The sequence below is a fragment of the Carlito syrichta genome, unplaced genomic scaffold (genome assembly GCF_000164805.1).
Source record: "Carlito syrichta isolate Samal-C Ts95f unplaced genomic scaffold, Tarsius_syrichta-2.0.1 Scaffold302367, whole genome shotgun sequence".
Taxonomy (NCBI): Eukaryota; Metazoa; Chordata; class Mammalia; order Primates; family Tarsiidae; genus Carlito; species Carlito syrichta.
The window spans coordinates 860,225-932,313 of NW_007246463.1; positions in this window are offsets into that span (position 1 = coordinate 860,225).

The following is a 72,089-nucleotide window of genomic DNA, read 5'->3' on the forward strand; positions in this document are numbered from 1 at the left end:
TGTATTCGGTCATATTCAGTTAAGTCGTTTCACAATATTTAAAACAATCTATAAATATCCCATTCTTTCCTTCCTTCTTTCCTTCCTTTTTTCCTCCCTCCCTACCTTCCTCTCTTCCTTTCTCTTTTTTCACTTAAATGCAAGCTGCACGAAGGTAAAAATTTATCCATCTTGTTTGCTGTCTAATGTCCTGCATCTCACAAATGGTCAATGCGTACTTTTTCTTAAATAAATAAGGTTATAAAAGAGTATTTCTCAGTAATAGTTTATTTCACTTTCACATTCAAATAATGATACCCTTTTTCTTCAGCATCTGAAAAGATACAAGAACCGATAGCTTTCTTTGTCCTGTTGCACTAGTTAAAAAACCTTATATCATGTGAACTTACAAGAGACTTGCTATAGTTTAAATGTGTGTTCCCTCCAAAATTCATACTGAAACTAAATCTTCATTGTGGTAGCTGTAAGAAATGGATTTTTCGAGGAAGTTATTAAGTCTTGAGAGTTCATGAATGAATGAATGCCCTTATAAAAGAGGCTTCAGAGATGGTTTATTCCTCTTTCTTGCCTTTTTGTCGCCACTGAGGACATAGCCTTTGTCTCCTCCAGAGGATACAGAAGAAAGAAGCCATCTTGAAGGGAGGGACTGGGTGCCTCACCAGACACTAATGTCAGGGATGTAATTTTGCACCTCCCATCTTCCAGAACTGTGAGAAATAAGTTGTTGATCTTTTTAATTTACCTAGTCTGTGGTATTCAGTTGTAGCAGCACAAACTAAGACAAGACTACTCTCTTCTCTTTGGGATAAATGGTGATGGTAATGGTTAGGAGTGATCATTTTAATCACATAGTTCATATTATTTAAATATGAAAATAAAAAGCTGCTGATATTCCTTTAATTTGGGGATTCAGGTTGGCTATACCTCAAAGAAAAATTATGTAGTCACAAATTACGGTATTGCAATTATTATCATTTGTCGTTTGTTAAATTCAAGTAGTGAGGTTAGCTCTGTAAAGAACAATTGAGAAAAATAGAGAACTTTGCTACAAAAAGCTGGAGAGGCTTCAAGGCTTGCATTTCTCCTTTTCTTACATCTCCATTTGCTCTTCATTTCCTTCCCTTCACATCCTTGTAAGTGTGTGATATTCTGAGCAGTCTTAGTACTCTCTCCAGCAGATGTTAGCATGCATATGCTAATTCAACACACTTCCTACTCATCCCTAAATTCATAACATCTTCAGTGTTTTCTAAACAAAAACACTCAAAACTATCCAGATCACAAATACTGATATATACTTGGCAAAAACTTAGCTGCAGGGAAACTGCATTTTTTTCTTCCTGATAAGTTTTGAATTTCCTCTGAAATTGTTGAAGTTCTGATCTTCAGTTTTATAAGAGTTTTCATCCTCAGTGTGTGGGAGTCAGGAAGGAAAAGGATTTTTATCTGATAAAAAACAAAACAAAACAATGTGTGTTTTTTGCATAATTATTTAAAACTATTCCTAAATGTGGAGAATAGTTTATGTGGTAAAGAAAATACCCAAGCCAGTAAATAAAACAATATGAAGCTGTGACCTGAAAAACCATCCTTGCAATATTTTTGCTCATAATTACCCCCCCTTTTTTTTAAAGTCATCATTATCATTTCACTTTCCATGTCCTGGATTTATATATTTCTTTCTTTCTTTATTTGTTTATTCAACATTTACTGAGCACCAATTTGTGCAATAAGTTACAATATACGCATTGGAAAAATACGAAGGTTATTAAGGCCCAGAAATTCTCCTTAAGGAGCTTATAGTTTACATTAATAAGACATGGGCATGTGTGTTAGTCTACTTAGGCTGCCATTACAAAATACTATTGGTTGGGTGAGCTTTAAACAGAAGAAGTTCAAGTTTTCATGGTTATGAAGGCTGGAAATGTCAAGTTTCTGGTAGTTTCTCTTCCTGGCTTGTAGCAGATAGCTGCCTTCCTACTGTACCCTCATGTGGCAAAGAGGGAGGAAAAGAAGGAGGAGAGGAGGGGGAATGGGAGGGAGAGAAAGAGGGAGAGGGAAAGGGAGAGATCTCTTTCAGATTAAAACCCTGCCCTTATGACCTCATTTCATCTAAATTTCCTCCTAAAGACACTATCTTCAGCTACAGTCACACATTGGGGGCAAGGGCTTTGACACATAAATTGGAAGGGGAGACACAATTCAGTCCATAACAACATGCTTGGCTAGAATTCAAAGTAAAAGCAATGAAAGTCATTAAAGAATATACAAATAAAATGACTTCCATTGGATTTTAAAGATTGAATAGGGTTTGATGAATATTTGACAGTGAGTGACAGACAAAACAGCCTGAGTAAAGTCAGAGGTTAAAAAGCATGAGAAACTGTGTCTAGACATAAATAAGATGATTTTACTGGAAATAAAATGCAGGAAAGAGAGTGCCAAGACTGAAGTGAGAATAAAATTCATATTGAAGCCAATTTCAGAAAGACCGTGAATGCCAGACTAACATACATACTTTATTCAATTGGAAGTAAAACACCATTCATGATGTTTCAATAGAGGAAATGCTTGGTTACTTGTGCTTGTAAAAAATTAAGATGGCAGACAGGATGAATCGCAGGAACGTAGTAATTTACAGACAATGAAATCAATAAGTAACAAGCTATAACAGACAACTGAAATGATAGTTAGGGTGTCAACTGCTAAATGAACAAAAGAGAAGCCATAGGAGAAAGATTATAGACGTAGAAGAGGTAAGACTCAGAAAGGAATTAGATATGGAAGGGGAGGAAATTAAGATTCTGAACCTGACTATGTGGATGTGTTCCTGTGAACAACGAGAAGTGAAAGGAAATGCAAGTGTGGGAGTAATGTCATTGAAGGCATGCTACTTATGTAAATACATCCAGTGGACAAATTGTACTATTAGACTCCATTGGGATACTGATGATGGGAATAAAGGGTTAGAGAAAGAATTCTGATAGTTCCCTTGAGCTCACTATAGTTTCAGGAAGTGCCATCCAGTGATTTAACTTCTACAGAGTTTCTTCATGTTGAAAGGCATAGTAAATGGACCATAACACTATAAGAAAGGGATTGGCAGTAGCGAGATACTGTTGGAGTTGGGGGGCGGGTGGAATGCAACATCAATAAGGGTACCTGATCTCAAACCAGGCAAAGTAGGGACCAAAGGAGGCCCAAACTTTACCTGTACAATAACCACTTGTATACCTAATCTTGAATTGTACCCCACATCTTTAAAATAAAAAAAAAGAAAGGCTTAGTAAAGGTTTTGAGAACCAATTACACATGCCTTAGTAAAGAGCTATTCTTTTGATTCTTTCACCCAATAGATAACACCTTATTGTATGAAGAAAATCAGTGATGCAAGTACTAGTATTATCATGGATTTACAACTGAGGAAATCGAGTCATAGAGTAGTCAAGTAACTTGTCCATGATCACACAGTGAATGAAAGGCAGATCTATACTTCCTAATCCAGGTCTTCAGCCCATGGTTACATAAACCTTGTGTCTCCCTCAACCAAGGTCGTCAGGAGTCATTCATGACCTGAAATTAGTCTCATGGTTCTAATCTAGGTACCTGGAGTGTGGGTCGTTGGTTTTCACATGTCTACTGAGCTTTATTCGTCACTAATAGCCCTATGTTGAGTTTACCAAGGGAGGTTCGATTTTCCTTGCTGGGCTTGGGGGGGTCCTCCTTTTTCTTTTGAGTGGGATCTCACTTCTTCTTGCACACATTCTTATGCCTTCCTCAACAGATTGGACCCTGATATACATAACTCCACCCAGTAGGCTGGGATTTTCTTTGATCCAGTTTAAGGGTGTGAGAAGTATTGCTCCATAACTTGTCTAACTTTGTCTAGAGATTCTTCATCACACTCACTAGAGATCATCCTATTAAAAACAGGCAAGCCGGGCTTGGTGGCTCAGCCTGTCATCCCGCGCCTTTGGGAGGCTGAGGTGAGTGGATTGCCTGAGCCTGCGGGTTCGAGACTCGCCTGGGCAGCGAGACCTCATCTCTACAATAAATCAAAAAATCAGCCGGGCGTGGTAGCATGCGCCTGGAATTCCGGCTACTTGGAAGGCTGAGGCGGAAGGATCGCCAGAGCCCAGCAGGTCGAGGCTGCGGTGGCCCGGAGCCGCCACTGCACTCCAGTCTGGGCGACAGAGTGAGACTCCAACTCAAAAAATAAATGAATTAATTAATTAATTTAATTAAATAAAAACAGGCAGAAGATTGGCAAACCAAAGTAAAATTAAGCTTTATATAGTTCAGAGGATGTTTAATAGTCTTATCTAAGAAAAACCATGGTGGGCATCTTACTGCCCAAAAAAGGGAATATTTTTCCACTGAGATCCCGAACAATAATTGCACTTTTCTCTCAAAGATGCATTCTCATTAGCGTTCCTATGGCTATAAGACAGAGCACAGCACAGAGACAGATGACTGACTGATCCACAGAATAATGTAAGAAGATAATGTGGCTTGGTAGAGGAGCAATGGACTTTAAAATTTGTTTGGGAACCCTGTGCAAGCATAATCTCTTGTCAGTTTGCTTAAAAGCAAAGCGAAAATAACAACTATCTTGTATGGCTTTTGTGAGACTTAAATAAGATAATTCTTATAAAATACCAGGTATAGTTCCTGAAACTTGGTTGGGTCTAAATAAACGACAGCCATTATCACCACCACCACTATCATCATTACTTTTGTTATTAAGCAGAACTTCACTCCATGAAAAGAGAAGCTATTTCTCAGTGATAAGAACGAGCACCTGGCAATTTTAAGACCATTTGGAAAGAAAATAACCTTCAATATAGATGATAATCATTAAATTTAAAGTTCACTTTGAGTAACTCTCAATGAAGAGATGCAGAATTTTCTGCAAACTTGAAAAAGAAAGAGAAAATGACATACAGACATAGAAACTTATAGAAAAAAAATAACTACGATGTGGTGAAGATTTTATGTAGAACCTGAATAATGAACAGCTAGGAGAAATACAGCCTGTAATAACAAACAAAAAAACAACCAAACAAATAAAAACAACCACAAACTGTTTAGTGAGGGCAATTAAAGTTAACATCAGAACCTTACTGCATCAATATTCTAGTTTATATGATTATGCTTCAGATGAATTCATCATTTAGCTATATGTAATTTTCATTCTCTAGGGTGTGTTTTCTTTATTAATTGCCATAATTGTCTTCATGAAGTGTACAGATTGTTACATGAACAAGATAGACCTTAATTGTTTATTGTGGCTAAGATTTTCAAGTCCTGACTGAACAAACTAGGTGTCAGTACCTTTGTGGAGTGGGGGGTAATATTACTCATTTAGTCAAGTAAGCCCTTCAGAAAACCCTTATACAGTATTCAGAACACTGAGTCATCTAGCTGATGCTTTAAAAACAGTAAAGAGACCCGTTACTTCTTGTAGAAAGTGTATCAGTAAGTATCTGGTAGGTTGGGCTGCAGTACACAACCTCCAAATGGTATTGGTTTAAAACAAAATAGATTCATTTCTTACCCACGTTGCATGTCAGGTGAGAAGAAAATGCAGTTCTGCTCCGTGTCATTTTTGCTCTAGGATTCTGACTATTGTTTGTCCTCATAATAGGAGATAGGGAAGGAAAAAAAAGGTCAATTATTCATTGGTTCTTATCATCTCAGATTCCAACATTTCTTTGGCCAACGTGTCGTATGGCCCTAGCCTGACATCAGTGGAAATAGAATGTGTAATATTATCGAGGGGATAGACGCAAACTTTTTTTTCCCAACAATAATACAATCTATCAAGAAAATCTCAATAGATTTCATCCTACTGAAGTGTATATTTTAAAATTGTTTTTCGTAGTTATAGCCTCCTTTCTCACATTTCTATAAACATGTGATATTTTAATATCCATTTTTTAGGTATATAAGTTGCCAATCACAATCCAAAGCAAACATTATTTTTCATAATAAATAATGTTACTTTTATCACTGTTATTTTACTATTTAGAATGAGATCTAATTAATACTAGGTTTTCCAAGCATCACAAATCATGTGTGGACCACTTATGGGTCAGAATTTCATACTATGCAAAAACGTAATAATTTTACAATGTATCTTCAATGGGGGTTACTGTCACAATTAAGTAAAAGACAGTGATAATTTCAAGAAGGTAAAGAGCAGAATGGCATTTCTGGCCTTATTTTTAATAAAGTCATTTAATTAAAAAACACAAAGACAATTTTACAATGAAATTATATGTTAAAATAAGTAACGAAAGATACCTTCATGCACCTATATAACTAGACACCTTGATTAAGTCCAGTTAATCAGATCTAAGTCCCTGACATGACTTCTGGGTGTTATGTAGAAACTTCTCATTCTATGCTAGACATTTCTGGAGACAATACCAAAGAGAGAGAGAGAGAGAGAGAGAGAGAGAGCGAGAGAGAGGTGAAATATTTTGTGGCAACTGTGTCACTAAGGAATAACTTTATTTTGTTTATTTATTTATCTATTTATTTGGAGTTGGAGTCTTACTCTGTCGCCCAGGCTGGAGCACAGTAGCACACTCACGGCCACTGCAGCCTCGACCTGCTGGGCTCAGGTCCTTCCACCTGAGCCTTCCAAGGAGTTGGAACCACATCATGTGCCACCATGCCCAGCTAATGTTTTCTTCATTTATTGTAGAGATGAGGCCTTGTCATGGTGCTCAGGCTGGTCTCAAACCCCCATGCTGAGGCAATCCTCTGGCCTCCGCCTCCCAAAGTGCTGGGATTACAGACTTGAGCAGGAATAACTTTAAAAGGCACTTCCTTCTAACTCTTCCAGGTCAGCAGTATTTGTTCGCTAAGTGAAGTCATGTAAGGGTGGTGTGTATTAGAGAGGAGAGACTATATTGGAGGAGGGAGGGAACCATTTGTGGGCCCACATGGTAAGTTCTTCCTAGTTCTCTTCTCACTGAGCCAAATAACTGAATTGTACTCATTCATATAAATGAGTCTAAAATCAATGAAAAATGAATACAAGACAATAGCACCCATAACGATATGGTACATTATAGAGATCACATACACAGAGCCCTGACAAAATATGGAGTCGTAATCTACAAACTACCCTTGTTATCTATCAAATCCAGTACAACTCCAGTTTTTGCATGGTTACCAAACTAAAAATGATTTTTATATTTTTAAAGGGATGAAAAAAATCAAGAGGAAAATATATTTCGTAAAACATGAGAATTCTATAGAATTCAAGTTTCATTGTCCATAATAAAGTTCTATTACCACAGCCACGCTTGCTTATTCATGCATTGTCCATGGATGCTTTGACAGAGACTGTATGGTTCACTAAGCCTAAGATATTTTCTGTGTGGCCCTTTACGGAAAAAGGGTGCTGATCTCTGACTTCGGTCAATTTTTTAATTAAAATAGCTAAGAAATATGCTCTGATAATCCCTGTAACATAAACATTTTTGGTAAATGAATAACGCTTTCACTGTGTGTGTGTGTGTGTGTGTGTGTGTGTGTGTGTGTGTGTGTGTGTTTTAGACAGTATATGAACCAATAAAATATTTTACCTGGCTTGATACATCCCTAGTACAGACTCATTAGACAGCATGGCTTCTTTGCCCTTTGCAACTGAAAACTTTATAGCTTTTCCTTTTTTGGGGTTTGCATTGCTATAATATTTGACCTGAAAGTGACTCCCAGATTAAGGTTGATTCTGAAGCTTTAAATTTATTTCATCGACAATGTGCACCCCTGATTTCAGTGCTCAGAGTCTATTTCATTGATTAAATATGATCTTGAAGTATTTCCTTTTACTTTTTAAAATAAAGCTTATAATTTTAATACTCTACTTCTTTAAGAACTAATTTGGAAAGAGAGTACTCATTTCAAACATTTGGAAACAAGGGTGTTCTCCAATATTTCACTTAAATAATATAGTATGATATAAAACTTTCATTTCCAGACAGTTTTCCTTCCGTTTGTACTTTACAAAACATAAAATAACTTTCAACCATCTAGTACTTTTATTTTTACACGATCAAGTAATTGACTAATTATGCCCTCTACTACTTAAGTGAGAAATGTTACTTAAGTTCATGATTAGATTAGGAACTTTGGTAAATGAACAATTTAAATGTATTATTTCCTATGGAAGACAGACGCCTTGTTGTAACAAAAAATTTTCCAAAATTTGTTTTGTAAAATTACCCATTATTTCCTGAAATTCACCAGTTTTAGTTACTACCATCATACTGGCAGTTGTTAAATGACATTTCTACTGTTGTTTTTCTAATAGTTTCTCAATTCTTTTAGCAGTAGTTTATTTTATTTTACCATTAACATCAAAGTGTCATACTTTGGTGAAGAAGTTTCATGAATTGCTTCTTGGATCTGATAAAATAAAACATCAGGTCCCATGAACCAAAAACAAATTAGCATAATATAAAGGGGAAGTGTAAAATAAGCTAATTCTGTAATCCTGCGCTTTGGAAGGTTGAGGTGAGTGGATTGCCTGAGCCCGCGGGTTCGAGACCTGCCTGGGCAACTTGGCGAGACCTCATCTCTACCATAAATCAAAAAAATTAGCCGGGTGGGGTAGCTATAGTTCTGGCCTGTAGTTCCAGCTACTTGGAAGGCTGAGGCAGAAGGATCACCGGAATCCAGCAGTTCAAGGCTGCAGTAGCGGCCACTGCACTTCAGTCTGGGTGACAGAGTGAGACTCCAACTCAAATAATAATAATAATAATAATAATAATAAGCTAATAAAGTACATCGTCACCAGCTTTTCCCCCATAAGTGAGACAGAAAGGCTAGAGTGAAACAGAATGTGTGGAATGTCCTCCCACTAACTAGGATGAGCTTCCAGAAAAGTCTTTTTGCCTCAAGAGTAGGCCTTTGTTATGGGGAAATCTCTAGGTATATTCCACAAGGATCTGTTTTCTTCCCTTGTCACAGGGGGAAGGCTATCTTTCTTGAATCTGCACTGTGAGAATGGGGAGTGGTTTCCAGGTGGTAAATCCTACAAAAGTGTGACCCACCAACACTGTTTCTCACTCTCAAGTTACTCCACACTCAGACACCATTTAAATGTTCAGAAAATGTTTTGGCTCTAGAGGCCTCTGCTTCAAGCTGACACATGTCAGTTATCACTGTGCAGAATCACATCTTTCCACATTCTGGGGTAGTAGTCTAATTTGCAACCTCAGTTTTGCATGAAAACTTTTCCCTGAGTCCAGGAAAAGTTGTTGATTTTTAGTTTGTTCATCTTCTGTTTTTGTTGCTGTTCTAAGTAGAAGAGTGACAACTTCATACTCTTTGCCTCTTTGTACATCAGGGATGAAAAAGAAAGTATCTGTCTTTTGTATTTTGGCACGTATAGATCCTTCATTCTCAAAGCTCAAATGTTGCCTACTTAAAATGGTCACGACTATCTAAAATACAGACCCTCCAAGATTACTCTGTACCATATCACTTTATTTAACAATTAAAACTCTATCGTGACCAGGCACGGTGGCCCAGTCTATAATCCCAGCACTTTGGGAGACTGAGGTGAGAGGATTGCCTGAGCCCAGGAATTCGAGACCAATCTGGGCAACTTGGTGAGACCTTGTCTCTACAATAAATCACAAAAATTACCAAGGTGAGGTGGTGTGCACCTATCGTTCCAGCTACGTGGAAGACTGAGGCAGAAGGATCACTTAAGCCCAGCAGGTCACGGCTGTGGTGGCCATGGACGACAGAGTGAGACCCTGACTCACAAAAAAAACAAAAAAGAAACTCTGTCATGTGAGGTTTGATCTAACTGGTGGAGGCAGTCTGATCCTCACGCTAATGTTTGGGTCACAAAAGTCCAGAAAAGCCACTACCAGAATTAGCATTTCCATGATTGACAAAATAAATATTGGCCGGACTTGGTGGCTCAGTCTGTAATCCCAGCACTTTGGGAGGCCGAGGCGAGTGGATTGCCTGAGTCCACGGGTTCAAGACCAGTCCGGGGTTCGAGACCAGTCCGGGCAAATTAGTGAGACCTCATCTCTACAATAAATAAATCAAAATTTAGCCAGGCATGATAGCACTCACCTGTAGTTCTGGCTACTTGGAAGGCTGAGGCAGAAGGATTGCCGGAGCCCGGCAGGTCGATACTGGGGTGGCTGTGAGTGTGCCACACCCCTCCAGGCTGGGCGACAGAGTGAGACTCCAACCCTCCAAAAAAAATAAAAATTAGAGATAAAAATAAATATTTACTGTGTAAAGCCACAGTAACATTTCAAGTAAAACAACTTCTCTGAGATGCTTTCTGGTTAGAAACACCAACCAACTTTGGAAGGAATAGACTGTAATCAGACTCAAATGTATTCTTGCTCTTTGATTTCCTTTTTACTTAAAGAGTTGTCAAGAATATAATTAGTGTTTTCAAAATGAAGAGCACCAAAGCAATGAATAACTTTTGTTGGAAGGACAATAGGAAAAAGACTAGACCTAAGGAAAATCTGATCAACTTGAAGTCTATATGATGGTCTTGGATATCAGAAGTAGAGAAGAGGGAAGGTAAGAGAGCATTTGTTTGAATATGGTTGACTACGACCAATATCTTATGGAGTCAATATCTCTCTGCTTTCTATAGTTCTAACCTAAGGTAAATGAAAGGGTTTTGGGTTTTTTTTGCTTTTGTTTTTGTTTTTGTTTAGATTAGAAAATATAGTTCATTTAGAAAGTAAATTAGAGAGAGACAAAGAAAGAGGAAAGTCACCTCCCCAAGGCAGGGGAGAGAGCCCAAGCTAGGAAGCATAGGGACAGCCATAGCTCAAAGAGCACATGGCCACACCAGAGTCTAGTAAGGTAATGGTGGCGATGGTCTGGCAATGGTCTGAAAGGGTTTTTAAAAGTAGAAACTTGTTTGTTGCAAAAGGAATAATCAAAGATTAACTGCACACCCCAGAAAACTACTCCTACTACCATGATTATGGAGGTAATCAAAGATTAACATTCCCTTCACAGAAAATGAAGATGGAAAGAACTTGTTGCCATAAATCTTGTGTATAAACCAACAGGAGTTCAACAGTTGTAAAAAGTAATTGAAAATAAAATACTGCTCAACTCTTGATTTACATTATATAGGCAGCTTAACTATAAACCTGGCAGTTCTCTTATTACAAATGTAACTCTCCCATAGTTCATTAAAACATTTTTCTACTTCGAAGACTAAACTTCTTCTTAAAAATAAATTAACATTTTGGTGTGCAATACTGTATTTTAGATCCTTTACTTTAGAAGCAATATAATATCATTCATTATTCCTCCAACACTATTGACAGCTAAATTTGTGTTTATTATACTTCATTTAATCATTAATATATGCTGCAGCAGCCAAGCACCTCAATTTGGATTATCGGCAATTATCTGAAACACGGCAGATAGGATAACAGAAATAAGGCTTTCCCTTTGTGACCCTTTAAAAATCAAAGCAGCAGGGCTCACAGTCTGAGGCTTGCCACTTCAAAAGACAACATAGACAATTAGAGTAAAATTACCAGAATGCTGTGTGGTTTTTCACCATCTCTTTTGGAACAAATTTTGATGACTAATATGGCACCATTGTCAGAAACATGTATTTCAGTGTCTAATTGAACTTGGGTTGAACTTCTGACTCTGCTTCCACCTAGCTGATCCTGCACAAATCTTAACCTTTAAAAACCTCAGTTTCCTTTTTCTTAAAATAGAAATAATAATAGCATTGACTTCATAGAAATATCTTTAGTGTTGGAAAAGGTGATGTTATTGATGTATTAGTATTGAGCCTAAAACACAGTAAGCATTCAAAAAATGTTAACATTATTTTAATGATATTGTTTTAGTCAGGTGCCTTAACATTTGTAATTTTGCTATACACTGGGAAAATTGCCCTGGGGGAAAAAAAAACTAATGAGAGCAGCCATTCAGGAAAGAGTTACTTAATAAGTTGATTCTCTAAGTTTTAGTCTCTGACATATATTTGTGTATGTGTAGGTATGTGTGCTTGTGTGCATATTTGTGTGCATGTGTATTGAATTTCTTTTTTGGGAGGGGTAACGATGATCAATACAAATTATATAGCTGATTAAATTATCTTGCCATCTAGCGTTTTTTTAATTCCTCCAGAAATAAAATACCAATTTTTTTGTTTGTTTTTTTGAGTTGGAGTCTCACTCTCTTGCCCAGGCTGGAGTACAGTGGTACACTCACTGCCACCCCAGCATTGACCTGCTGGGCTCTGGCAATCCTTCCACCTCAGCTTTCCAGGTAGCTGGAACTGCAGACACGTGCTACCTCGCCCAGCTAATTTTTTATTTATCGTAGAGATGAGGTCTTGCCAAGTTGCCCAGACTGGACTGGAACCTATGGGCTCAGGCAATCCACTTGCCTTGGCCTCCCAAAGTGTGGGATTACAGGCTGAGTCATCAAGCCCAGCCAAAATACCAGTTTCTTAAGTTATCACTTGGGATTCCCCATGTTCTGAGCTACATTTTCCACAATAGGAAGGTTAGTGGGGAAAATTTCAGTAGAGTCCCCATGGCTCAATTGGTCCCAAGGCAATAATAGAGGTTCATCATTACTTTCTTCTACTGTTTGGATACCCCCACCCCCAAACTATGCTCTTCTTGGCTAAGTTGTTTTCTTCATGAGTTTTGAAGTAATTGACTAGCTAGCAGAGTCTGATTAGTCTCTTTAAGGGATGGTAGCCTTAAAAGTTACCATTAAGGACTCAGTGATGGTCTCTGATGTACATTGGGCTTAGTGAAAGAAAGCACAAGCAGTTAGATCTATACTTGCTTCCACCATGGATACTTTGTTCATGGACCCACTGTGAAAGCACCAGTGTGGCTAATAGCAGAAGCTTACATCTACTAGCTGAATCATTCTGCAAAGGGTTGTCAGCATTCCCTTTGCAGTGGGCACTTTCTAGTAGGACACAGAGATGGGCACACATTGTCCCCATTCCTATAAGTCCACATGTTTAAATCTTCCAGTCCCTTCCTCGGGACTCTTCCAATGTAATTCTGACATTTACCTCAAGAGCCATTCTGAGTCCTTGTGAGAATACCAAATCTTAGGTTGCAGAAGATCGCCCTACCCTATTTTGCCTTATATTTTGAAGGTTTCTCAGTGCAACACTCTAGGCTCAACTTCATAAATGCTCTCTCGTTAAATGCCATTAAATATTATAAATGTTCTTAAGCTTTTTTGGTGAACAATCCATATCAGAGACAGAATTTCTTCAGTGAGGTCAGGGCAAGACTTGATTCTAGTGATAGAATTACTAGGGGAAGACAAGTCCATCGAACTTGAAGAAGACAAACATCCTCGGTTAGGCATTAACCTCACGTGATACTTTTCCAAGCAAGGAGAACAGTGCTTTCCCCTGTCAATTGGGGGGGGGAAGGAGGAGCAGGTGGCTAGCTGTGGACTGCTAGAAAAAGATAATATAGACGGGTTGGTTTAAACAACAACTTTTATTTCTTACGATTCTAGAGGCTGGGAAGCCAAGATCAAAGCTCTGGCAGATCTAATGTCTGATGAGGACAGTCTTCCTGGTTTTTAGATGGTCTGCTCATTGTATTATCATAAGGTGGAAAGCAGAGAGGCAGAAAATACTTTCTTGTCTCTTCTTAGAAGGGCACTGATCACATTCGAGAGAGCTCTACACCATGACCTAATTACTCCTCAGAGGTCCCATCTCCAAACACTATCACATGAAGGATTTGGGCTTCAACACATAAATCTGGAGCGCACACAAACATTCAGCCCATGACATAGGGGTTGAAAGTTTTCCATCATCTCTACCTACCTACTCATTCTCACCGAGGTCTTGCCATGACATTCCTTTTCTTCTATGGCCCTGATTTTGGCATAAATTTTCTGAAGCTGAGAATTTAGATTTGTTGGTAATTCCACTCTTCTTACAACCAAATGGTAGTAGGCCTGTTCTAGTTTTCAGAACATGCTGTACTTTAGCTGCACCAGAAGGTCTCAAACACTGCCATGAAAGTTCTCTGCATTGATAACCCTGAGTTGGATAGTTCTTTGACATAAGGCTGTCATCCTTTTCCTTCAAGAATTTTACATAAGTTATAAAATGTCAATCTGCTCCATCAGTCTTGTAGGTATCCTTATGTTCTTCAAGTTATGGAGCACTGGCTCTTAAAGTATCATACCCAGTGATCTATCACAGAAACAAAGAACTGAGTACCACATGTTCTCATCCATAAGTGGGCCCTGAACGATAATCATAATACTGTAAGAAAGAGATTGACAGTAGTGGGAAACTGCCAGCGGAGGGAAGGATGGCACACTTCATCAATAAGAGTACCTGATCTCAAACCAGGCGAAGTGGAGACCACAGTGAGAGCAAAACTTCACCTGTTCAATGACTATGTGTATACCTAACCCTGAACTGTGCCCATCTTCAAAATAAACATTTAATAAATAAATAATCAACCTGCTCCAAAATTCTTATATATATCCTTATATTCTTCAAGTTATGGAGCACTGGCTCTTAAACTCTGTACTGCATCAGAATCACCTGGAGGGCTTTTTGCAACACAAACTTTCTTTTTTGCGAATGTATTTTAGGCAGGGCGCAGTGGCTCAGCCTGTAATCCCAGCATGTTGGGAGGCCGAGGCTAGAGGATTGCCTGAGCTCAGGGGTTCGAGACCAGCCTGGGCAACTTGGTGAGACCTCGTCTCTACAATAAATCACAAAACTAGCTGGGTACGGTGGCGTGCATCTGTAGTTCCAGCTACTTGGAAAGCTGAGGCAGAAGGATCACCTGAGCCCAGCAGGTCGAGGATGTGGTGGCCATGAGCATGCCACTGCACTCCAGCCTGGACAAGAGTGAGACTGCAACTTAATAATAATAATAATAATAATAATAATAATAATAATAATAATAAAATATAATAACTCTAACACAATTCAGGGGTAGAGTTGTAGGGTATGTGTGAGGATTTCCTACTTGATTAAATTGTGTGCAAGTGAGGTCCAGGTTCCTAGTGAGCCCTCTGTTCCACTTGTAGTGAACATGTTATCCAATGGGTGGTGGTGTGCCCCTTAAATTCCCCCACCCTTTAGCAGTACCCAGTGTCTGTTGTTCCCTCCTTTGTGCCCACATGCCCAACGTCTAATGCCCACTTATGAGTGAGAACATGCGATACTCAGTTTTTTGATTCTGTGACAGTTCACTTAGAATGATGTCCCACATGGCTTTAAAGGACACGATTTTATTCTTCTTCAGGACTACTTGACGTTTCATTGTGTGTATGTACCATATGTTCTTTATCCAGTCCACTTTCAGTGGGCAGCTATGTTGGTTCCATGTTTTTGCTATTGTTGGGTAGTGCTACAATAAACAAACGCGCACAGTTGTCTTTTTGGTGAAGCGATTTATGTTCTTTGTGTGTGTTTCCAGAAATGGGATTGCTGAATTGTACGGAAGCTCGGGTTTTAGTTATTTAAGAAAACGCTGCACTGCTTTTCACAAAGGTTAAACTAGCTTACATTCTCACCGATATTGTAGAAGTGCTCGCTTTTCTCCACAGCCTTGCCAACACCTGTTTTGTTTTGTTTTGTTTTGTTTTTGACACTTTAATGATAGCCAAACTGACCAGTGTGAAGTGGAATCTCTTTGTAGTTTTGATTTGCATTTCTCTAATGATTAGTGAAGCTGAGCATTTTTTCATATGTTTGTTGACTGCTTGCATGTTTTCCCTTGGGAAGGTTCTTCATGACCTTTGCTCACTTTTTAATATGGTTATTAATTTTGTTTTCTTCTTGTCAACTTTTTTGAGCTTCTTATAGATGCTGGATGCAAGACTTTTGTCAGATGCATAGCTTGCATTTTTTTCCTCCTTCTGAGGGTTGTCTCTTTACTCTCTTATCGGTTTATTTTGCTGTGCAAAAATATTTCAGCTTGGTAAGGTCCCATCTGTCAATTTTAGATTTTGCTGCATTTGCTTTGAGGACTTGGCCATGAATTCACTGCCTTCTCTGTTGTCCGGGAGGATATTCCATGTTTTCTTCTAAGATTCTTAGAGTTTGTGGTTTCACATTTAAGTCCTTGATCCATTCTGAGTTAATTTTTTGCATATGGTGATAGGTAGGGGTCCAGTTTGATTTTTCTGCATGTGGCTAGCCAGTTTTCTCAGCACTGTTTGCTAAGTATAGTTTATTTTTCCCAGTGTTTGTTGTTGTCAGCTTTGTCAAAGATGAGTTGGTTGATGCTCTGTGGTTTTATTTCTGGATTCTCTGTCCTGTTACATTGGTATATGTGTCTATTTTTGAACCGGTATCCTACTGTCTTGGTTACTGTAGCCTTGTAGTGAAGTTTGAAGTCTGGATGTGTGCTGCCTCTCGCTTAGTAAACCACACATTTTTGGACCTCAGTTTCTGATTCAGTAGTCTGGGATGGTGCCCAAGAATCGGCATTTCTCCCAACTGCTCGCATAATGCTAACATGATGATCCAGATACCACACTTTGGGAAACAGTGTGCTAGAGCTGTTAAGAACCTGAGCTTTCTCTTACCTGTTCCTCATCTCAATTCACCACAGAGGAGAATCTATGATTGTGGTGCCATATCATGCCTGGCGTATGACGTTCCATTTCCCACCAGAAGAGGAACTCTCATTTTATTAGATCGGCAAGTAATTCAGTTCCAGATTCTCGTACTGTTTTCTACTTCCTCCAAGGAAACCAACAGTTTTAATTTGGATCCTCCTGAAAGCAGACCCTGAGACAGGGATTAAAGTGTGAGTAATTTACTTGGGAGATGTATAAATCTGGGTCCAATTAGAACACAGGAACTTTACAGAATTTGAAAGTTCTCAAGCATATCTACCTGTTAAGTTTCTGAGGTCTTGATGTCTCACTTCTTTTATGACAGACTTGAATGGAGATTTCGTATTAAGAAGTATTAACACTACGATGAGATTGGATGTACCGTCAGGCATCACTTAATAAGAGGATACATTCTGAGAAATGTATCATTAGGCAATTTCATCACTGTGAAAACATCAGAGAGTATATTTATACAAACCTAGATCTACACAAAGCTACTACACACCCAGGATAAAAAAATAAAAGATGAGATTGGAGTAATGAAGATTAGCTAGTAAGGAGGAAAGGTGACATATGGCTTTTACTTGCTTAATTATATCATCCTTCTGGTCCAAATCAATGTATTCAGACTCAATCCTGTTGTTCTATTCTAAGCCAAATGACTTATTTTATCTCCTAATTCCTATAGAACTTGTTTACTCTCAGCTAGTTACATACTTCCTTACATCATTGTTTTATTTTCATAAGTTATACATTAATATTTAGACAAAGAATGTAGGAAGAGCAGATATAAGGAGTAGGCGTTGTCCCTAAGGTTGAGTTAGGGGGCCAAAGAAAGATCCTTGTCAAAAGTTTCTGCAGTCTCATCCCACACATAATCCCTCATTCTCCCTCACACACCCCTCACCAGGGCTAAGATCTGGCCCTTTCTGAAGATACTACAGCAGCTGACTCAAGGAATTCACTGATGCTGTGAAAATGCCCAAGGGGTTCTTAGGAAGTCATCCACACGGAGACGTTGTGCCAGTGTCATTTCACTGTGAAGTTGTGGTAGGGGCTGCCGTGAAAGATCATTCATGGAAGGTGCTGTACAGGAAGCACATTGCCTCAAGACCACCTAAGGAGTGAACCTGGGGAAGTCGCTCAAGGAACGTTGGCTTCCAGGTGTGGCAGAGACAACTCGTGCTGCTGTAGTTTGCCTAGAGGGACGTGCTGAAATCCGGAGGCAGAAAGTCACCGTTTGTCTCTCTCCCCAGCATCCTTTATTGAAAAAGCTCAACCCTGTGCCAGCTATCAGGACAGAAATTTTGCAGGATCCTATTCCACTATCACAGAGCAGGAAATAAAGGGTAGATTTGGAGTTCAGAGGCAATGCACTGATAACTGGCATAGAAAGTAAAATGTGGGAGTGAAAAGTTAGACATGGGGGAAAAATTCACAAAATCTTCTTTTAAGAGTAGATTTCCTTTTGGGGGGGGGCGGGGAACTAGAATCCATTCCTGCTGAGGATCATCTAATAGAATTTCTGGACCACAACTTAGGGTTGCCCTGTGAAAGGAAAGATAAAAATTCTGACAAATTCTCCTTCCTTATTAATTGAGGGTTACTCTTAAGGGTTGCTAAGAGTATACTTCCAGTATGTCCGTGCAAGCTAAGGTCAGATCCATGGTCTGAGAATGACTTTAGGCAGAGAGACACAGGGAGCAGGAGACACACATTAAAAACTGTGTGAAGGCCAGGCGCGGTGGCTCAGCCTGTAATCCCAGCATTTGGGGAGGCTGAGGCGAGAGGATTGCCTGAGCCCGTGGGTTCGAGACCAGCCTGGGCAACTTGGTGAGACCTCGTCTCCACAATAAATCAAAAAAACTAGCTGGGTGTGGTGGCGTACATCTGAAATTCCAGCTACTTGGAAGGCTGAGGCAGAAGGATCGCCTGAGCCCAGCAGGTCAAGGCTGTGGTGGCTGTGAGCGTACCACCTCACTACAGCCTGGTTGATAAGAGTGAGACTCCAACTCAAAAAAAAGAAACTGCTTGAAGTCACTAATCAGACGGCCATGGGCATAGAGGTGGCTTCACATCTTCAGCATTCACCACACAATCATAAACTAAAAAATCAGGATTGAATTAGCCCAAAACTAGAAGAAAGTAGAAAACAAAAGAAGTGTATAGTACCCAGAGTTCATGTTAAATAAAAATGACTAGGTTTTTCAAATGGCCTGTAAACATTCTCAACTTTTGTCCAAATGCTAGGACTCTCTGACGTTGATGATGGTTATTAACAGTTACTGAATGGTTGCCATGTTACCAGCACTGGGCCAAATAAGAGTGAGAAAGAAAAAAATGAGATATCGTTATTGTTTTTACAGCAGGAAATCCTGGTTTTGACATTTAAATAAGTTTCCTAAATCCCTGAAGGCAGTAATTGCCAAAACTATTACCTAACTCTAGTCCTTCGATTTTTAATTCTACACTCCTCATCACTGGGTTGTGCTGCATTTGAGTTTGCTTTGTGCATCGAACTCACTCAGAAAATGTTAATCAATGGCGATGGCCTTCAAAATGAGAACTCGGGGATTCAATCATCTGAGAAATATTAAGTGACATTCTTAGATACTCTAAAAACTGCCAGATTTGTCTTTTGTTTCACATCTCTTCAAATTCAAACCATTCTGTATACTGTCAACTTTTCAATATTTCTGAAATACTTGCTTTCTTCTGTCATCTTTTTGATTCAAATCAATGTCTTCTGACTCAATCCTGTTTAATCTGTTCCAATTCAAAATATTTCTTTCATCTCCTAATCTTTATAGCACTCATTTGCTTCCAACTAGTTATATATTCCTTGCATTGTTGTTTTATTTTCATGAGTTAATAACTCTTTTAATCCACAAGATGATAAATTATGAAAGTTAGGAATTGTGTGTTATGAATCATTCATATCCACTATAGTGCCTACCATTGTTGAAACTATATTCATTCAATAGGAGCTATTTGAATAGGGAGTATTAAATGTAGAAATCATAACAACAAAACATGGACTTCTTGGGCTGGACACAGTGGTTCATGCCTATAATCCCAGCACTTTGGGAGGCCGAGGTGAGAGGATTGCCTGAGCCCACAGGTACGAGACTAGCCTGTGCAACTTGGCGAGACCTCATCTCTACAATAAATGAAAAAATTAGCCCGGCATGGTGGCGTGTGCCTGCAGTTCCAGCTACTTGGAAAGTTGAGATAGAAGGATCACCTGAGCCCAGCAGGTCAAGGTTGCGGTGGCTGTCAGCGTGTGACTGCACTCTAGCCTGGGTGACAGAGTGAGACTCCAACTCAAAAACAAAAAAAAGGACTTTCTGGTCTTACAGAGAAAATTAACAAGAAAATCCCATTATCCCAATTCAGAGTGTTCTAGTTAATCAAGGTTCTACTGTACTATGCTTTCTCTCTCTTCTGAGTAATTAAAGTCCTCCGAAGCAGATTAAATAAGCAGAGATAGGGTTTCCCTTAATTTTATTTTCTCTTTTAAATTCAACCAGCATTAAATGGAGAAGTGTTCTAGTCTCCCAGTCAGAATTAATTTCTTCCTCCCCCGAAACAACTCTGTAGCTTTCAGTTGGAAACTACTGAATAAAAAGCACAGTGACTTTTTAGGAGAAACACACATGCACCTATGTTATGACTAGCTTGTGAGTCTGGAGTTCAGGAACCCTGTGATTCTAATTCTGATTCCACATGCTCAGCTAAGTAGAGGGATTTGTACATAGAAGACACTCAAGCATCCATGTGATGGATCCGGTTTGACTTACTGGTATCATGAAATACATCTAATAGAATAATAGTAGCCATTGATGGCAAGCAAAGCTTTACGTGTTATTACAACTTTCTTATTCTTACCTTCTCATTCACATATAACACAAGTTTCAAATTTCCATTTTATAAATGGGGAAACTAAGTCTCATGGAGGGTGAAATAACTTTGCTATTACTATAACATTCTTGAAACCTCCAACCATATACCAGGTCTTCTACCACATGGTCTCTATATCCATCTCATTTTATATTCATGAACCAGGCCACTAATGCTAATTACAATCTTGTAAGTGGTATTACATTTCAGGGAGATTAATGAACTTCTCCATTGTAAGACAGCGCAGATAGAGTTGGAGCTCAGATATTCTTGTTCTAGGATCATACTCATTCCGTTATTGCATCATGCCTTATTTGAGATACAAAGAAACAAAAGGCAAGGCTTCTGACCTCAGAAAGTTTACAATCATATTTATGAATGGATTCTGAAGGGCAGTGAAGTGAGGAAGAGATCGTTTATGTGGCTGTTTCTCTTCCTATAAAATGTTTTTCAGAGTGAAGGTCTCAGGTTTCATGCACTTAGCGATGACCCAAAGAACTTAGGCAAAAGGCAGATTCCTAAGTTGTGTCTTGGGTTTCTATCATCTCAGTTAATAACAGTACAGGTCATCGCTTCAGGGTCCTATGGAAAGGCTCTTTCAAAGACAGCTGAAGCAACCAGAAGTCAGTTTGGCACTGAATGCACAGCCTGGACAAAACATCTGAGTGGGGAAATTGGCTCATCTGCCCCGACGCAAATAAAACCCAGAAGGACCGAGCACTCAGAAAACACACACACATGCATACACACCTCAAAGCAACACACAAGTAAGCAAAAACAACAAAGACCAAAACACACTTATTTCTTGTAAAAGTCAGGATTTTCCTTACCAAGTCAACAGAGGCCCCACTTTGCAGCTCTAGCAGGAGAGTGCACACCATGAGGACTTCTGAGAACAGTGTCCTGAGGAAGAATTTGTAAGCAGGCAGTGAGCATCTCTTCAGATCATCACTGGGACACCAGTCCTAATTAAAGAGAAACAAGAAGGAAGGCAGGGAGGGAAGTAGAGAGGTAGAGAAGCAGGGATGCAGGGAGGCCTGAAGGAAGGGAGAGAGGGCAGAGAAGAAAATGAGATGACGATAGCATAAGAAATTACAGCAACACAAGAAAACAGGAAAAGATTTAGAGAAAAAGGGAAAAATACCATGCTCCGCTATTATAATCAGGAGAGCCAGAGAGGGCAATTCTACTGCATGCTTTATTAAACTGACTCCTCCATTTCTCCCCAGGCTGGACTGCACAGAGGAAATTCATTAGCTCCATTTAAATGCACACCCCAGAGCCCACCTTCAGTTTCCAGCCGAGCACAACACATTTCACATTGGATAAACCACTACAACTCTAGAGAATGATTTTTTTTTAACTTAAATCAACCTTCATGGAACAGTTTGTATTCTTATGATTTTTTCATTATAAGTGAAGAACTACTCTATAGACAAGGACTGGGGAAAGTCATTATACTAAATAATTCATAGTGGAGAATTTTGTTGCAATGAGATCAACAGGGCCTTAATGCTCTAGGCCATTGGCCCGGGCTTCAAAATAATCTTATTGTTGCAAACTTTTTTCTCCCATTGGTTCTTGTTAAAATGGAATTTAACAGTACAAATAAACTTATAAACATTTATAAGTCACCAAAAGATACCGATAACCTATACTCAAAATGCTGGCATTATTTTTAACTGTTCGTGTGTTACCAGCATAACCAATAAACGACCAAGTTCTTTCTTCTACTGGTTTTTCTCTAACTCTTCTTGGAGCTTTCAACAGTGTCCATTTCAGACTTCCCATCCCAGACTGTGCCTTAAGTATTTTCTTACTGCAAACTTCAGGAGCTGAAAATTGTCCACTCTTGTGACTTTACATACAATTTTCATCCTGATGACTTCCAAAATTATATTCCGACTATACCAGCCCCCTGTGATTTTTCTGTGTTATCCAACTTCATTTTGGTTACTTTATGTCAGGGGTTCCACACCTCTGGGCCACAGACTGGTACCAGTCCCTGGCCTGTAAGGAATCAGGCAGCACAGCAGGGAGTGAGTGGTAGGCTGTCTTCTGTCAGATCGGCAGCGGCATTAGATTCTCATAGCGGCACAAATCCTATCGTGAACTGTGTATTAGAGGGATCTAGGTTGTGCACTCCTTCTCAGATCGAATGCCTGGTGATCTAAGGTGAAGTTGAGGCAGTGATGCTAACACTGGGTAGCAGCTGCATATACTGATTAACACTAACAGTGAGGTTTGACTGTACCGAGACCATAAAAAATCTCTTGCAGACTCCTATCAAAACCCTATCTGTCAAGCAAGCAGATGTACTTCAATTGTACAATTGCATCTGGTGGCAGGCTTTAAGTCAGCATTGATACTCATTTTAATCTGCATGTGGCCTGCCCATTATTTTATTTATCACTTCTGTCTGTGCCTCTTTTTTTAAATAGTGAGTTGTATCATTATTTCATTATATATGACAATGTACTACTAAGAGAAATACAGTGCACAATAAATGTCATGCACTTGAATCATTCCGAAACCAACCCTTCCCTCCCTGGTCCATGGGAAAGTTGTCTTCCATGAAATCAGTCCCCGATGCCAAAAATGTTGGGGACCGTTGCCTTATGAGGATGTTATTCAAACTAATGTACACAACTGAACTCTTCATGCTCCTCCCAAGGCACTCCTTCATTGCCCCTTGTTATCACCAACTCAGAGAATGGTGCCATATTCATCTAGTTGGTCACACTGAATGTAACTTACTCTCTCACCCCACATTCAAATTACCACCATTGGAAACACTTTATTCAAAGGGGAGAGCAATGCCTCCTTAACCTTGAGACCCACAAAGTCAGAGAAAGGATAGCAACAGTAATCACCGACTCAGTTTGAATGCATCTAAGATGGGAGTATGTAGACAGGGGAAGGATTCTTGTATGGAAGACATGAAGAACCTATTCCCAAGTTTTTATGAAAAATTCCTGGGTAATTTTCAGAAAAGTTTGTAGAAATACTTTGGGTAGAGCAATACTTAACAAGTAAGTCTGTAGGGACTTCAGTTATTCACTAAAATATCAGTGGATTTTCTTTCGGAGTGCGAGCCCCTTGTAGTACAGGCTTCCCCCATTAGGTAAGTGTTCTAGGAACTCATCGGCACTAATGTACCAGCTAGCATTGTTGTGAGAGACTGTGTTGTGGAAGAATCATCCCACGCTGTGGCAAACAGGTGGTGGGTTCTTCCATCATGACAATGCACCTGCCCGCACTGCACCGAGTATTCAGCAGTTTTTGACCAAAGTGGCATGACCTCTGTGTCCCACTCCCTCCCTATTCACTCAGTTTTGCTCCGAGAGACTTTTTTTTGTTGTTTTCTTGGATGAAAAAAGTCCTCAATTGGGAAACATTTGGCAGATGTTGAAGAGGTAAAACAAAAAACAACAGAAGCACTAAAAGGCATCAAAACTGATGAGTTCCAAAACTTTTGAGCAGTGGAAAAGGCATCTCATCTTGATAGGTGTATCGCATCAAATGGAGAGGACTTTGAAGGTGACTGAAGTTTAACATGTAAAAATAAATCCATAATTTTATATAAATTAATTCTGTGGTTTTGGGGACCTCCCTTGTATATGTTATTTCAGTGAAATGGGAAATTCTTCTGGGGTCAAAAACTGGATAAATGAATGTTGCCATTAATAAACACCTTTAAGTCTAGGAACAAAGAAATCTAGACTGTGGAAAATAGAAACATACCATAAATGAAAGTAAATATAGCTACGTACCTTTTAAAATTACACATAATTTGATGAAAAAGAGAAACCATACTACATTTGAGAATTTTTAATATAGTTGAAGAATTGTTATAACAACTGAATTTTTATCACAGTGACACATGGAGATAGATTAAAGGAAACAAAGTTTGATAAATTAGGATGGTTGTCAATATAGAGTTTGCTTCCAGGGGTGAGTAAAGGTCTTGCCTAGACAGATACCCGGTCACATACTGAGAGTAGAGAATGGACTGAGTTTAGGAAACAGAGAGTTACTGAGAAGCTCACAGGAAAAAGGAGAGATTGTGGCAACCTTGGCCTCTATGAATGAGTCAAATATTTAGAAATCAAGTCCAAACTTTGAACACATGGCCGGTGAAATGCTTAGGACCCAGGTTTTAAGTTGGTTTGCTAATTAGATGGCTGATATATAGAACAGAGTTTCCTCCTGAAATCATCCTGAATTCAGAGTTCTTCGCGTCATGCAACATCTCTCACATCACCAGAGTCCTAGAGGAGAATCCAAAATACTCAGATGCCCTGTCGAGTGCTACGGAAGGGAAAAGAGTTGCTTTCCTTAGGTATTCAGAGGAAGTGCTACCCACTATTTTTTGGTGAATCGAGGAGGGTTTGAACACTTTAAAAGGAAACATAGATCATTATTTTCTTGACAGTATAGATCGGTATGTTGAGAAATCTTTATAGACCAGTCTACACTGGTTTCAGCAAGGAACAGGCAGCTTGCACAGTGTGAAACACAATGGCATGCATACATCCAGTGGACATGCTTCAGATGGAAGAGAATTTCTTTATGGCAGGTAAAATTTGCAAGCTATGTGAAAATTCATGTTAGTAGCGATGTGTGTATTTTCACTTCTAGTGGAGAACATGAGTTATTTGCCTGAATGCTTCAAAGCAGTCCAAACCACCATGGGTGTTAGAGTCAGAGACCCCTAGAATGAATGATCCCACTTATTTTCAAAACGTTGTCCGTCAGGGATTTTCATTGGTTCTTCTAAAAGGATCAGAGGAACACAACCTCCCTGATAGTTTTCACAACAAAAATTCATCTCACAGCCAAAATGTATGAAGCCACGAGACAACCTCATTATGTACTTTCTTTTTGTTATAATTCTGGCTCCATAAAGGATGTCCACAATCATCACTCTCAAGGTCTTTGCCACCTTCTTTATTGTAAAAGGCTTTTCTTTTTACTCACACAAACTAACAGATACAGGAACGTGTACTATCCAAAGATTCTTTTTTTTTCCCCTTCTTTTTCTTTTTTCCATTACACAATCATCAGCTATCAAACATTTTGATATACCTAATATGCTTTTTTGCCTTTATGTCTTTAGGTTTTTCAGACCAGAAAACCACTTCTACAATTTTGGCCCTGGAGACACGAGAGCTGGCAGTGTTGCAGATGACAACATTTCTTGGCTGTGACACCCACATCTGACTGCCTGCATTTCTCCTTTTCCTGGGCTTAATGGAAACCTTGAAGCCATAGTCACAACACAATAAATGCTGGTTCTTAGCCCTCCCTCCCTCCCATTCTCTTGATACTTTGCCTGAAAAGAATACATTTGTTTCTATTTCTTCTCATCCCTTTTCCTTTTTTCTTTTGTGATTACCTGGAGAATTATTTCTCCCAATTTCAGCATAGCAGCTGTTGCTATAAAAGTCCACCAAATTTTATCCCTGTGACAAGGAATCTTGTGCTGTCATAAAGATATCCCTAGCATCCCTCAGCATCCTTGGGCACAGGGGGAAAAAACGCACCTGGAGGCACGTAGTTGCAAACAGCTCGAGTGCCAAAAGCAGAGGGCCCAGATCCAGCCAGTGGTCAGCTCAGGCCCTGGCATCAGGCCAGGGAATGTTGGAGGAGACCTAGAGGGGATTGAAAGCCAGTAAAAACTGCAGCCAATGTATTTTTTGTAATAACATTAGGATAGCGGAGTCTAGTTCATATCAACATTACATGTCAGGGTTTATTTACTTTCACAGAGCTTTTGGAAAGTCCACCAGTCACGTAGCAATTTAGCAATTGATAAGCGATATTATTCCTGCAGTTACCTGAGAATTAATGGATTTACATAAAGTAACACACAAAAACAAAGTAAATCATTTGGGTATCGTTTTCAAACCGCCACTTCTCTATGTCCATGTGACTTTGATGTAACTTACCATAGCATTTATTAAAATGCCAGTATGGTCTACGAAGTCCCATGATAAAGACTTCACCATTGCTGCTGATGACTGGCCTCCATCTGGGAAGAGAAGGATCAACAATGTCTTCAGGTCTCAAGGTGGAATGTTGTACGTGGCAGGAGATTAAGACCCATGCTAAGAATTAAGGTGCTTCCAGATCAGCCTTGACTCACTGCCACAACTCTGACAACAGGACTCTGTCTGTTCCCCTGCCCTGGTCTATTCTATGTGCCCTCTTTTTACAACTAAGTACCATTCTTTTTTGAGTTCTAGCAAATGACCTAGTAATCACATCTTCTCGATCAGTGTTGTGGACATTTTTTTTCCCCACTCACGTGCTTATAGCATCTGACTCTGTATAAATGTTGATGAAAGGTGAGTCCCTGGAGGGCAGCCAAAGAGGAAAAAGAGTATTTTCGATGTAAAAAAAATGTATTTATATTTCAGGATTTCTAAATGAAGTTTTTAAGACCCTGAACAATTATCATAATACTACCAGAAAGGGATTGGCAGTAGTGAGAAACTGCCAGGGGAGGGAGAGGAGAGGCACCCTTTATCAGTAAGGGTGCCTGATCCCAAACCAGGTGATGTGGAGACAAAAGTGAGGCCCAAACTTTACCTGTCCAGTGACCATTTGTATACTTAACCCTGAATTGCACTCTTTAAAATAAAAATTAAAAACTAACAACAAAAAATTTAAAATTAAAATTAATTTAACTAAAATTAATTTAAAATAATTTTAACTTTTTAAAAAATTAAAGTAAGAATTAACAAAAAATTTAACTTACTAAAAAATGAAAATTACTTTGAAAATTAATTAATTTCTATTTTAAAAATAAAGCAGCTAAAGCTTCCTCACAAATCCCCAAGCTTGTCCCATTTGACTCTTTCTGCGGGGCATTTGCAGCAAGTGTCCAAAAAAGTAGATATAATTCAGAATTCACGTGGGCAGCAGTGGTGCCACATTCTTTGTAGAGCGATTATGTTCAAGGTTAGCATGGTGTTCAAGGTTTAATTGATTTTAGTTGAATGCAACCAAGAAACCAACTAGAACTTTCTTTTGTTTTCATGAGTCTGCAACCCTGACCCTGAAACTCAGCTAACAAGTCTATCATTCCTGCCATCAGCTGCCACAATCAACTACATTTTGGAGTGTCACCTAACCCAGTGTTTCCCCAATTTGCCAACACAAGCAACTATTTCAATTTGGGCTCCCATTGCCTACCTGTTTTATCATTACCTATTTTATTATTGCCTACCTATTTAATTCACCCTTCTACAACTCAGGTTGCATTTAACCCATGCACCCTGTATACCTGGGGTTTGTTCTTCCAAGACTGGTCCTGCTAAAGTGAACCAGTCACGTGGTCAGAGTCAGGCCTCTTTCTGCCTGATTCCAGCCTGTGAAACAGGAAACATTTCTGAACCCTAACATTGGACACCTAATACAATCTCACTGGAGAATTCCCTTCTGTGGAAAGGTATTGTGATGAATATGCCAGAGGTGGGAGGAAACCCAAATAAAACTGAGCTACTTTGGGACCAGTCTCAGAGTAGTGTTTGACTTCCCAAATCCTTGAAGAATAACCAACTTTTATTATGCATTTCCTTGGAGGGATGGTATAAAACTTTATAAAAGATTTATAGAGTTCTTCCCATAGGAAAACGGCCTACAATTTCTATTAAAGTCTTTTTTCTCTTTGCAGTTGTTTCTATTCACTCCATTCCCCTGCTCACTCAGTCACCTCACCCCTGAGGGAAATTGCTCTCTTGGTCACCAATACCTCCTTGACAGCCACAAGCCTCAGGCGATATCCCTGCAAGGACCCTCTCAGCTCACCTTCTTCTCCAGATCTTCCTTCCCGTAACAAATAGCCCCTCAGTGCCTTAGTGTCTTTATTTGTTTTGTTTGTTTGTTTATTTATGCTGGGTGTAACCCCTTAGGAATTCAAGTTCACACATGGAACTAATGCTTATTGATCACCTATTAGATTTTAGGCATATAAGCATTACACGTAGAAGTGATGTAGCCATCATACAAAGGAGATTTTTTAAATTAATGTTTTGTTTTATTTGGGGACATTTAAATTTTTAAAAGAAAATGTTTATTTTTGCTTTTGCTTGAATCAAATTATGCTTAAATCTGTTTCTCCCCCCCCCTTTTTTTGCTCATTGCACTAAACATTTTGTAATAAAAGGGACAACATAGAAAAACTTAGTTTCTTGTATTTGAGGTTTCCTTAATTATTCCCCTCCAATTTTATCAGAAATCTGTATCGTTTGCATAATCAGAACAAATATACAGGTTATAGATGAGGATTAAGAGGTAGAAATGTGAATCATACTCGGTGAAATAATTTTAAATAGTTGAGGTATTCGGTAATCTCTGACTCTGAAAATATCTAAGAGCTGATAAAATAAGAGTGATAAACATTAACTTTGACATGGTACCTTGGTGACTCTGTAAAAGAACAGTGACAAAATGTCTTTTTATCAACGAAATTATCATACCTTTTTGTAATTTATCAGTATGCATGTGTAAAACACATAGAGGGATGTATCATCCTAGTGTGATTTACAGTCTAATTCTTGGTCTAGAGACACCCTTGGGAACCATCTGTTGGCAGAGCTAGTTAACAGAGACTACAGAGATATTCACTAATCTAAGTGGAGCTAATTCAGTGAGGCCCATGAATATCTAGTGGAAGAAAACAGAAGTGGGGTCATCAAGGGAGTATAAGAAAAGCCAAGAAGGCACCTCTTGATCCATTCCTAACATACTCATGAAGAATCCTTTATTTTTAGTTTTGCAACTCCCCTGTAGTTTCTGGGATTCTCTGGTCTAACTAAATCCTCTGGGTTGGCCCAAGAAAGACATAGGAAGGAAAAGACGTGGATATTTTGCTCCAAGAATGCAGAATTATACAAGAGTCAAAATACATAGAGAAGAAGAAAATAGATTTGAAGGACTCAATAATGAATGGAGAAGAGATAAATTGAGAAGAGGATAAAAACGAACCAAGAAAATCACATTTTGCTGCTCAGTTTGTGATGAATAAAGGTCAAAATGGCACCATTATCTATATAGCAAACATCCTGGGAAATGTTATTGACAGACTATGTAGAAGGCGACTGCTTGAAAAGAAAAATAGTTTTCAGAGGCTATACATGGAGAGAAGGAATAATATGGTGATGGTCAACGTATTTTAGAAACTTGGTAACTACTAAGTCAAGGACCACCAGAAAAAAAGCACTAAGCATCCACTGGAATGAGAAATATTTCTAACAAATAGGCTTTGGGTATCCAGGTGTGCCTCTCTGTTGAAATTATTAACCTTACTTTAGGTAGACTCTTTCAAGGAATGATATCCAGCTTACATAGCCACAAGGTTATTCTGATTCTAGAGATGGAATAATTTAACTGAAACCTTGGATCTGCTTTCATTTGGATACAACTTGTTACAGTCCATTTCTTTCTCCTAAACAAACTCTTTTATTTCAGGAAGGTTCTTCTATGTATATACTGTATGGAATTTTAAATTTATTTGACCCAGAGTCTCTCAAATGTCACGACGCTTATATCAAGATCCTAACCCAAACTTAGTGTTTTGTGACTTTGGCAGTATTATTTCACTTCTCTGGAGCTCACTAAAATGTGGCAATACAGTATCTGTCTCACAGGATTAAATGAAAAAAATCCATGTAAAGAATTTTGAATATGTCTGATTACCTAGGTATGAGCACAATAAAATGTCAGTCATTGCCGTGAAATTTATCAAGATTCTTATCATCACAATTATTTGACTAGAAAGACCAAATGCAACCATGTAAACATGTGTTTCTTGTTTTACTTCATTACAAGACCTAACAAAGGTGGGTTTGAACAAATGTGCTTTGACATACTTGCCTTTTGCAGAAAGTATGATATGTAGTTAAAGGTGACACTCAGTGATTTATGATCACTATTACCAAAAAATGATACTCAATTAGTTTAAGTCAGAGAATTCGAGCAAAAGAAAAAAAATAAAATAAAAGGAAGGAAGAGAGACAGAGAGGGATGGAGTGAGAGAGAGGAAAGAGAAGGAAGGAAGGAGTTATGTTTCAGGTCACTGGAAGAATCTGAAGAAGTACAAATGATTATTCACATGCCGAAACTCAAAGATTGGGCTTTTCTAACATAATAAGATTATCATTTCTTTGAGAAACTGGAGATACATAAGGCTGATAATACTGTTAGTCATTCCTTGACAATATGCTTTCTTGACAATTGGAACAGGTCCTTCTGCCTTCCAAGTTTCCTCCAGTGGACTGGCAGCTGGTGAGGAAGATGTGGGTGGGGCCAAGGATACTTCAAAGTAGTTGTTTTAGGAGACAGCTGCAGGGCCACAGAATTTTATGGGGCCCTCACCTCATAAACGTGGAGAAAAAAGGAAAGAAAAGATAAATGTGAAATTCAAGTTTTGAGAAAAAAAAAACAAAAACCTGGAGCTAAAAAAAGTCAACTTTGGGTGGCAATACAGTTATAACAGACTAAGAAAAATAAAAAAGAAAAGAAAAGAAAATGTAATGTACAATCCAGAACAGAAAGCTGGTTTGGCTGTTAAGGAGGGAGAATAAATAGACTATAAGTCAAGCCAGAAAATCAACTATCCACCCATCTTCACAAGGCATTTTATGCTCTTAAAAAAACAAAACAAAACAAACTGGTTTTAGTTAAAGTGAGAATTTATAACAACAATTTCTTCAGAGGAATGAACAAAAGCAAAACAAAACAAAACACAGAAATCTATCCAGTCCTCAGCGCTATATCAAGAACAAGAGAGCAACATTAAAAGCAATTTCTGCAAATGTTAACTGTTTTATTAAAATATTTGCCTGGAAATCATTTTCTAATGCTGACCAAAAGTAATAGCTGGACAGATCTTGGAAACCAACGTGAGGAAGCATTTTTGTTTTGAAAGCTGAGCCAGATTAAGTAGGGTTTTAACAGACATAGAACATGAAGTTCAGTAAACACTAGATAATCACCTAATATACGCTGAGCAGTGTGCTGGGAGATGAAAAAGATGAGCTCACAATGGATCTACAAATGTGGCAAATAGCACTAAGATAACCCAAAATGGCCTATGAAATTGGAGTGTTATTGTCTCAATGTCCAGGACGTGACAAAATTAAAAGGGGTTATCAGGATCTGGACATTGTTTTTTTAGCCATAGCTTCCTTTAGGAATATGTAGATACTTTCATTATTCTCCCTATAGACTGAAGACTGCTCAGCTGTGAATGTTAGCCCAATCCCAGTGGAAAGAAACTATATTTTATCATATGTAAAATGCTCTTGATTACAAAATGCAATGTTCTTTTTGTTTGACTAAAGATTAAGATAGAAAGAGGGAGAGAAAAAGGCAGAGGGAGAGGGAGAAAGAGACAGAGAGAGAGAGAGAGAGAGAGAGAGAGAGAGAGAGAGAGACTAGGATTCTAATAGCTGATTTCTGTATCCTAAATCCTCTCTGCAAGGGTAAATACAAATTAAACCCAACATTTAGAACAGTTAAGAAAACTTGCATGTGACAAAGGATGAAAAAGGAAAAAAACATCTCCTGTGAAAATTTGGACTACAGTCCACCACTTTTGCAGGTGTGCATTCTGAATTCACAGCCCTAGCTAGCATGGTCCAAAAATTCTTAGCAGAGGATTTAAACTGAAGTAGTCTCGGCTTGATAGTGCCCTCAGGTTACTGGCAAGAACAAACACAAAAGCAGCTTGGAAGAAGAAAAAAGGAGAGTTCAATCCAGGACAGTAGAAATGGCGAGGCATCACAGGTGAGAGGCATTCTGATTTCAGAGACACGCAAATAGGAATGAAGTGCCTCAGGAAATCAGGCAGCTTGGGTGAGATTCTGCTTGGTCAAGCTCAGTGGTTATCATATATGCTCAGTCTTGGAAAGGACTCGTGGTCGTTTTTTGACTTTGTTGGACTTGATTTTAGGGGATTTCTTTGTTCCTAGCTGCATTCTGATTTTGGGCATCCAGACATTGGACCTAAGCAAGGCCTCTCCATTGGCTCTGATTGCATCTCACTCTTTGTTCTTTATCTCTGATTTAATAGCACTTTTCTGGGGATCCCCCTCTTCATTAGTTAATGCATTCAAGAATACTTATTAAGTGCCAATTAGGTTGTTGGCACTGATGATTCAGAACATCTTGAGACAGACAGGTTTTGTCTTTGCAGAGTTCAAAGACCTCCCTAGGGAATTTCAGACTTTAGTACATGTCAAATTTACCTGTGAAGCTTATTAAGAATGAAGGTGTTCGTGTCCTTATTTTGGAAAATCTCATGCAAGAACCTGGAGATGGGTCCTTAGTCACTCATTAGAAGCTGTGTTTTTGACCAGCTGCCAGTAGATCCGATACACACCAGGGTTTGGGAACCCTAGGCTTGACCATGGCTGTGTCTGTTTCCATCTCACCTCAAAAACCCCAGAGTTGACTCTGTTTTATCTGTAAATCATTGGTTCTCCCAGTCCTGGGTCTAAAGAAACAATAAGAATTAAAACATGTTCATGACAATTTGTTAAGGTTCTTTTGAACCAAATCAATGGAATCAAATTATTTTATAATTCGTCAAATTTGGTCAATGGAGTGAGCTCAGTCTTGTAATTTTCACTGTACTGTTTGCTTTGACAGCAACAGAATCACCTGGAAAATGGTCCCCATCTTCCATTTTGAAGGACACACTCTCATAACATGGGGCCATGCAGTATGAGTTTCCAGTTATGTGGGTAAGTTCTTTGTAAATATCTGTTGAAGTGAATGAGTTCAAGTCTCTAGAAGATTCTTTAGTCCTGACAAATGATGAAAAAAAGTTATACTGGGAAATGAGGTCTTCTGTAATAGCAAAGATTTCCAGTTTCAAGTGGTGAACTGTATTTTTATTCCCTAGGGACCCAGAAGTTCCCCTCTTATGTCATGACATCAGACACTTTTCTGTTTTGTGTTCTGAGCACATTTGTAAGGCATGCCATGTTAAACACACTGATCGGTTTTTCAGTCTGACTTTGAAATGGAAAGAAGAGAATAGAAAAAGCACAGGTTCAGAGTTCTAGTTCCAACTCTGTCACAATCACTATAACCTGGGCTTTTGTAACTACACGTATACAATGATGAGATTGCCTTACACGCAGCCTAAACTCTCAGGCTTAGTGCAAAATTCCAATAAATCAATCTGGGATAAACAGAAAATGCAAGGTGGCGTTATCATTAATAATAATGTCACTAGCATGAAAGAACTAGCTGATGAAACTGGTTACTTTCAATAATAGAGATTGAAAACATGATGGGGAGCATATTACAAGGAGACACCAACCCAGTTGCTTATGGAGTAAATATATGAGTCCGCATACTTGCAGCACCCACTGTAGGCTTTCAGTTTGGGAAATGAAGAATGACACAATTGTAGACTTGACATCGCTGCACACCTCTCAGTCAACCTTGTCGTATATCAGGTTAGAAAAAAAAGACGCACTACACACTTTCTACTTTCTTGGTGCTATCTTCTCCCGTCTTTCCTGTTCACTATAAACTTTTCGACACAGCGTGCCCGTGGCCACACTGAAAAATGAAGGAGCAGAAGTTTGCTGGCAGGCCATGTACCTTTGCTTTAGTGCTTTGCTGTCTGAACCTACCACTTTTCTTCTGCTGCGTGGCATTGTACATACCAGAAAGGTGTCAGTAGGTCACCACGGTGTCTGCCTTCTTGAAGGGCAGATAGGTTGTCCCCAAAGCACTTACATTAGTGACTTCGTGTTCTGTGACCGGAAGGAGATGCTGTGAGTCAGCAGTTCTCAACCACTCCAGAAGTTTGAAATTCTACTTCCAAAAACAAACAAACAAAAACAAAAAGAAGAAAGAAAGAAAGAAAATCATTTTTCTTCCTGCTACTCTATGCCTTAAACACAAATGTTGAATACCATCATGTGCTTTGCTGTTTGGTTTTACTAAAGTCTCATTATTACTATTTTAAATAATGGTTCCTCTCTGCAATTCAGTAAGGAAACATCAGACCTGGGTGTTATATAAACTTTACCCACAGGGCCACTGTTGACTGGGAGAAGGGAAAATGCAGGTGTCACCATAGTGTTTATTGGAGGGGTTTCCTGATAATATTAATTTCCTAAAAGGGGAACATCCCATCTTGTGCTGGGGAAATTGGAAGTCTGGCAGCATGGTCCCATAGGGAAGGAAACGGCCATCCATAAATCTACACAGTGTGTCTGATTCTGCCCCCATTGAGCAACTGTAATAGGACTTCTATAGACACCGCAGGAGCGGAATCAAGACTACTGAGGGAAAGCAGGCTGCCATCAGCCCTGTGCATGCATTAAACACAGGAGATAGCTGGGTATACGTCCTGGAATTGTACAATTTCTCCACAGACTAAGCCCTAGCTTTGGAAACCATTTATATTTATTTACCAATGCCTTGCTATTTTATTTATCAAGTTTGTCACTAAACCCTGCTTTGAATACACTAGTACTTGTTCATGCATGCCTTATGAATATAGAAATTAGCATCTCGTTAACTTGATAATTAGGCCAATGATAAACAGCTGTTTGGTTGCCACGTAGGGAAAATTTCTACCGAAGTTGCTTATCTGCTATACACAATAGCTGTGCAATTAGTTGTCACACCATCAATTATAGACAGACAACAATGGGAAATATACTTTTCTTTTACACATTTGCTTTCCTTGTAATTAAGATCCAAATTCATGCTTGGCTTTTTGGAAAAGTGATAATGCAGTGTTGTCTAACAATCTTGATAATGTAAGTATATATTTTCAGCTTGGCTCTTATATTTCTTATGCAGTTCAAACATTTCACATTGTGCATTCTGCTATAAATGACTTCTTCCAAGATATCTTTTTTAAAACTGTGTTTTCATTCCATTATGTTGAAAAACATGGCATATATTGATCATTGAGAATTTCTCAAATTATTCTGCTTTGCTCTAGTTTCTGGCATACCCACTCCCCCTCTCCCCAAGGTTAACCTATACTTCAAATTTCTCTTGCTTATAGCAAGTCTTATACTAAGAGAAATCATCTAAGAAATGTTAGTAGTATCATAAAAGCTATGAAAATGTTTCATCAATTGTTTAGGCTTGGCTCAATCCATATTTATTTCCAAAAATAGGAAAAAAGAAAAACAATGTGTTTTCTTCCATTCACATGGATTTAGAGCTGGAGATGTAATTCAAAGATGAAAGAAAGAGAGAGAGAGAGAGAGAGAGAGAGAGAGAGAGAGAGAGAGAGAGAGAGAGAGAGAAAGAAAGAAAGAAAGAAAAAGAAAAAAACAGAAACCTGTCTTTCCAACTAATAAAAAGGGAACTTGGTGATGTGCTCACAGCAAAGTCATGGAAGATAATTTGAAACTTCAGTTAGCTTCCTGTAGAGAAAAATAACAACCACCAAACTAATGGGTAATCAATGGCCAATTGCTTCAGAAAAGAGGCCCCCCACCGAATTCCCTGGAAATTAATGTGCTACAAAGGAGGCAGTGGGAAATGTCTTAAGACTATCCAAGTGAGCCCACCTTTCTTAACAAATAAGTAAGGTCTGGGGGTGCTATTTTTGCTAATCAAGCCCTGGAGATGAAATGCTGTCTTCATTTAGGTTTTCCTGTGCTTTTTCTCTGAACCACTATATTAAAAACAATCTTCCCCCATGATTTCTGGTGCTATAGTAGAGTACAGTTTATGTGAAAGTAAATCTGGAAAGATTACCTTTCAGAACTGCCAGATGCTTCGCATTTTCTGGTAGAAATCTGGATTCCAGGTCTGTAATGATATTTCCTGCTGTGCTCAACACTCAATCAGAGCGTACGCTTCTTGGTGGGCAGCGTGAGGATCCCAAGGCTAACCTGGCAGTTTGGCTTTTATATTTTTCCAATCCAGCGAGGGGGTATACATTTAAATTCTGGGCCCCCCAAGCTAAACTTCAGAAGAGGTCTTTGTTAATTTTAGATCTCCTGCAGCTGAAGTCCCCGCCTTTCATAAAATGCCTCATGCGATGCAGTTTACGATTATATTTATACCAATGAATAAAACATAGCCCTTTAAAAAGAAAACTACATTATTGTATTAATGATACAGGAATGTATGGGTTCCCATTGCCCCCGGGTCTCCCATGTTTAGACTCAAGTTCCTTCTTCCACTCAGTTTGAATTACATTCATATCCCCTTTCCTCTCTTCCTTAATCCATCTTGTACATTTTGTCATGTGGTCAGGTGGTTATTAGGAGATTTTCCAGAGCCTGAAAGACTAAGGTTGAAATCCTAGCTCGTTCATTTTAAAGCTGTTAGCCCTTGGGCTGAATAACTTAATTTCTCTGATCTGTGGTTTACTCATCTATGAAATGGGACTAATAATGGCATCTACTTTCTACGATTATTGTGAGGATCAAATAAAATAATGTGCTAGACCATCTAGCCCAGAGCAGCACATAGCATGCATGTCAGTTAATGTTAGTTGTCTTCCTTGCCTAGGGAATGGCCTCAGGGAGAGTCAACAGAGCACAGTGATTATGGGTGAGGATTTGGGTCTGGTTTTCCAGACTCAAATCCTAACTACTGTATACTAGCTGTATGACCTTACATACCTATTAACATCTCTGTGTCTCAGTTTCTTCATTTCTAAAATGGGAATAATAGTGGAACCTACCTCATGGAGTTTCAGTGAAGATTAAATGAATTAATGATTGGCAAATAGTAGTTTTCATATATTTTATTTGTAAAGCTATAAAATCCTTGGTCCAACCCTTACCCCATCTCAACTTGATCCAACTTGTCTTCCGACATCCCACTGTTGTCCATGACATTTCTTATGGTGCTTCTGTTCGAACTCTGGGGAAACAACCAATCAGGCTCTTCCTGTGTGGGGAGGCATACCATGGGGTCAACAGAACCGGAGTTGCCCTGTGAGACAAACTGGCCATTTAAGACAAGCAAGGTAACTTGGGAGTCATGCAGTCATGCTTTTCAGGTTGGTATCAGCGGCTGAGCTCTGGAGAATTCTTCTTTCTAATTCATCTGGGGAGCTTCATCGTCCTTCAGCCTCTGACCCTATAACGTATAGCAAGCATAGCGATGGGTCACTTGCTACTGGGATGCTTCCTGTGTGACTTCTAGCCTAGACACGCCAGGCCTGAGCACACCTCTCATAAGACAAGCCTGGGACACAGTATGTGCCCGGCCACTTCTCTGCAGACAAGTTTCACTCAATTAATCTGAGTATATATTTGGGTCCCAGTGCTGGTATCACTGCCATCTTTACGTAATGGTAGCACATGATTTGTCTTGTTTAATGTATGTGTATTTTTTTGTTCCCTAATTAGCTGAAAAATACCTCAGGACTATCTGACATTATGTGTGACCTCAAAGCCTGGCACCATACTTTGTCATAGAGAGTAAACTGCTGTCTTTGGATAATGCCGATTAACCCTAGTTAGGATTCAGTTTGGTTGTAAGCAACCGAAATTTGGTTGCAAGCCTTAGAGAAAAACCACAATTATTATGGCTTCACCAAGATAACGTATTTACATCTTGCCTTCAAACAGATGTGATATAGGGTTGATGTGACGGTCCATGTGACAGGGACTTAGGTTCCTTTTTTTGGTGACTCTAATGCCCATGGTTTCGGATCTCAAGGCCCACTCATGGTCCAAGAAACTATTGAGATTTAGTCAGGGTGTTTCCTTCACAGGCAACAAAGAGACCAAAGAGGTGAATTCTCCCACCTAAAGAAAACTTTCTGATTGTTGAATACCAGGCATATTTTGTTATCATTACCTTGGCCGATGCAGAATGCACAGATATACGGAAGACTAGAAAATGCGGTCTTGTTCTGACGATGAGGTCTGCCAAAACTCACAATTTTGATGATCAAAGAAGGGAGAACAGACACTGGGAATGACCAGCTGCCATGGCTTTTTAATCTCTGATTCTAGGTTTTTTTCCACATCCACTGCTTTTTGTTTTCGCTCACACAGAAACATCAATTTGATTTTTGTCATTAATTATAACTAAAGAAGTTTATTAGTAAGGAGTATAATCATGGATAACTTATCTTATGTTTATTGATTTTCATAATTGGTAGCATAATACCTAGCTTATTGGCCTACCTGTTTGCTATATGTAGTGGTAAAAAGTAAAAAAATAATAATGCCTAATATTTGCCAAATGTGTGCTACATACTAGGTACCGGGAGATATCTATGTTAATCTTTACAACAATTCTCTGAAGCAGATTTTATCAGTCACATATATAGATTAAATAAATAAATCCACGCTGAATAGGTTAAGTAATGTGCCCAGCCACATGCTGGTAAGGAGTGTAGCTGAGATTGGAGTCTAGGGCAATTTAACTTCAACTTCTATTTGGTAAGCACTATGTAATACTCTATTTCAAAAAATCAACTGTTGAAATGCATTGCAAATCATATGGACAGAGTTCTGCATCTTACACGTTTTAGTTATCTGGTATGCATTTATTGCTGATGACGATTTTGATTGTTCTCTGCAAAATGTAGCATCATATGGAAATCTGACAAGGTAATATATGACTTTTAAGAATGGAGGCCTAAAGATCATCTCAAAATTTCTCACTGCCTTGTTACTTTTGTCATTAGAACATCTTGTTTGAAGCTCAATTACAGACTTTCTTCCCTTGTCTCCTGGTTTTCCAGCTATACTCTAGCATGGCTAGGGTGCATCAGGACAGAACTGTGATCTTGACACGTGCTTAGAAGAGTAAGTGCATACCACAAAGCAATGCAACCAATACCACCGCTGTTGTTCACTCAGTGACCTCTCAGCGGCAAATCCTTTTCAAAATTATTCCCTCAATCACTTTTTGTTTGGTGTGGCCATATCAAAAACAGAAAGCAAAACAAAACAGTGTTACCGAGGAGGGAATAAGGGCTTGAGTTTCAAAGTAGAAGGATACAAGGATACAGAATATTCCTGTCTATATTAATATATCTTTTCTGGCAATAGCAAATAACATGTCGACAACTTCTGGGGCAACTGCTCAGCTCAGTCCTCAATTCTGTCAGAACTACTCATCACCTCTCAGCCTCATACTATGGATCTGATAATAGTGAGTGTAACTTATGACCTCGCATCCCCGGACAGAGGTAAATGGGCAAGTGGAGGGGCGGAGTTCCCCTGCCTATCACTATAGCCCAATCAGATTACTTCTTTCTCAGGAGTTGGTAACTGGGGCTGAGAGGCTGTCAGTCATTTTAGGTTTAGACATGACCACATGCTTTCCACCGTGTGAAGAGATGAGACAGCTGGACTGTAGAGAGACAAAGTGAAGCACTTGTGCTCACACGAACAAAGATTTGGGATGAGGGCCCAGATCCTCCAAGGCTTTTTGCTTCCTGCTTCCTTCATTTCTTTCCTCTTTGCTTGCATGGCTCAGTTTGATTTCTGTTCTTAAATGTAACCCAGAGAACTTTAGCTAATTTAGGAGGGAAACAGAATATGAAGAGAAGCAAAGTGGGAGAAGAACTTCTAAATCAGTCGCCACTGCATAGCAACAAGGTGGAAAGCCAAGGCCCACCCCCTGAAAATCCCAAGCAACCTTTGGTGACCCTTCCTGCCAGTCCCAGTTCCAAGTGAAGAACAACTTCTCACTTCTTGGGCTCCTCATGACAGTGTCTGATCACAGAAATCTCTTCCAGGAAGCTGTTCCAGAGTCTTCACCCTGAAAATATTTGTACAAGCTTACAGAGTCCCACGATTCCCCATGTATGGAAACAACAGAACTCCCTGCTCATGTCTTTCGACAGGGAAATCTCCTAGAAGCTGTAAAGCCTGCAACCAAAGATTCTTGAAATATAATGCACAAAGATGATCTCTTCCTTGGCACCCTTCCACAAACCTTCAATCACTCTGTGAACTACATTCCTTTCCATATGTTTTTCATTCATTTACATTTAAGGTAAAAATTATTGGCTCTGAGAGCCATTTGCTGAGTGGTGATTCAATGATTCTTTTCATTGTGATCTCAGCCCAGGGATGATGCATCTCGTCCTTAGGATGTTTCAAAAAAGAGGAAACATTCATGATGCCATCTGAAGTCCTCATTGGTTAATAAAAGACTTGCGTAATTCCTTGTTCTTTTCAGCAGAGAAGTTTGAAACAGGATCAATATATGTTTTGCTGCTGTATTTGGAATTCATTTCTTTTGAGTAGATTGACTGAAAAACTAACATTCTAACTTCAGGACAAAGATACATTGTTTAATTTTTGGAAATCATATAAAACATAGATATATGTCTTATATCGATTGCTGCTTCTGAGAACCGTAAAGACACAATTTCAATCTCTCAAGGTAATTTCGACACCTCTTACCTTAGTTTACATTCTAGAAAAAAAAATGGTTATTGAATTTATCTTTCATTATTAGAAACATTGAAAATCTCTTCGAATATGGTCACAAGTATGCTGCAATTACTTCACGTCTTTCCCTGACATTGCCAGTATGTATCATATTAACATTCAAAATATAAGCATAAAGCAGGCTAAAAGAAAAGCAGCCACTAATGTAAAAGATTTGAACCATTCACCCTAATATCTGCTCCTCTCTTTGATGAAATGCAATTTCTCTCTTGCTTTCTGTGAAGCTGTGTCTATCTACCTGATGCCAAAATATCAAGTCATTTTGATGAGACAGCCCAGAATTAATGAAAAACATTCATTTACCTAGTTCTATAGTGACATATAGGCCTATGCTTTTTCTTGATTGGGATTCTATATAGAGAGTTTGCCTAGATATAAAGATAAAATAGATATGGTCTTGGAGAAACTATTTTCATCATTTAAGAAAAATATATATATTCCAGAGCCTTCCCTGAAACTGTCCCACTTGGGTTTTTAGAATGACAAAAGGCATATTTTGCCTCATTTGCCTGTGAAAATATGCCTTTTTGAGAGCATGGGAAACCTATATTATTTGAAGTGCAACTTGATAAGTGTTTCATTTTTTATGAACCCCAGCAAAAGAAATTTATTCCACTTTTACAAATAGTAAAGTTTTTTTTTATTCCTAGAACCATCTCTATTCAACAGAAATTGGAATCATATACTGAATATTTCCTACGTAGATGGAGAATTATTCATAAAAGATAGTAGAATACATTTTTTCTCATGACACTTATGAGACCTAACATTGAGTTTTTATTAAGTGCTATCTTGCAAATATTATCTCATTTAACCTTTTCATAACTCTAAATGCCCAATTACTAACCCCATTTTTCAAGTGAGAAAATGAAATTGTAAAGAGTTCAAATAACCTGCCTATAATCGCATACATGGCAAAAAGAAGAGCTGAGATGCAAACCCAAGTTTTATCAAATTCTAAAGGCTTCTGTCATAATTGTTCAAAGGTACATCCATTGTGAGTTTTGAAAAACACCATTAAGGAGAAGAGATGCCAGGATGCCAGGCCTGGTCCTGCCACTTGCGTTAAAATAGGTTCAAGAAAGTTACCTACTTCTTCTGTGTGTGTGTGTGTGTGTGTGTGTGTGTGTATAATTTTTAAAATTTTTCTTTCTATAACACAGGAATAATAATACCTTCTTTTCCTGAGAGGGTCAAAGGAGATCGTTTCTGTAAAAGTACTTTGAATCTGCCAAGTGCTTTTCATCGTTAAGATGGAACCATTAAACTTATCTGCATCTAAAATCTTAGAACTTGACAGTGTGTGTTCGCTGCTAAGGTCACAGATGAGAACCAAGGCACTCTGGGCAGCAAGGTTGTGCATTCTTTTTGAGTGAGGAGTGATTGGTACTGATTGCTCCAGCTTTTCAAGTCGTCTGTAGCAACAGAAAATATTGTTGTGTTGTATCTGAGGAAACGAGATACTGTTTCAGAGGATTCACATTCTCATCAATTTCTCTTGAAAAACATGTAATTACACAATGGCTGTATCTGAATCCTGAGAGTGAAGAGTGAGAGATGGAATTGCAGAAAGCTGTGAGATGTAATGAGTATGGTGGAAGATGCGGATTTACATCCTTTTTTCTTTTCCGGAAATGATGGTTTCATTTTCTGAAAGAGAAATGGTAATGATAGTTTTTATAAGAGAGATAGACTGTTCCCTGAGACATCTTGAGGATTATTTTTGTGCAGAATAAGAAGTGGTTTCAGAACTAATCATAGGTCCTAATTTTCTGTCAGCTTTTAATGTTTAGAAAAAAATCATCAGATGAGCTAATTTCAGTGTTGGTATATTCTCTCTCTCTCTCTCTCCATATATGCATGTGTGTGTATACGAATGAATGTAGTCACCCTGGCAATTAAGTTCATGAACTCTTCCTAGAAAATGTGCTACCTATCTCATTGCTGAATATCATTATGGTCAGCTTCGAAGTATTTCCCTTGGGAGACTATGCACTGACACCAGCACCTAGTCCACCTGTCAAAGCAATTTTGGAATTATTTTTCTGGAATGGCTATCGGAGCTCTCATCATATTACCCTTGATGCCCTGAATGTCATCAAAATGTCTTCCTTTCAATAGTTCCATTATCTTCAGGTAAAAAAAAAAAGTCACTGGGGGCCTGATCAGGTGAGTAGGGAGGGTGTTCCTACCAATAAAGTTATTTTGTTTACTGGCTAAAAACTCCCTCAGAGACAGTGTTGTGTGAGCTGGTGCATTGTTGTGATGCAAGAGCTCCTTTGGGACCATTTTTGCACACATCTTTCTTATGCCAAGATTGTCAGTTAAGATTTCCCTCACTGTTTCTCTATCGATGCTTAATCAGTTATGCTTCTCACCATAGCCGACGATTTTGATGCACAGTTCGGCACACATTTTTGCAATGTTTTCGTCGGTTCTGCTTGTTGCTTGCCATCCTGACCTCTCTTCATCAGTGATGCTTTCCGTCCCCTCAGAAAAATATTTAATCTATTTGTACACTGCCATTTTCTTCATGACATTATCCCCATAAACTTGGACTCACACATTCCTGATTTCATTTCCACTCTTGCCAAGTTTAACAAGAAATGTAATGTTTGTTCATTGCTCTAATAAAAGCTCTGACATTCTCACGACAGCCACACAAAAACATGCAACAACAATAATGAACACCTCTCAGCATGACACTGCCACACATTGACATGAACACAGCTATGAGACATGGATATACCAAGGTTATGAAACCTCACAGAGTTGTTTGTACAGTGCTGCCTATGTAAGCACACAAGGGCAAGTTTGCAAACTTAATTGTCAGACCTCACATACCTATGAGAACAAAAGGCAGTGTTAGTATTTGGATTGCCACCTGTCAGTGAGCACTATTTTGTGACAGGCAAGGACCTTCCTTTCTGCTATCTTATTTAATCCTGACAATGTCATGGGTGTTATTACCAGACAAAGGCAGAGGTTTGGAGAGGTCAGTGACTATCATTGAGAACCTACTGTGTGCTGAACCTCTAACATACTTTAGCCCCAGTCCTCAAAGCAACACTGTAAGGTGACTCACATTGTTCTCTTTTTCCATTGCAGACAAGAATTATTGGAAGATTTGAAAGAATACCACAGTCACACAACTACTAAGACACGCCGCTAAGAATCCATGCTATGCTGGGCCAGCTTCAAAGTCCAAAGTGACAAAATTTGGTATAGATGATGAAGGGTCAGCAAGTTCACCAGTTGTTGGCAGAATTCAGTTCCTGGAAGCCTCAACCCCTGGAGGCCACCAAAGTTCCCTACCATGTGGTGTTCTCCAAACAGGGCGATTGGCCTCTCTCAGGCCAGCAAAAGATTGCCTCTCTCCAGTGAGTGAAAACAGTCTAATGTAATATCATGTAATCGAGGTAATGACATACCCTTACTTTTGGCTCGTAATGTAGCCTAATTAAGAGATTGACATTTTACCTTGTCAAGGTCTTTGGAAAGAAGCAAGACACAGTTTCAACTGCACTCAAGGAGAGTGAGTTATACAAGACATAACTCACCGAGGGTGACCAAATAATTCTACCCAGATTAGCATTATCACACAATTTCTTTTTTATTTAACTTTTAAATTTTTTTTATTGTGGGGTACAATTCAAGGTTGGGCACACAAATATTCGTCGTGCAGGTACCTTGTTGGTGAGGTATGCCCCCCCAGGCAGATTTCGACTACTGTCATTCCCACCTCTAATACACAATTTCATCTCTATTATTCTGTATTGTGATGTAAGTTATACAAAGAGTTGAAGGCCCCAAAAGGATAAACTTTTCTTTATAGAGTGATGTTAAAGTTATGTAGCCAACATACTCTATCTAAATGTTTTCATTGCCACTATTTCCCCAAATACCTAGTTCTTGATGACGATTTTGCACCCAAAATTAAGTTTTCACAAACATCACTCATTATTGCAGCATTTTATTTTTTCAATGGTAAATATTTATAATTCCACTGACTAATAATGCAAAAGGAGATTTTCATTCAAGTTACATCTAAAATGGTTGTTTATTTTTGAGAATGAGCAATCGGATATTAACAGTAAATGTAAATAATGCATCTTGTTTCTCTTAAGATAGTTACAGTGATTATAATAGGACACTGTAATCACATAATCATAGGTAATACAGAATTCCAGGGATACCAGACACAATGCTGAAGTAGGCATTAGGCTATTTAGCTTCTAAAATGCTGAGTTTGAAGTTAGAGCAAATATCAAAGCTAAAACTACTCTTTTTCAATGCCGTTTCTGCTGGGTTTTCACTCGTGGTGTCTTTAGAATTGTTATTTTATCTGTAGCTCTAACCTATTTTACTCTATTTTTATTTATTTGTGTCTTCTATCATTTTTTTCTTGATTAATTTCACCAAGGATTTCTCTATTATATTAGTTTGTTTTAAGAATTACCTTTGAACTTTGTTATTAAACTTCTCTATGCCTCAGATTTTTCTCTTGTAAAAAAGGAGATATTAATAGTACCAATCTCAGAGGGTTATCTTGAGAATTTAAAAAATTTAATTTATCTAATGCTCTAAAATTAGTGCCTGGTATATTACATAGTAATTATTGTGTGTTGGTGATATCATCACCATAATCATCATTAATTCTGTCTTTTTAAAGTTTCAATTACTTTCTGTTATTATTTTGTTTCTTCCAGTCTGTTTGAGTTTATCTTGTTGTTCCTTTTCTACTTAACTCTTTAATTTTCAGCATTTTTCCTTGTTGAATATAAACATTTACAACTACACATTTTCCTCTAGTTGCTTTTATAGCTACATTGCAGAAGTTTTAGCATGTTTTCATTTCATTATCTTTCAGACTTAAGTGTTTTAAATATTCAATAACATTCTATGACCCAAGAATTGTTTATGTCTGATTTTTTTATTTAACAAATGCATTGTTTTAGTCAACCTTTATATTGATTTCCAATTTAGTTCCATTTTGGTCAGATATCCGTGGGATGCTTCTTTTTTTGAAATCCATTGTGACTCCCTTTGTGACTGGATTGTGGTCAATTTTGAAAGGGCCTGGATATTTTAAGAAGATTAGAAATTCTTTGATTGTCTTTATTTGATAGACCACAAAAGAAACTAGTGACTTAATATATTAAAAGTATATTTCCTACTTGTGTAAAAGTTTAGAGAACATATTGGTGGCTACTTCAAGCAGTAAGTAATTCAGGATTTAGGCTGCTTCCAACTTGCAGTTCTTTTATTTTTAAAATGTGACTTATAAGTTATTTTCATTCTGAAGAGTTACAGGAGAAAAAAAAAGTCGTGGAGACCACTTTATTTACATGGCCTCAAATGACTACAAAAGAAGCTGAGAAATGTAGTCTAGTAAGCACCACATAGGAGAGGCAGTGAATTTTGTTGATTAGCTCCAACACTACCTCAGTTATAATATTTTACCATACAAATTAAACATTTTTTATACATAATTACAAATAACATTTGTTTATATTTCTCCATATGTTTACGAATATCCCTGCTTTATATCTTGGGATTTTTGTGTTAGCCAGAATGGGATGATTATATTGAGGCAATAAATTAACCCCAAATCTCAGTGGATTCAATATCAAAATCTTATTTCTCAGTCCTACCCTATATCAAATGAGGATGAGTATGGCTGCTTCTCCTCAAAGTCAGTCAGGGACACAGCTGATGAGGACCTTATCATATTGTGATGCTACCCCAAGAATTCATGGGCCATCAGTCCCATATGTCCTTCTTCTCACGGCTCATTAGTCAGAATCAGTGGTATGGTCTCCATCTAACTGCAGTCACCTCCCTGTGGAAATGCGACACACAGCAAGTTCTCTGCCACACTTCCCTTCTGGCTTCATTTTCTAAGCTTCTGTTAATTGTAAACATTCACTGTATAGTTCTCTGAATATATTCTTATTTATCTTCTATCTGAAGATAGATTTGTTGGATTCACAATTATATGTTGTTATTTCCTCTTAATATTTTGAAAATGTTGTTCCAATATTTTCTGGCTTCCGTGGTGCTTCTGGAAGTTGGAAGACTTTGTACTCCTTTTTTCTTTAATTTTGAAGTTCATAAATCTCTACCACAATATGTATGTGAGTCTTGTTAATTATGCCTGGAACTCAATGACCCATCTCGAAACTTTAAGTTTTTCCTTCAGTTCAGTGAACAGGTAGGCTATTATTTCTCTGTTCATTATTTCTCATCTGTTCTGCTTTTTTGTCCCCTAGTAATTATATTATTCACACATTGGGTATCTCAGATCTCTCTTCCAGCTCTCATATTATTTTTCTCATGTTTTCCATTTCTTTGTAAATTTGTTCTGCATTGGTGCTTACTTATTCAATTTGATCTTCCATTATCCAAGATAATTATCTCCTACTGCCGTGGACTTCATTGTGTCCCTCCAAAATTCACACGCCTAACCCCCAGTGTGATGGCATTTGGAGAAAGGGCCTTTGGAAGATAATGAGATTTCGATGTTAGATGAGGTCATAAGGGTAGAGCCCTTGTGATGAGATTAGTGCCCTTATAAGAAAAGGAAGAGACACCAGAGCATGCGCGCACGTGCTCTCTCTCTCTCTCTCTCTCTCTCTCTCTCTCTCTCTCTGCCATTAAGGACACAGGGAGAGGGCCACATGTAAGCCAGGAAGAGAGTCATCACCAGAACCCAACTGTGCTGGCATTCTAATCTCAGACTTCTAGCCATCAGAACTGTGAGAAAGTAAATCTCTGTTATTTCTGCCACCCTGTATTGATGATGACAGCCAACATGGCTTAATACAACTACTATGTTGTCTTTCTTCAAACCTGTCATGTCTCTTCCCTCTTTCTTCCTACTAAGGGCAACTCATTATGCTTTTCTGAGCACACAGGCTATCGGAGGGCATTTCATCATCTTCCTAGGACAAAATCTGTGTGCAGATTACTCTGTTGCACCCATTTTTTTTTCACTTTTGTCCCTATAGCATAGTCAAATATCCTATTTGTGCTATAAATTCTATAACTTCTCCATATTTGTTATTCTGTTTCTATTATCATTATTTTTTTTTCCAGTCAGAGTCTTACTGCCACCCAAGCTAGAGTGCAGTGTCACAATCACGGCCACTGCAGCCTCAACCTCCTGGGTTCAGACGATCTTTCTGCCTCAGCCTTCCAAGGACTGTAGCTGGGACTACAGGCACATGTCACCTTGTCCAGCTAATTTTTTGATTTATTGTAGAGACGAGGTCTTGCCATGTGGCCCAGGCTGGTCTCAAACTCCTGAGCTCAAGCAATCTTCTCGTTTCTGCCTCTCAAAGTGCTGCGATTATAGGCATGAGCCACCATGCCCAGCCTAATTTTTCTTTACTTATTCATTACATCAGCATACAGATCTACCCTGGTAGGAGGGAATATAACATGGTGGCTCTGGAGCCAGACTATGTGAATTCAAAAGCTTAGTTGCTCACTTTTAGGCATGTGACCCTGGAAAACTAAATTTGTCACAAATCTGTTTTCCAATTTAATAAGGGAGCAAATTCTAATACTTGTCTCTTGATTTTGTTAAGATAAAATAATTTATCAATCTGAAGTAACTGGCATAGTGTCTGACACATAGCACTCAATAAATACAATTTAATATTTTGTATCTTAAAAAGTGGAAGTAGCCAGGCTCGGTGGCTCAGCCTGTAATCCTGCACCTTTGGGAGGCTGAGGTGAGTGGATTGCCTGAGCCCACGGGTTCGAGACCCACCTGGGCAGTGAGACCTCATCTCTACAATAAATCAAAATCAGCCGGGCATGGTAGCGCACGCCTGTAATTCCAGCTACTCGGAAGGCTGAGGCGGAAGGATCGCCGGAGCTCAGCAGGTTGAGGCTGCGGTGGCCCGAAGCAGCCACTGCACTCCAGTCTGGGCGACAGAGTGAGACTCCAACTCAAAAAAACAAAAAAAAGTGGAAGTACTTGTACTTGACCCTCCAGGATGCCCAGTTGTCTGCTTTCTTGCACAAAAAAGCTTTTTTTCCCCATAAGAAATGAATGGACTGACTTAAAAAGAGAGTAAACACATTGTGAAAGCTAGAATTTAATCAATGGAAGAGAAAATCCCCCCATATGATGATAATCTCAAGTAATGATCATGAAAACAGCATAGAATTTGACTCAAGTGTGGGAAAAAAAATCTAGGTTTGGATGGAAGCAGTGGTGTGAATAGAAAAAAGATAGCATAAAATATCAGTTAGAAAATTGAACGACTTTTTTCTTGATTTCTTAAAAGTGAAAAATTGTTCAATTTATGTAAATTAATTGCAATCAAACAAGGATTAAGATTCTTGTATTTGTTTCAGGATACCTTATAATGTATTATAATATATAATGTACATAATACCTATATGATGGGAATATGTTGCAATCAAACACTTTGATATTACCGAAATTACACTGTCTAGTGGATTGCCTTATACGTTCAACTTAAGCAGATAATATAGGTTTAAATACATTAAAGAATCTATAGAGAACTCACCAGATGCAATTACGCTGGAGCCCAAAGAACAAGTCTGATGTTTATCTTGATGTTGATTCAGTGACATGAGATACTGTAAACTAGAATATAAGATAATTTATACATTAAACACGTGACAAGGAACCAGCAGAATTCAATTAATCGTACTCTTTTTGTCACTTTTTGTAAGATCATTTCCTACTTGATCTCTTGTAATTCCAGTACTTGGCACAGAGCATGGGACACAAAAGCCCTCAATGAGTACATATGGAATGGTTGACCTGTACCCTAGAACAAAAGAAATTTAATCTATGGGTTGGTCATTATGGATTCTCATTATGTAGTATAGAATATAACAGCCAGAAAAGAAATTGTGTAATCTACACATAAACAGAATTAAAAACAAGAACCAATGATAATCTCAATAGATGCAAAAAAAGCATTCAATAAAATCCAATAGCCCTTCATGATAAAAGCCCTCAACCATGTAGGCATCTCAAGAACATATCTCAAAATAATTAAGGGCTGTCTATGGCAAACCCATAGCCAACCATCACACTTAAAGTACAGACGTTGGAAGCATTCCCTAAGAACTGGAACAAGACAAGGATGTCCACTCTCACTACTCCTCGTTAACATAGCACTAGGAAACATGACCAGAGTAATGAGACAAGAGAAAGAAATAAAAAGTATCCAAATAGGAAAAGAGAAAGCTAAATGAGCCTTTTTTGCAGATGATATGATCCTATATGTAGAACATCCTAAAGACTCAACCCAAAGACTCCTAGACCTAATAAGCGACTTCAGTAAAGTCTCAGGATACAAAATCAATGTTTAAAATCAATAGCATTTGTACATGCCAATAATGTTCAACTTGAGAACAAAATCAAGAACACAGTTCTATTTGCAATAGAACACACACACACATGCGCGCGCGCGCACACACACACACACACACACACACACACACACACACAAATACCAGGGAATATATCTAACCAAGGAGGTGAAAGATCTTTACAAGAACTACAGAACACTGCCAAAACAAATCAGAGATGATGTCACAAACCAATGGAAAAACATCCTATGCTCTAGGTTGGAAGAATCGATATTGCTAAAATGTCCACACTGCCCAAAGCAATCTACAGATACAGTACAATCCTTATCAAACTACCAGCTTCATTTTTCACAGATCTGTAAAAAACAATGCTTACATTCATACGTAAGCAAAAAAGAGCCCAAATAGCCATAGTAATCCTAAGCAAAAAGAACAAAGCCAGAGTCAGCACATTACCAACCATCAAACTGTACTACAAGGCTACAGTAACAAAAACAATGTGGTATGGGTACAAAAATAGGCACATAGGTCAGTGGAGCAGAATAGAGAGCCCAGAAATAAAGTCTCTGACCCACAGCCTGCTGATTTTTGACAAAATTGACAAGAGCAAACATTGGGGAAAGGACATCCTATTCAATAACTGGTTCTGGGAAAACTGGCTACCCAAAGGCAGAAGAATAACGCTAGACCCTTTTCTCTCACCATATGCAAAAATTAACTCAAGATGAATCAATGACTTAAATGTCTTTAATGAAGACCCCAAACTATAAAAATCCTAAGAGAAAGTCTAGGAAACACTCTTCTCAGCATCAGCCTAAGCAATGAATTCATGATCCAAAGTAAATGCAGCAAAAAAACAAAAATTGAGAAGTGGGATCTAATTAAACTAAAGAGCTTCTGCACAGAAGAAGAAACCATCAACAAAGTAAATAGACAATGCACAGAATGATAGAAAATATTTGTAAACTATGCATCCAACAAAGAACTAATATCCATAATCTGTAAGGAACTTAAACAAACTGACAAAAATGCCCACAAATAAGCCCATTAAAAAAGAAGCAATGGACATGAGCAGATACTTCTCAAAAGAAGATATGCAAGCAGCCAACAAACACATGAAAAATGCTCAACATCATTTATCATCAGAAAAATGCAAATCAAAACCACAATGAGATACCATCTCACACCAGACAGAATGGTTATTATTAATAAGTCAACAAACAGATGTTGAAGAGGTTGCAGAGAAAAAGGAACGTTTATACACTGTTAATGCAAATGTAAGCTAGTTTAGCCCCTGTGGAAAGAGGTTTGGAGATTCCTCAAAGAAGTAAAAAAGAGATTTATCATTTTACCCACTACTGGGTGTAAAACTAAAGAAGCATGAATTGTTCTACCCAACGGCACCTACATACATATGTTCATTGCCGCACTATTCACAATAGCAAAAACATGGAACTAACCAAGGTGTCGACCAATGGTGGACTGAATTTTTAAAATGTTGTACACATATATAATGGACTACTATGCAGCCATAAAGAAGAATGAAATCATGTCCTTCCCAGCAATGTGGATGCAGCCAGATGCCATTATTCTAAGTGACTTAACACAGAAACAGAAAAATACCACATGTCCTCACTCCTAAGTGGAAGCCAGACACTGAATACACATGGACACAAGGATGGGAACAATAGACACTGGGGACCCCTAAAGGGAGGAGGGGGGAATGGGGCAAGAGTTGAAAAACTCCCCATAGGGTACCATGCTCGCCTTTTGGCCGATGAGCTTAATAGAAGTCCATGACTCCCATCATAAAATATACCTATGTAACAAACCTGCAAATGTACCCCTGGATTCTAAAATAAAATTAAAGTAAATTAAAAATAAAATAATAAAAAAGCAAAAGTATGCTAACGTTTAAAAATAATATTAGCTTTATAAAATACAAACAGATAATTATTGAGAAGAGCATCAAAAATACAGATTATCAGAAGTCAAAATTAAAATTAAAATCCCAAGAGTTATGAAGGAACCTTAAAGAACAGAACTCAGAAGGAAAAGGTATGTAATAAAAAGAATACTATAAGCAATAGACATCCTAGAATATCTTTTCTTCTATGCAAGATGTCTGCCTATGCAGTTTTTCGTCTTTTACCAAAACTAATCAAGGTTCGAGTCTAGATAATGTAACAAAATATGAAGCCCGCTGGTTGAGCACACTCATTGTCTTAAGGCAATCTGTGTCTTATTCCTTTTTCTTATTGCTGCTAAACTAATCAGAAACAATAATTTAAGAGAAGAGTGTAACCTAAAAATTTCTCTCTGAGCAAAGGCTTTTACATTTTCTGAGTGTTGATAACTCCTGGAACAAATTCCTTTTTGAATGTGAGTCTTAAAAACAAAGAGATGGAATATGGGAGCATTGGAAAGTCCATCATTTTTTATCTTTATAAGATGACATTTAAATTTTAGAACATGGCTCACCAATACACTTTGATGGTGCCCTCTAGAGTGCAGACGATATGATTGGCAAAGGATGACACATACCACATGTACTCTCTGCTTCTATTTAAAGAGGATGATTTTTGTTGGCTGAATTTCTGCTGAATCAAGTAATTTGCAAACTCAAATGCAATGCTTTACTATTCCTTACATTTGGAAAAGGCTCAGATGTTGGCATATTATCTTTAATGTTATTTTGATGGCATGATGGTGCTAAATTGAGATGAGACCACCCCGACGCAAAGATCTTTTGTAGGAGTGCAGTATGGAGATGTGTGTTGGATTTATCCCATGACATTTTGCCTGCTTATGGTGATAGGTGTTTTAGGATGACAAAAATCTGAAGTTGATAGAATATTTTAATTAATCTGATAAAGTAGACAATTGCACTACCTGGAAATAGACATGATCAAATATGTCTAAGACATAGAGGTAAAGGCTAAGCCAGAGAATTCCAGAACAGAAGAACTAATAAACTAAGGATACCAGGTAATGGTACATATATAGGGTTGGAAATATTAAACTCACTCTAAGACAGAAAAAACAAATACAGTGTTTCTCATGGTGTCACCCAGGAAAGATGGTTGGGTTTGTAAAAAACAAAAAACAAATAAAACTAACTAAATAACAACAATGATAACTAACGTATCGAGTACTTACTAACATGCCCAGTCAGCATTGTAGTTAGCACTTTATAAGCAATAGTTCATTTAATTATCTCAAAAACCTAACAAGGCAGAAACTATATTATTACTGTTTTAAAGACGAGGAAATGGAGGCTCAGAAGACTGAATAACTTACCCAGGATGACATGGATATAGAAATAACGGAGCTGTGTTTTGAACCCATGACTCTGATTCCCATCTGCTTACTCTTTATGTCTCAACGATATGTATGCATTAATTTGTATACGGTCCCAAATGTCTGCCTTTTCTTCTTGTCTTGTTGTTTTTGTTTTGTTTTTTTTTTTGAGTTGGAGTCTCTTTCTGTCACCCAGACTGGAGTGCAGTGGCTGCTCCCGGCCACTGCAGCCTCGACCTGCTGGGCTCCGGCGATCCTTCCGCCTCAGCCTTCCAAGTAGCCAGAATTACAGGCATGCGCTACCACGCCTGGCTGATTTTTTGATTTATTGTAGAGATGAGGTCTCGCTGCCCAGGCGGGTCTCGAACCCGCGGGGTCAGCCTCCCAAAGGCGCAGGATTACAGGCTGAGCCACCGAGCCCGGCTTGCCTTTTCTTCTAAATTAAACTGTCTTCTGATGTTGTCTATCTACTAAGAGCAGTACTTTTGAATCTAGAACAAAAAGCTGCCTTTTCATTTTGGCTTAACTATGGGTTGTAAAATTTTAATTACCTTTTGTTTAGGAAGTGCTATAGAACCTGAACTTGTAATCAGTGCTGAAAGTACGCACACCAAGGGGTTGTTGATTTCCCTAGTGAATTTGAGTATCATTTATGGAAATGTAATTACAGTGGAATCCTGTTATAACGATCAATTTGGGCAACCCCCATTTGATCATTACATCCAAATGATCACCACACACAGACCATAAAACAGTGAGCCTCTCAAACCAGACAAGCTCAACTGTAAAATATCCATCTTGCAAAAACAGTATTATTACCACTAAGTGCTTCAGAACCGGCACAGGTCAGTCAAATTATTGGCTCTAATTAGACCTTCTATAGGTTGTAATGTTCCTTAGCTAAATCATAATGGCATATATGAAAGGTTTGAAATCAACTAAGTCAACAAGTATTTATTATGTACCTGCTGTGTACTCCAAATGGGGCCAGGCACTGAGGGGAATATGAAATAAACAGGAATTTCTTTGTGAAGCCACCATCCACTTAGGGAAATAAGTTTCATAAACTACTCGAACTTTCCTGCCTAAAACAAGTGGGTAGCAACGAATCCCTACATTACAATATTGGATAGTTTCAGAGGTGAAAACTTTGGCAACAGTAGAAGATCGAGTTTAGAGAACAATCTTTTGTCACAAAAATGACTGCAAAAGGAAATGGAATAAGAAATGAAAATAAATAGTTCCTACCTACACAGGCATCTTCTTAAGTAAGAGAGACCGGAGGGGTTTCATCTCATATACCTATTTCAATGAGTTGTTACCGAAGTCAAAGGGAACAATGAGATTGTATCTTTCATATCCATATCCATGAATTGTTAATGGCCAACTGCATTGCTGGGTTGAGAAGGATCTCAAGGCCAAATTCAGACTCATGGGAAAAAGAGATATTTCCGATCAGTAATTCCAGGCACGGGATTGAAAGCACAGGTGAAATACGGAGCATTGTTCTCTTAGGCTTCTTTTCATATGACACTTCTTTACCTTCAAGACCTCTAAAATGGTGTGCCTACTGTCTAATTAGTCTTTGCTAGCATTCTGGTATAAAAAACACTTTACGGTGCATTACGTGTGGAAGACTGTCCTCTTTCCTGCTTTTCCCACGTTCCTCTCCCTTTTATTCTCTTATGACCCTCACACATATCTTTACACTTGAACCAGAGCACACATCTCTACTTTGTGCACATCAGCCATCCCCATCTGACCACTCTTGCCACCACACTCCAACCGAATAACATAATCAACCACTTGAACGTTGCTTTAAGACTCTATGTTCTAAAATCCTGACATTCAATGGTTTTCGCAAAGCCCGTTGCTCAAGCCAGTACGCATCTGAGTCAAGTAAAAAACTTCACCCATCTGAGCAGGCCTATACTTTCTCTCTCTTCTGACTTCTAGGAAGCCACAGTTTATGCAAGCAGTGTTATCTGTCTACTTCATTGACTATCTCATCCAGTAACTACAAGTTTCTAAACACCTTATCTATTCCTCAGGGTACAAGCAGTTGCATTTTATTTTGATTGTTTCCAGTACCCTACTTATTTTCCTTTTCTCTCCAGAGAATCCACTCCAGAATCTTCTCTGCTGATTTCCCAACATGGCAATATTCCTATTCTTTAGCCCCAATTCACAGATATTATGTCTTATCACTCAAAATGTAGTCCTTTAAGCTTTCCCTGACCTTTCAATCCTTTGTATAATCATTATACCTTGAAGCATGCTAATATGATGCCAGTACAGAATAATATGACGATATCTTTCCAAGTCTGACTTTCTTATGTAACCCTGAGATACATCTTTTCATTTCTGGGTTCTTATCACTTGGCAAAAATTCCAGACACAAGGTAATTGTCCTAAAAGATTATTCTCAAGCTCTTTGGTCATATTAAGAAAGGAGTCATGACCAGGTTTCTTGGGTTTTGTTGTTTCTATATTTTAAAATTTATTTATGTGTTTATTTTTACCACGTACCATATAAAGAAGAAATGTCGTTAAAAAAAAAAAAGAAATCTTATGGACTCAACTAATACAATCATTCTCAAATGCTTACCTTAGGGAGCCAGTATTTGAACTGCACATCAATTATCTCTGTTACTATAATAATTAGCAATAACAAGTTCCCTCATAACTCTCTGATAAGAATACAATCACAGATAACAACTAATTAAGTATTGCACTACAACAGAACAGGGGGTGATGACTACATATATTCCAACACCTTTTCAGGGTTATTAAGATTTTCTGGTCATAGTCCTAATGTTTTCAGTATTTGTGGGACTATCTACTCAGACCCACAGCTGTGTAGAGTAAAACTCACCAGGTAGCTTGTAGTGAAAGATTGCTCTGAGTGAAAAAGTAATAAGGCAGGCTTTGAAATGAAGAAATAACTCATTAAAATTCAGAAGAAAGAGACAGCCATTTAAAAAAATAGTAAAAAAAGAGATTGGTAAATTTCAGACAGACAAGAAAAAAGAGGAGGCTAAGATTATAGCGGTGAAAATATATAAGTGCATCATCTTGGCAGGCCTGAAGGCTGGAAGGAAAGCCCAGACAGCCTGCACTGAAGCTAGCATTTTAAAAAGTCCATTTTGTAATTGCATTTCTTCTCTTAGAAGCCCTAAGACAGGAAAAAAAAAAAAAAAAAAGACAAGAGATTGGGATCAGCTGAAACTAGGACTTCTTCCAATGCTAATAGCAATCACAGTAAAACCAACATACCCCATTTTTCCTGTGACTTTTTCCATATATCCTTTCCAGAAACAAAATGTTTTTTGGTTTGGTTTTGTTTTGTTTTCAGATTTACAGATCCAGAAATGTAAATTACTCCCTGGGTTTCCTTCTACCCATTTTTGCTGATTTTCTATTAGAGTGGTGAGACCCAAGGGTTGGGACTGCATTCTGCTAGGATGGTGGTTTTAGTCCCAAACAATTACAAACACCGGGGTGTGGGCAGGTTTAACAAAAGAACTGGCTCTGAGCTCAGCCCCAGAGGACAAAAAAAAGTTCTTCAACAGCTTCCCCTTCATCTATCCCTGTCCACTGTGATAGGAAAGGAGGCTCAGGACAGAAGAATAGTCTAGAAGAAGGAATGGACATTCGGTTGGAGTGCTTTCTCTGTTGTGATTGTTAACAGTCTGGGAATAGTGGTTGAAGATTGTCTTCTATATTGAGCACCAGGTAAACATCATATTCTGACAACATTCCCAGCTTCAGTGATTAGTGATTGAATTTTTAATGAAGCAGGCCTAGAAATAGGAGCCACAGTCTAGGTCAGATCAGAGGTCTAAATGATCAAGGGACAAGAAAAGTTTACTTAAATGGTCAGAATGGAAATGGAGGTGACAGAGGGAATCCTTGAGGACAAGTTTTGCTGTTTACCCAAACTCCCTGCCTATCATATGCAACAAAAGAAGATGGAATGAGACAACGGATTCTCAAATGGGAATCACAGATCTGCCAAGACATATGACCCTTGACTAATTTTTGAACTTCTGAATGATAAAATCGACCAAATCATACTTTTCTGATAGAGTTGGGAGGATTCAGTAAAACCATGTATGATAGAAAACGCCCAGTACAGAGACTGGCATACAGAAGGCCATTCATGAATGCTATCTCCTCTCTTGTTTTTATCTCCATTTTTATAGAATTGGAGTTAATCTTTTTTTTTTTTTTGAGTTAGAGTCTCACTCTGTCGCCCAGACCGGAGTGCAGTGGCTGCTCCCGGCCACCGCAGCCTCGACCTGCTGGGCTCCGGCGATCCTTCCGCCTCAGCCTTCCAAGTAGCTGGAATTACAGGCACGCGCTACCACGCCGGGTTGATTTTTTGATTTATTGTAGAGATGAGGTCTCGCTTCCCAGGCGGGTCTCGAACCCACGGGCTCAGGCAATCCACTCACCTCAGCCTCCCAAAGGCGCGGGATTACAGGCTGAGCCACCGAGCCCGGCAATTGAATGCACTAGTGAGTTTGGTTTGGTAACCCAGTTTCTAAGTCAGGGGTCAATGAATGAATCCTGAGAATCTAGCACCTCTTCTCTTTCTGGCGTTCTTCTTGCAGGGTCTGATACTTTCAGTCAGCCTTTGCCCATGTGTTTCCTGAGTGTCATGTGTTTCCAGCAGATGTTATTTCCTTCCCTGAGTTTGCAGAAGAGCCAGAAGGTAAGAGCCCTGCATTCATGAAAACACTTATAAAACTGAGGCCAGACAGGTGAATATTTTCTACGTGCTAGCTCCTCCTTGAGTGAATCAATTTAGCTTTAAGCAGAGTTATTATGTGTGTCATTTAGCATCATTACTATGCCCAAGATGAATGCAAGATATCATCTTCAGATTGTGAACCACAGACCCTGATGGATGACAAAGACTCATTCAATTACAATTAGGACAAAACAAACAGCCTTTTGAAATGAAGTTCGTAGTGGGAAGGGAGGGGGGAGGAAATGCCTGTCCTGTTGTACTGATAGGTTTCTTTTTCTAAATGAGCATAGCAGCAGACAGGTTATACAGAAATGCCTCTGGCAGTAGAGATGACAGTGACATTAGCAGCATTTGAGAAAAAAAAACAAATTGGCATCATCAAAGTACAGCATGCGCCTTGTAAATTTATTTCTTTATTATTTCTTTTACAACTTGTATAACCTACATATGTATCTGTAATAGCTACAGAGTGCAACAATAGTGCAGCACAGGATATTCAAGAACTTCATTCATGTACATAGTTCAGAGCACTAAATCGTGGAATTAAGTATTGCATTTTTAAATAGAAAGTTTGGTGTAGTAATAATAGCCAATAAGAAGAAAAGGTAATAGTATGAGTTTTGTTTGTTCGTTTGTTTTTGGTTTTTGAGTCAGAATCTCACTTTGTTGCCCAGGCTGGAGTGCAGTGGCACGCTCACAGCCACCCCAGCATCGACCTGCTGGACTCTGGCAATCCTTCCACCTCAGCCTTCCAAATAGCTGGAGCTACAGGCACGTGCTACCACGCCCAGCTAATTTTTGATTTATTGTAGAGACAAGGTCTTGCCAAGTTGCCTGGAATGGTCTCGAACCCGCGGGCTCAGGCAGTCCACTCGTCTCGGCCTCCCAGAGTGCTGGGATTACAGGTTGAGTCACTAAGCCCAGCCAATAGTATGAGAGTTTTGAAGTAACTGAGACCTGGGTTCAAATTCTACCTCCACTGTAGCTGTATGTATGGTAGTTGAATGTCTTTTCCAAGTTCCTCATAAGAAAATAGTAATATTACTACCTAGCACGCAAGGCAGTTGTCCTCACAGAACACAGGTAATCCTGCCTTCTCCTGGCTAACTTCTACCCTCTTCATAAACTGAGATAAGATCCTGGATAGCCTTTCCCACATCCATGAAGGGGTTAAGCGCCCCTTAATTTGAGAAGTTCACCTCGACTGCTCTGAATTATAAATGTCGGTTGATCTTGCCATTTCCACTACTATACAAAAATCTTTTAAGAGAAAGACTCAATAATATTTTCTTGTACCTAGCCCTGAATTTTATCCCACATTTTTAAAATAAAAAAATTAGTAATAATAATAATAATTTCTAAAAATATAAATCAGTACATGAATATCCTTCATTAAAAAGTCAAAAGTTAGGTACCTCTGATGTTCAGTTATGAGATAATCTGAATTAATATTTTCTAAATAATTTCTCCAGTGAGCCATCAGGGAAAGTCATTTGCCAACATAACTTCAGCTGACCTTCATGCATAATTCACCCTCAGATTAATAAGCCTCATATAAAATAGGTTTTCATGTTTATTTTTAATATACAAGAAACATTAAGACCCTAACTGAAGAGACCCAGTATTTCATGAATAACCACTTTTTCACCAAAGTAGATGTCTCAATTTTTCACAAAATATGAGCATATCTTTATGTATAATATAGCCATATAAAAGCAAGTGCTATTTATTAAGATTTTAAAACTAAAACTTTTTTTTTTAGTCAGGGTCTTACTCCATTGCCCAGGCTAGAGTGCAGTGGCATGCTCACAGCCACCCCAGCGTTGACCTGCTGGGTTCCAGCAATCATTCTGCCTCATCCTTCCAAGCAGCTGGAACTACAGGCGCACCCTACCATGCCTGGCTAATTTTTTGATTTACTGTAGAGACGAGGTCTCGCCAAGTTGCCAGGGTTGGTCTTGAACCCACAGGCTCAGGAAATCCGCTTGCCTCAGCTTCCCAAAGTGCTGGGATTACAGGCTGAGCCAATGAGCCTGGCCTAAATTTTTAATTTTAAAATGTGTCTCCATAGTCCTATACAAAGCTAGTTTCATAAACATAAAATGTTGAAAAATAATCCAAATAGACCCATATGCTCTTGGGGAATAAACAAGTAAGCCAGTGGCAGTTGGCAAAATTTTACTTGAGCCTAAACAAAAGGTTACTACATACTGGATGGAAAAATTTCAAGCTTATAAGGACATTTATATATAAATCTTTAAATATAAATGTATATATAATTTTATACACACACACAGAGGAATACCTCATTTTATCATGTTTCACTTCATTATGCTCTGCAAATAACTGCATTTTTACCAATTGAAGTTTTATGGTAACCCAACATCAAGCAAATCTATTGGTACCATTTTTCCAACAGCATGTGCTCACTTTGTGTCCCTGTGACACATTTTGATAAAACTCAGACTGTTTCAAACTTTTTCATTATTACTATATCCCCTATGGTGGTCTATGATCAGGGACCTTCGAGGTTAATATCATAATTGTTTTGGGACACCATGAACTGTGCTCATGTAAGACAGCAAACTTAATTGGTACGTGTTGCCTGCATTCCAACAGCACTATGACCAGTCATTCCCCAATTTCTCTCCCTCTCTTCAGACCTCCCTAATCCCTGGGACTCAACAATATTAATATCAGGCCAACTGAAACCCTACAATGGCCTCTAAGTGTTCAAGTGAAACTGTCTGAGGCCAGACAGGTGAATTTAGAAAAACGCTGATGATCATTTCTTTCACTTTCAATCAAAAGCTAGAAATGATTAAGCTGAGTGAAGAAAACATTGTCAAAAGCCAAGGTAGACTGAGAGCTGATCCTCTTGGACCAAACAGTTAACTAAGGTATAAATGCAAAAAAAAAAAAAGAAAAGAAAAAAATGATTGAAGGAAATTAAAAGTCCTACTTCAATGGACATAGAAATGATAAGATAGGAAAATATCCTTATTGCCAATGTAGAAAAAGTTTAAGTGGCTTGGGAAGAAGATCTAACTAGCTCCAATATTCCCTCAAGCCAAAATCCAGAGCATGGTCTTAACTCTGTTCAATTCTGTGAAGCCTAAGAGTGGCGAGGAAGCTGCAGGAAAAGAATTTGAAGCTAGCAGAATTGGTTCATGGTGTTTAAGGAAAGACATCATCTTTATAACATAAAAGTGCAAGGTGAAACCATATGTGCTCGTGTAGAAGCTGCCACAAGTCATCTAGAAGATCCAGTTAAGATTGTTCATAAATGTGGCTACACTGAACAACAAATTTTCTCTTTAAACAAAACAGCATTCCCTTGGGAGAAGATGACATCTAGGACTTTCATAGCTAGAGAGGAGAAGTCAATGCCTGACTTTCGTGTTTCAGGCATTGACTGACTCTCTTGTTAAGGGCTAATGCAGCTGGTGACTTTAAGTTGAAACCATTGTTCGTTTACCATTCTGAAAATTCTAGGGCCCGTAAGAGCTATGTTAAATCTCTCTGCCTGAGCTATAAAAATGGAACAACAAAGCCTGAATGAGAGCACATTTGTTCAAGCATCATTTACTGAATACTTTATGTCTACTATTGAGACCTACTACTCAGAAAAAAAGATTTCTTTCAATTGTTTCTGTTTTAACAATATTCCTGATCACCCAAGAGCTCTGATGGAGATGTACAACGAGATGAGTGTTGCTTTCATAACTACTAGCACAATATCCATTCTTCAGCCCATGGATTTAGGAGTAATTTTGTTTTCCAGTCCTTTTATTTAAGAAATACATTTTGCAGGGTTACAGCTGCCATAGATAGCGATTCCTCTGATTGATATAGGCAAAGTACATTGAAAACCTTTTGAAAAGTGTTCATCATTCTAAATGCCATTAAAAACATTCCTGATTTGTGGGAGGAAGTGAAAATATTAACATTAAGAGGAGTTTGGAAGAAGTTGACTTCAGCCCTTGTGGATGACTTTGAGGGTTTGAGATTTCAGTGGAGGAAGTCACTGTAGAGGAGATATAAATAGCAAGAGACATATAATTAACAGTGGAGCCTGAAGATGTGACTGAATTGCTACAGTCTCATAATAAACCTTGAACAGACGAGGAGTTGTTTCTTATGGGTGAGCAAAGAAAGTAGTTTCTTGAAATGGAATTTACTCTTGGTGAAGATGCTGTGAACACTATTAAAATGATAATCAAGAATTTAGAATATTACATCAACTTAGTTGATAAAGCAGTAACACAATTTGAGAGAATTGACTCCAATTTTGTAAGAAGTTCTACCATGGGTAAAATGCTATCAAACCGCATTGCATGAGACAAAGAAGTACTTGATGAAAGAGTCCATTGATGTAGCAAACTCCATTGTTGTCTTATTTTAAGAAGTTGCTGCAGCCACATCAAACTTCAGCAACCACAATCCTGCTCAGTAAGCAGTCATGGAGGCAAGATTCTCCCCCAGCAAAAAGATGATTATGACTCTGAATGCTCAAATGATCATCAGCATTTTTTAAACAATAAAATGTTATTAAATAAAGGTAGGCATATTTTTAGGACATAATGCTATTACACACTGAATAGATTGTAATATAATGTACACTTAACTTTTATGTGTACCAGAAAACTGAAAAATGTATGTGACTTACTTTTTGGTGATATTTACTTTATTGCAGTGTTCTGGAACCAAATACACAATATCTCTAAGGTATTTCTATATATTTATACACACATATTATTTTTATACACACATATAAATGAAAATTATATATACATTATATATTTCGATATACATATATGTGTATATTATATGTAAACATAATATATTTTAGATGCATTATATAAATATATATTAATATATTAATAATTATATATATTTATAAAGTTAATCTATGTCTAAGCATATGATGTATATGCATATACTTATATGCACACATATGCATATATGATGGGGGTCCTAAAATTTGTGACCACAGTTATCATCTCCAGAATATTATTTTGGGCCTGTCTCAATCATATCACAAATCTCTTCCCTGGAAAAAACAGTGCAGTATATAAAGGTAGACATTTTGGAGTGGAGATGTTTTCTTTCCATTAAATAGAATTACATTCTTTCCAAGCTTAGATGATGTTCAAAGGACTGATCAAAATAGATTCTCAGAAAACTAAGAGAGAATAAGACCAAAAAAAAAAAAAAATCAGCAAAATTTCAGGATGAAAACCGCTGCTCAAATTAGTTGTTCTCACCAAACGTTGTGCCACTTAGTGGTGTTTTGTCCTGCACAACTAGCAGTTTTCCACTGTAGGCCTGTGTCCCTGTGGCCAGCTCTCTTTACTGCCCCCGCTGACTGCCTTTCTGTCTCTGTATTCACTGTGTTGAAAATGAATGGCACTGATAACATTTTGCATTCTATTTTCTTCCTCTTAGATTTGTGTTATTCAGATGCACTGAACCCATTCACTGTTATGAGGTAAAAGCTACTCTCGTGACCTGTAAAAATGAATGTCACTTTCTGAGGTATCAGGGACGGTTTGAGCCTTGGGAGAATGTGCTCCCCTCCCTAATGGCAATTCATGTATCACTGTGAAGCTCAAAAAGTAAAGATGTTCTGTCTTCCCAAAGAAAAATGAAGCATATGTGAAGCCGTCATTTTCCTCCCAACAAGGTCAGAGAACAAAGTACTTCGAAGTCAAATGAGGAAATTGGGGCGTGAAGATAATTATTTTAGAATATTTCTGGAAATATGTTAACCAGTCAAGACAGCATCTATTTTAAAGTGTGGCGTTATAATTTTGCAGGGGAATTTTTTTTTTTATGAGCATTTTTTGGTCACTTTCAGAGAGATCTATTATGATATGTAGTGCTGAAGGGAACATGTTGACATGTCTGAGAGCTAAAACAAACGTGAAGAATGAAGCTGAAAATAGCCAGCTGTGAAGAAAGCATTACAAAGCACTCGGTGGCACTCAGGATTGCACATCTAGAATTCAAAGATGTGTTAGGATAAGGCAATAACATGGCGCTCATAGCAAGCTTTTCCAAGAAGGAATTAAGAAGGGCATATCATTTGCCATTTTAGACTGAGGTAATTGTTGTCTTGATATCTACATTCCTTCATTGCCAACAGGGATACACGTGAAAAGATGCAACTGCACCTCTCTCTGCGTAGTGCATTCCTGAAAAGCTCTGTGCAAATAAAATCCCATTATGCAACCAGAAATGATTCATCTTTCCTGATTGATCTTCAATTGGCATGACTCTTAACATTTAACCTTTTTAAGATCCACTGTCTGAGTCACCTGGGGTTCAACTTCCTTTTCTACACTAGTGGCTCCTAAAAGTAAGTTCTTAATGAGGTGTTCTCCAGGCTCTGGTGAAAGAAGGAAATGAAGAGGAATAAAGTAAAATTAGAGGGTGATACATTTAGTCAAATTAAATAACTGTGCTTATTCTGAGATTGCATTATGATGTTTTCCCTTCCTTTTAATGTTAAAAAGACCTTCCCTTTTATAAAACAACGCTAACAGTGATGCTCATTTGTAGTGTGTCACTTATAACTTTACTAGTTTGTGAAATCAAAACAAGTTGGAATAGTATGCAGCCACATATACCATGTTGATCCAACCTTCACCAAAAGTTAATGCATTTTTTTAAACAAACAAATAAATATAGAGCTTCCTTTATAAAGAAAATATATCATGCTTTATCTTGAATGCAAACAGTTATCTTCTAGCTATTCTGATTTTTAACTGTGGATATTCCATATTCCTCTTCCTTTCAGCAAACTCATCAAACTAGTAATATAAATAATAACAAGGTCTATATACTTGAAATACAGTCATTTCGCCATCTAAAAGTTCACATTTTGGAGGTAACATTAGTCAAAATTCTTTGCAACAAGCAACAGAATTTAAGTATTCCCTACCCTTTAAGATTGCTTATGAAGATTAATGAGACAATGCATGTAAAACATATAGTCAAAGCTAAATCCTGAAGTTGTTTACTGGTGAAAAGTGTTGGTCATTTTAGCAAGACTGAAACAGGAGATAGAAGTTGGTTAAGCAGAGAACACGGGAGAGTCTCAAGGAGACTGAACACCTGTAGGAACACCCCCTGCATCACCCCCATTATATAACTGTTGGCTTGAAATGTGGTTAAGAACATCCTCTCAACCCAGGATATACTGCTAAAAGGGCTTTTTGCTGCTTAAACCCAGGTGCAGTGACTTGACCTTGGTTTATTATAATATCATTAGCATAGCATTAGCATTGAGGTTTTTACCCCCCTGCATGGGCTTTTCTATGGTAATATTCAAGATGGATATGTGGTCAAGGACCCACATGTGCAATAAGCATTGGGTCTCAGGAAGTAAGGGGCAGATGAGATATAAATGAAAGAAACGCCCCCAAAAAGATAAGATAAAAAGCACAAATAAACTCCTAGCACCATGTTATCCATTTCGGGACCTCTCTCTCTTTCTGGAGAACTCCTTTCACTCATTCTTCTGGTGTCTTCTTGGTCGTGGGACAAGAACCCAAGCTGCTGGTTTAAGCTGACAGTGGCGCTCAAAAACCCTGCGGCAAAACTGTTCAGATTGCAAGGAACACGGTTATAGACTCCTACAACTACAATGCACGTGGCAGTTGTTCCACTCAGACTGGTTGTGCTGAAGCTACTCTGACCGAGCCTCCAGCTTAGGTTTCTGGGTGCTTTTGTGCACACTGTCAGTCCGAGTCACCATTCCCCCTCCCTCACACCCTCCTCATAGGAGAGAGCGCATTCCACACTTTATACCCTAAAGCATATTTTAGCGGGAACGATAGCTGTGACCCAATCGCTGAAATGTATCATTGTAAATAGCAAGTGTTGTGGCAAGAAGTGTTCGTGGGAAAACGGAAATGTGTGACCAAGGGACCTGGTGTGGGTCAGTTCCTTCCCTGAGGAAGTGACATTTGAACTCAGATGAGTTTAAAGAAGTTAAAGAAGTATTCCCTGCAAGGGTCATGATCAGGATCCGGAGCCAGGAGGAAGTAGGATGAATGTTAAAGATTGAAGGACAGCATGGCCGCAGCCGTCTGCGTTACAAGATGGAGACGGGGTGCGTGGGTATGAAAAGAGGGAAAGGGCTCCAGCAACAGGATGGAGCAAACTGATTTAAACAGACTCCTTTACCCGCGGATGATACAAATGCGTGATCTTGAACCAAAAAAAGTGATCTTCATCATACTACCAAACTCAAAAGGAAGAAAGAGCAATTTCCAGAAGGCAGAAAGAGCTCGATGAAAGTCAGAGTGGTTAGGACCCTAAAAATTGTACCAAAGTCAGGGCCCACACAACCTGGATCAGCCACTCTAATCATAACGAAAAGAAGAGTTAAAACTCAAAGAAGAGGCGGGCACAGTGGCTGGTGCCTGTAATCCCAGCACTGTGGGAGGCCAAAGTGGGAGGATTGCTTGAGTCCACGAGTTCAAGACCAGCCTGGGCAAGATAACAAGTGCTCATCTCTACAAATAAATAAATAAACAAAACTAAATTTTTTTAAAAGTCATAGAACTAGAAATAACTCTCTTCAGGAAAAAAAGAGTAATTGGAAGGACAGTGAAATACACATGTCTACCATGATTAAAGATAGGTTTAAAGAAAATAAAATCATAAAGAGAAAATGTACTATAAGAAAAAGGACAAAGTACTTTTAAAAATGATGGATGAGACCTTCTAAAAATAAAAAAATAGAGTAATAGAAATTAAAGGACAAGGGGACAGACACCTTTGAGTATATAATTAATTAACTGCAAACTGTAAGTATGAAGAGAGCACTTAGATGGTAGCATAGGAAAATAAACAGAGAAGAAACATGAAAATAATATCAAGATATGTCGATTACAGAATAAAAGTCACAATATATATTAAATAAGTTTCCCGAAGATGAAAATTAAAATAATGGAGAAAAAAAATCTGGTCAAACAAAGTATGGCTGAGAGTTTTTCAGCACTGAAAATGATATGTCTTCACATTGAAGAAGCACACTGTGAAAAGTACAAGAAATACAAGTAACAAGTAAAAATAAGGAAAAGTAACAAGAAATACAAACTCAGATACATCATGCTAAAACACCAGAAGCTCATGAACATGTGACCACATTAAAAATTACTAGAGAGGAAAAATCGTTTATCTACAAAAGAATAAGTGTTAGCCAACTGACAGTCGACTTCTCCTCAGCAATAATACATGTTGAAAGACAGCTGCAGTATTAACTGTCACCACAGAATTCTACAAAGCAATCACTCAAATTTGAGAATGAAATAAAGATATTTGCAAGAAAACAAAGGCTAAGACTTTCTACTTCTCACAGACCCTTACTAAAATGACAACTCAACAATAAATGAGTGGCATACAAAAAATAATGGTGAACAAAAAGGGGAGGCATGCCTATTGATAAATCTACATAAACACTGTATAAACTAATAATCATAATTAATAGTATGGGACAGGCATAAAGAAGGTAGAAACAACTTCTAACAGAAGAAGCCATGCTCCTTTTACTGATTAGGAGGCTGTAGATATTGATTCATTTAGTTTTCATCAAGCTAAGAAAATGTGGCAAAATGTAAAAGGACTCACTAAATAATAAACTTAAAATTCAAAACCAAATAGAAGAAAAATAGAGAGGCCGTGACTAAGGAAATCTCTTTTGTTTACTAGAAGGCAAGAAAAAAGAGGGGGCAAAAAAGGAATGAAAGACAGAAAATACTAAGTTAAAATAGTAATAATAAACCCAAATATGTTAAGAATCACGATAATAGAAATGATTGTATTTACCGATCTAAAAAGTAGGGATTATGTGATTGGGTGGACAAAAATCTATACTCAAACTAGATGTAATGTACAAGAAACACAAATTGTCAGAACACAGAAATGTTGACAGTAAAGGGATGAGCATAGTGGTTGATTTTTATATATACACTTATAGTGATCAAAATTAAGGTGGTATAGTAATCTATTAATCTAAATGAACACTAAATTATAAACTATTATTAAATAAAGAGGATAATTGCTTAGTAACATACTGGGAGAAATGATAGGAAGATATAAAAGTTCTGACACCGCATGTGTCTAAACATATAAATTTAAAAAAGTAAATGAAACAACATTTGACAGAATTATAAAGAAAAACTTAAAGATCCATAATCATAATGGTTTGTTTTAAACAGCTCTTTCATAGTCGCGATATCAATTAGAGTTAAATTATTACTAAGAATAGATATGTGAGAAATTGCTCAATTGATGAACAGGGATATATACCCCAGTACATCAATTTAGATAATATATCTATTTTTTGATAGGACCATTCACAAACATAAATAATTTTTATGAATGCTTCTTTGAAAAATGTGTATATATGAACATATAAAATATAATTTTTCAAATTCACAAATTTCAAAATAATTCACTGACAACTCAAGGGAAAAATTAGCAAGAACTATTACCAGACAATTTCACAAAGAGATAACTTGCATGACCAACACATATGTGCAAAGTTATTAAGTCATCAGAAAGATGTACATTTAAAAGAGGCAAGGTTTCCTATCCATCAGGTTGGCCAAAAATATCTGACTATGCTAGTTGCTAGAGTACAGGAGGAGACTCAGAAAATTTGATATAATGCAAAAAGGGAAAATTGGGGCAACTCATCGGTCTTTGAGATTGTCAATATCTACAAAAGTTGAAAATATTCTATGGCCTAGCAATTTCACTTTGACTTACAAATGCCAAAAAAGTGGCTCCCAAACTTTTTTTGGTGACAGCAATCCACAGTAAAACAAAAACAAAAGACCAAAAAAAAAAAAAACAATCCTTTTCACATTGAGAACCAGAACATACACATGTGTACTCTTACACATAATGAGTAGAATTGTACAGTGAGATACTTAACCTTCAATTTGATAGAATCCTATTCTACTCTTTTCTATCCTACCTTACCCCACCCTATCCTGTTGTAGCCTGTCTCATCCCATACTAAGCCATGCCACCCTACATCAATCCAATTCATCCCACTATGGTCACAAACCATTCAACTGATTTTGGGTTGTGCCCTTCAGTTTGAAAATTACCCTGTTGCAGAAATTCCCACACATGCTCAGACTTGTCCAAAGTTGTCTACTGAAGAATTGTCTGAAATAATGAAATATCGTGATCGATAAAAATGTTATTAAGACAAATAATGGGTAGATAAATAACTATATAATCACACCATGGAATTCTCTGGAGCAGCCCAACTGTCCCAATTTGCCTGGGACGAACCCTGCTGACTTATATTACCTCAGGATCCCGTCAGATCAGTGTCTAGGTTTGGATGAAAAAGTCAGGGTCTGTTTTGTGGGTGGGTAACCCCTACAGACATGCAGGCTCTCAAATCAGTCCCATGCTTGGGGTTTAATGCCCTGTGTCAGTATTTTCTTAGTATTAGTATTAGTCTTAGTATTTTCTTTGAATTGTGTTTTGGGAGTGAAGTTAGTGGGATAATGAACAATGATTATGTGTGGGGGGAAGAGAAACTTGGAGACATGGGTTCCACATGGTCTCACCTTCCCAGAGACTTCTTCCCATTCCTCTGCTCCCTGGGGTGTTGGGTCCCCAGCCTCCCACTCCCTGCCACCACCCATAAACTGCCGCCACCCTCTGTCTCAGTTGCAGGGAGGATTTGGGTCCACTGAGAAACCAATGACCTCTTGGGGTGGGACATGGTGCAACACCTGAGCATCTCATTCAACCCCGATCCAGGTACGGAGGTGGAGAGAGCAATTCCTTAGGGGTGGCCTGGCAGCTGTGGGTTCAGGTGTCAAGCCAACGAGGAGAGATGCCCAACAAGGAAAATATCTCCATTCCTGAGGAAAAACAACATTAAATGGCAAATTAAAAAACCATCATGGCAGGTCAAAAGAATGTGGAAGGAAGACAAAAATTTTATATTTTAGCACCTTTAAGGGCACTTTTGTCCCTGCTTTTTGAAAAAGGGCCCCACAAATGTTGTAGCTAGGCCTGTATCAAATATATGATCGCTGTATTAATATTGTATTCTTCTTGCCCAGATCAATAGCAAGCCATGATATTGTTTTCATCAAGGAAATCACCTGATCAGATTTGCGTTCTAGAAAGATCTCCTTTCAGCCTCTGTTCCTGCGTCCATCTCCCCACCTGAACGCAGACCACTGACACATTACTCCTTGGGCGCTTGCCATCACCTATTATCAACACGTTATGATGCCTGCGAGGAACTTGAGTCACTAGAAGTCAAAAAAGGAAAGAAAAAGAGCAATCCTCTGCCACTCGTCCTGCCGTCTTCCTGCTCTGTGTCCACTCTTCTCTCAGGTGTCTCTCTTTTCCTCTGATTGCTATCCATTGGAGCCCCCCTTGTCTGGGTGGAGGGTCCTTTTGCAATGCTGCACCTGGAGCACTTACTGTACGTTCAGGTGATTACCTTTGTTGATTAGTTTTGTCAATTCCTCTCATCCTTTCGGCAAATTTAGTTGGGTCACCTTGAGGGTACTTCAGTTTTAATTTAAATACATTTTTAACTTGCTTGTACTCTCTGACAGCTGCTATCATTCAGTCGGCTCTGTGAGAGAGTCTGAAAGTGTATGCTTCTTCCCACCCCCCCCAAAGATATACTGAGTTCAAAAACAAAATCATAAAATAGAACTGAAAGGTGGATTCCAGAGGTGATTACATTCTTCCATCTTCAGAAGGACTGCTAGGAAGCCATGTCTGAAGAATGCACACAGGCTCTACTTTAAGAGATTTCTGGGAAAAGGAGAATTCACAGCATCCCTCCATACCCATTTTGGGGTTAAAGAGGCTTGTCAGGGAATTTTTCCTTATATCTAAACTAAATCTAACTTAATGTTTCTTTTAAGGCAGGCAAAGTACACGGTATATATTTGATAGTCGAACAAAGACTTTCTTTTACTCCGACGTGCCCCAAGGTGTTTTAGGATAGTGGTTGGATATGTCAGAGAGAAAATAGGTTTTATGTTATTTGGTCTGAATTTCCATTAGGTGCCTGTTTGTCTGGACAAATAGGCAGGAATGCCCATCTTTAAATAATGAGCTCGGAGTTACCTGGGGGATTACTTACCAATGAGTGTTACCTTCAGGAGGAGAAAAAATAGCTGATAAAATCATTATCGAGGGTTATAAAACACCCAGGTGGATAGTATGTGCAGCTTCAGACTGGATAAATCATGTCTCTCTAATCTATTTGGAGTTTTTGAAAGAGTTAACAAAATAGTGAAGTGTAGCAAAGTAGTGAGCATTAAATATTTAGACATTCAAAAGGCTTTTGATCAAGCCCCTAACCAGAAAACATTTAGGATCCATTTCAGCCTTCTGTAGGACCCAGGAGGTGAGAGGTAAAATTTTGTCTTGTAAAACCTTAACATTAAAAAAAAAAAACCAGATAACAATAAAAATAAAAGGCAGAAATAAATGTTGTTAGTCTGAAAGGAAGTTTAATAGAAAGGTGCATCAGGGAATGGTATTGGAACCAGGGTTCTTGTAGATATGTTAACACCAATCAATCTGGAAATACTTCTGAATAATAAGGCTGCAAAATGTGTTGGTAATAGAGAAAAATTTAAGCTAGTCAGAAGTGGGGAACATTTTGAGGAACTCCACAAGGACCCAAC